General features: G+C 46.8%; 1 protein-coding gene and 1 long non-coding RNA gene across 4 annotated transcripts; one reads left to right on the top strand and one right to left on the bottom strand.

Moving 5' to 3' along the window:
- Positions 1–13,712: 13,712 nt before the first annotated feature.
- TRIB2 (tribbles pseudokinase 2) lies at positions 13,713–38,347 on the bottom strand. Of its 2 annotated transcripts, none has more exons than XM_074341681.1 (4): positions 37,348–38,347; positions 36,456–37,188; positions 31,283–31,575; positions 13,713–16,215 (listed from the first exon to the last, which is right to left on the bottom strand). In XM_074341681.1, the coding sequence occupies exons 2-4, from the start codon at positions 36,723–36,725 to the stop codon at positions 15,747–15,749; spliced, it is 1,032 nt and encodes a 343-aa protein (XP_074197782.1). In that variant the 5' UTR covers positions 36,726–37,188; positions 37,348–38,347; the 3' UTR covers positions 13,713–15,746. The 2 variants fall into 2 exon arrangements, with proteins under 2 accessions (XP_074197782.1, XP_074197783.1); XM_074341682.1 differs by having other exon boundaries at positions 38,012–38,347.
- Positions 37,761–48,428, top strand: LOC123614627 (uncharacterized). Of its 2 annotated transcripts, XR_006722058.2 has the most exons (4): positions 37,761–37,899; positions 42,463–42,548; positions 45,908–46,118; positions 46,359–48,428. It is a non-coding gene; the product is annotated as an uncharacterized LOC123614627 (long non-coding RNA). The 2 variants fall into 2 exon arrangements; XR_012499220.1 differs by lacking the exon at positions 45,908–46,118.
- The last annotated feature ends 23,142 nt before the right edge of the window (positions 48,429–71,570 follow it).

Here is a 71,570-nt window from a genome sequence, read left to right as displayed (position 1 = left end):
GGTGAGAGCTGAAACCAAGCCCTGTTCCCCTCCCTGCCCGCTAGCTGTCTGGTCACTTCAGTTAAACCATATGGCCCTCCATCACCTCATCTAGGAAACACGGTGAATGTTGCTCATCTGCAGGATCATTTGTGAAGCTCTTATGAAATAACATGCATGAAAGGGTACTGTAAATTGCAAAACGTATCGGTGTTAGCAATTCTTACATATTTAGTTTACTGGCAGAGCTGGGAGATTCTCACTCTTCTTAGACGGAATCTTGATTCTACATTTTCAATTTATGACCCTCATGTAGGTAAGAAGGACCAATTTTCCAATGTTAAGTCTCGCTCTTATAACAGGAATCTCTAGCCCTTTCTCTGGAGACAGGAAAAGCTAACCTTGACTTTGGGAATCCCTCTTACAAGGCACCGAACAGGTCTCTTCGGTGACTGGCAGGTCCTAGCGCATGTCATGCAGAGAAGCCACGGAGCAAAAGGGGCTCTAAGGAAACTGAGTCTTTCATTGTTTTCTGTATATTGAGGAAGAGAGTTGTTTATCAAGAGCAAAGTACTAAGAGCAAGAGAGATTCAAAATCTTTCTCTGCAACATGTAAGTTTTGTTCAGAAAAACAAGAGTGTTTTGGCAACCGGAGAGTTTACCGCCAATTAACAAGACCAGTTTTCCAAAAGCTACGTGTGGAAAACCATATTGTCACCTTATAATCAAACAGGCATCGTTTTCTGGAATCTAGAAATTACAATGCCATCTAGATATGGACATTTAGAGCCACAAGAAATCTTAGTAATCACATACACCCGTTCTTATATTTTGTAGATTTTGGAAGTGAAGCCCAAATAGGAAGGCGTTCTGACAGGGCCACATAGCAAAAAGGGACAGAGCCAGGAACGGGATCTAGATTGCGTGGCCCTCGTGATCATTAATTTACAGGTGCGCCAAGCTCTCTTTGCCTTTCCGTAGAATCTGCATGCATCCTTCTACCTGGAAAATAGAGAGACTGCTTCTTATTTGCACCTTTGGTCCATGTAACCCGAGTGCAGCAATAAAGCCCCCAGCATCGCCACTGTAGACGTCAAAACGGAAGTGACTCCTTTGCAATGACTTTCTCAAGAGAACTGACCTAATTTACAATACTTCTCATCATTCCCATCTTCTTATTGAGACAGAAAGGAAATAATTCCCTCTGAAGAGAAGGTGATTATAGCTGATCCTTCCTGTGGCTCCGAAACATCTCAGTTGATCACTTGAACCTCAGCACAGCTATCCTTCCTCAACACTCTCCGGCTGTCTTAGTAGCAGGCTGCTCTCATTTGAATAACATCTTTAAAAGATGCTGGCTGTATGCATTTTTCACAAAAGGCTTAAAAAAAGAACCATCTAGGATTGTAGAGATTGGGTAGAAGGATTATCTGCTGTCTTGAAAAAAATGAAAAATTAACTACATGAATGTCTTACAGACAAAAGTTTCTATGACAAACCAAACTCAGATCTCAGTATCAGAAAAAAGTGTGTAACCCCTTGGCAACCAGATTCTAACATTAGATGATGAGAGTTATGCACCCACTCTTACTTTTTTTTTTCCTTATTTGCCTTGAGTGCTAGAAACTCAAAGCTAGACTTTGTTCTTAATGCATATGTCCTCTCCCAGCTAGAGCATCTAGGAATAGGGCTGCAATCACTCCATTTTGCCTTTTTCCTTGAGCTTCAAGGGTTCGAGTTTCATCTTTCCTACACATGCTTTGAATTTCCTAGAATCATCTTTATAAGTAGTAATATTAAAAAGAAAACACCATAAGTAGAATAAAGCCATAGGTTATCAAAGAATAGATCTGTATCAACTTAAAGAGAAAGAAAAGATGTAACAGACCATGGCACCTTATTCTTGGTCTTCTCACCTGCACACCCTCATCCTTCTCTTCTAGAGAATTTTCTGCCGTTCCTTTGATGCTGGTAGGACTGTCAGTCATAGTTCCCAGCCCTCCTCTCGGGGGTTCTCTCCTTGGAGGTTGGCGCCTGAGCGCTGGTTGACCAGTAAGATTATCCTTCTGCTCCCGGCTCCACTGATTTGTTGGACCCAAACAGAACCAATAATATTCTTTGCTGGGATGGCTCTATGGTGGAAGAAAGAGAGGAAATGTTTCTTTCTGCTAGAAGGTGATAGACTGGGGCTTTCAACAGCTGTATTATCACTATTTGGAGGTAGCTTATGACTAATGAAGCCAGGCAGAGAGTGGAAAGAGAAGGAGAGAAAGGAAGGGAGAGCAGATTCTGACATTCTTATTGAAGTTCTTGGATCTGAATTTATCTGAAGCCAGATGAAGGGAGGTCACCCTGCCAATGTCTGAGCTCCCCAACCAGCTGAATCTACAACTTGATGTATCCAAAGAGTTCCAATAAATTCTATTGTTCCTGTTCTCGAGGTGATTTGAGTTGAGGTTTTGCATTTACAGCTGAAGATTTTCTGAACAAGTGAAGGACATAGTGTGAGTCAGCTGAGTGGATGCAAAGGAAGCCTATCCTGAATTGAAATCTTAGATGAAGTCCCAGTGTAGAAATAGACAAGATGGCCTCCCTAGCTGACACGGGGATGGGTGGGAGGAGGGACGTGGAGCCTAGCTTGACCTCTGTGCATCTTCGAGGAAACCTCGAGCCACCTCTGCGGGACCCCAGGGCTTCAAGTGACCAATTTTAAAACCACCTGTGTAGCAGAGAATCCAGAGAGTCCCTAGACCATAATCGCAGTGACAGCAGGAACAGTGTCCGTCTTATTCCCTTCACTATCTCAGTGTCTAGCAGTGCCTGGGGAGTAAGTGCACAGATTTTTTTATGTACACAAATAATTTTTCTTTTTTATGTAGAATGAATGATGCAATCATTTTCTGTATCTCCTCAGCTAAGTGCCGTAATCTCTTCTTAAATATGAATTTCTTCCAGGGCTGCTGAGAGGTTGGATTGAAACACCGTATGTATGGTTCTAGCATGATCCCCTTTCCCCTTATTCCCTCCAAAAATCTCTGAACGTCTGTTGCATTAAGTAGAACACACACCAGACTTGGAATCGGGAGCCCTGTGTTTTAAGCCCGGGTTCCTTATGGGGTGATTCTGTGCAAGCCCCCCCCTCCTCTTTGGGCCTCGATTTCCCCCTCAGTAAAGTGAGGGGGCTGAGCTAGCCGAGCCCTCAGCTCCCTTCCAAGTCTCCCATACCACGGCTGAGTATCGCGCAGGACACTGATGACTCACTTAGCACGATAAACAAGTTCTCTCAATGTGCCGTCTGCTAAAGTAATGAGCAATGTGCGGAACTCTTTCTAAACAGAAAAAAATTTTCACACCAGAGTCCAAAACCTCTGAGGGTTAAATGAGGGGAACTATAATACTAAGCAGATGAATCCTCTAAAATAATATTGCAACACATCCTGGCATCTCTACCCCTGTTTCCATAGGATCTCTCCTGAGTGATTTAGCGGCTACGCCTGGGGACACCTGAGGTCACCTCCAGCCCTGGCCCCGCCCCACCCAGCCCAGCACACCCTTTGCACTGGGCTGCAGAAAGGCCTTCAGTATATGGAACATGTGGACTCCCTTCCAAAGGCCTCCCAGGGAGACTGTGGCCGTGGATGGACTCATCCACCACCGGTTGGTAATCACACACCCTTTCTCTCTCCTCTAAGCAAATGTTTATCCCAAAGATTCCTAAGGTTCAGAGGAAGCAAATTAAGATAGAGAGACGGAAACTGGCCACCTAATCAGAAGAAGGAGCCATTATTGCATCTTTTGCATGTGCCACGCCAGGTGAGTATCACCACAGACGTACGAAATAGGTGACAGCATCCTCAAATTACAGATGAAGAAACCGAATCACAAAAAGTTAAGTAACTTGCTCAATGTCACATGGCTTCAAAGAGGTAGAACCCAAATTCAGACCCAAAGCCTCTTCATTTCTATGTTTTCAACCCCTGTTTGATCTATAGGCATGTGAAAGCTATGCTTTCCTTTAGTAAATGTGAGAAGATAAGCTTTGTAAAAACGAGATGAAACCATGTTCTCCAACCAGTACAGCACTGGCGGTGTCACCTGTGAGTGACGGTGAAAGCAGGTCATTTACTGTGTGAGACCTGAGACCCTGAAGGACAAAGGGCCAAGTGTGCGAAGTTCTGTTTAACAATCTGAGCAGACGGCCTGGGATGGCGTCTGCTGTATACACTCTTGCATCCATTCAGCCGGATGCGGGCTGTCCTCTGGGGTCCTTCTACAATGCAAGCATCCCAAAGCTAGAGGCAGAGGCCCACTCTCAGCAAACCTGGTAGTGAGAGTCAGTCTTAACCCCTTTTGGCAGAAATTTTAATCCAAGGAAGTCAATCAAGACTCACATCTAAAGGCATCTTTCCTGAGAGTCTTCCTAGATGAACTCCATCCCCTTGGAACTCTCTCCCTTCACTGAGCCTGTATGTTCTCTGGAGGTTGTGCCACCATTTGGACCAGCACATACTCCTTGGGACCTTCAGGGAGTAAAAATGCAATTAGGCAAAGTCTGTTATCTACGTCTGTGATAAAATTAATCCTGAAGACATTGCTTACATGGCTGTCTGCTCTTTATAACACCCAAGAAAAAAAAATTTCAGTGTCTGATGACAGAAAAAGTATGTTTTTGCTGATCAGTTCATGCATTTTATTTACACAGACATGGTGCATTTCACAACCGATAGCGTGTAGCTTTGGACAGTGGTAGTCAGAAATACACCATCGTCTCATTCCAGCGGGCTTCCTGATACTCGACCTAAAAATTCTTATCCACATTTTTGCCTCACAGATTTGTACCCATCCTTCAGGACTCAGTCTGGCCATATTCTTTCTCAGTGAGTCTTTTTCTTACCTCCCCCAGGACAGGCTCAATCAGTCCGCCAACCCCTCGCGCTTACCTCTGTCAGAGCAGTGCTCACAAAGCATTGTGGTTGTCCCGTCTCATCAGTTTCCCCATTGTGCCCTGAGCTCCTTATGGGCAGGAATTATCTGTCCTGTGAAGTCAGTGTTTCCTGCACAAAGCAGGATGCAGAAAAAGTTACCCGGAATGTTTGCTGATTTAACGTCTAACTGAAGAAATACACAAAAGAAGGGAGGGAGAGAGAGGATGGGAAAGAGGGATGGAAAAATGAAGACAAAAGGAGAGGATAAATTCACATTCAGTCTTAAAGGTGATCACCCCAGATTTTTAAACTATTTACTTTTCCCTCCTTTATTCTTTTGTTCTTTGGTTTCTATCCTTATAGTTGTGTATAATTATTCTAGTCAAGAAAGAAGCAGAGTGACATAAGGACATCTATAAAGATGTGTAAGATCTCTGTGGAGTGACTCAGCTGTGCTAATACCAAGATGACTGATAATTCTGCAAAGCCCGGCACTCCCCGCAGCACCAGACTCGGAGGGCAGTGAATTGTCAGGGCATCTGTGCAGCGGGAGGCAAATGGACCACAGGGAAACTGAGGCAACAGTCTCCATGGATCCGAACTGCCAAACTCTCTTACATCAGAGATGCAACTGAGAGCAGAGACGCCCTTCTTCCTGGGAAAGGCATTTGTAAGCCAGTGGGAATGTTGACGCCTTTGAGACAGTCCCTCGGGATAATCTGCAGCTAAGCAGCTCAAACTGAACTAAAGGCAAGGCTAGGCCATGTGTCGACCTGGCCCCCCCACCCCCCGCCCTCGGCCTCTGCAGCTTCCACCCCAACTCCTACCCAGCTAGCTCTTTCCACGGGGCGTTGGAGAAATCAGCAAGCAGCTGTCAATATTTCAGCTTTATAAATCACAGTTAGTCTCAGAGTCTAAGTGATTCAGCCAAATTCACATATTGAAAGAGTATCAGCCTTGGAAATTGGGCCATGATTTTCTCATTTCTCATTCGTCATATCACCGTTTGATTACCCAGGGTCACTGACACCCCCATGGGACTCAGTGATTCAGGTTACTGAGTCCAGGGTCTGCCCTGGTGATCTGGTGGGTGAAGGCTCACGGGAGCATTTCCCCTGGGGAATGGTGGCATCTTATTTGGGGTAGATGAAATATGCCTGGCTTAAAAAAGCGTATTTAATAACAAAGCAAGTTTATATTTAGAAAATCAGAGATACGCATTCTAAAAAATATATATTAACTACAGAAAATAAAGTTTAACAAAATTAGTCTCCTCATCATGAAATCAGCTGAATATAAGCTCTTGGGGAAAGTACCAGAAAATCCCGCTTGATGGGTGGGATGCAGAGATTTCCAAACTTATCCCCCAAAGCACACGCTATCCTTTAAAAGGTTTATCTTACCAGGATTGGCCTTGTATTTACACTGGGCTGAACAGCCAAAGGCTGTTTCTCTATGTGCCTCCGTAGATTTCATCCTGACACTGGTGACCATTGTTGAAATAATATAAAATAATCTAACTCACACTGAGACATCTAAATTACTCTCCCGAATAGCATGCCTGCCAAACGATATCAAGTTGTATTGCCTTCATGCAGATTCAACAGCCTGCTACACCTGTTACTCGTTCTTGCTGCAAATCTTTGGTGACGGCCAGATCCTATAGGAAGGTTCAAGAATACAGGTAATAAAGAAATATTTAATAATGTGTTATAATGTTAATAATATAGAATAGCATGGAATAATAATGTAATAACGAAGCAGTACCTGCTCAAGAAGTCCTATACACTAGATTTCAGTCCATTAAATGGTACAAAGAATTTAAACACTCCACCAGGTCATGGCTGTAGGACCTTGCACACTGCCCCAGCTGCCCCTGGATTCGGGATATTGAAAAGTACAAAGCCTTCTATGTAATAAAGAAAATCGTTGGTCATTGTTAGAAAGGCTGCTTCTTGAGCTCACCAGCTGTTTCTTGCTGTCCTCTTCCCCGACTCTCCTCCCAGCCTTGGCATAACCGTCTCGGCTGTGAGAGTCACATCAGACTCCTGTGCTCTGGATCACTGTGTTAGACGTGTCTCTGTGGTTTGACCCTGAGAGCAGCTCTGGTCTGTCTTCATTCAGTCAACACACATTTGATGACTCGTGACTGCCCTAGGGCCCATGTGGGCCACTGGGAACAGAGAAACAAAGCAGATGAAACCCTGCCCTCAAGGAGACCACAGTCCAGAGATGGAGCAGGGCCCCCGGGCAGTGTGGACATTCAAGCACAGGTTTCTGGAACAGATGATGTCATGAGAGCAGCTAGAACATAAAACTACATGAGGGTGACTTGACTGACTTAGGGGCACTCTCCTTGGGTGCAGGATTTACAGTCTGCTGTCAGCAGAGTAATGCCCCCCACCACAAGGTGTCCAAATCTTAATCCCTGGAATTTATGACTATGTCAGTTTACATGACAAAAGGGAATTAAGGTTGCAGATGGAATTAACATTGCTCATCAGCTGACCTTGAAATACGATGATGATCCTGGATGAGCCAAGTGGGCTCAATGTTGTTATTGACGTCTTTAAAAAGCAGAAGAGGGAGGCAAGAAAGGGTCAGAGAAAGAGAGGTGATGACGGAAGCAGAGAGATCATGTGATGCTGGAGGAAGGAAGCAACCAGCTAAGGAATGTGACTGGTCTCTAAAAGCTGGAAAAGGCAAAGAAATGGATTCACCCCAGAGTCTCCAGCAAAAGCAGCAGCGCTGCTGGCACCTTGATTTTAACCTCAGCGGGACCTGCGTTTGATGTCTAACCTCCAGAACTGTGAGATAACGAAGTTGTACAGTTGTAGAGCATTACGTTTATGATCACTTGTTACACAGCCAGAGACAACTGGGACACCACCTGAGCAAGGATCTGGGGCTGATGCACACGTGCTGTTAAGGGTACTTCCTCGAAACCTGGAGAAAGCCACGGCCAACACCGAGCCACGCCACCATGTCCGAATTAGCAGGGAAACAGCGGAGCTGCAGGGAAGACAACATGCTGGAACGGATATATTATGCGAGGCCAGGAGAGCCACCAGAGGATTGTGTCACGGTGGCTTAAAAGCCACCAAGGCCACCAAGGCCATGAGCAAAGTGCTGGTGATAGACATCACAAAGTTCAGCGGTGGCTCTTGTCAGAGGCCACAGCTAAGGAAGAGGGGCTGCCATGGAGATGACCTGCAGATAACAACGGGGGTGACGATGCCCCGAAGCAACAGAGATACGCTGTTGACAACTAATTGCCAGAAATCAAAAGGCCACAATTACCGCGATGTCTGTAATGCCCTGAAAAGGAAGCCGGAATGATAATCAAGAAACTAATGGCAATAAAAAGACTCTAAGAAAATATATATGCTTTGTCCAGTTCCAGACAGAGTAAGGAAACTGGAAATACGTTTTTGGACCCAGACCCACCGGCATTGAGGCAGCTGGTTTTGCAGGAGAAGGGGCCCTGCGGCGCCCCAGAGCCTCCCACACGGGCAGACCTCATTTTATTGTTCTTTGCTTGCTTGTGCTTCACAGATGTTGCTTTTTTTTTTTTTTTTTTAACAAGCTGAAGTTTTGTGGCAAACTTGCATCAAGAAAAGTCTATTTGTGTCATTTTTTCCCAATAACACATGGTCACTTTGTGTCCCTGTGCCGTATTTTGCTAATTTTTGCAGTATTTCAAACTGTTTTATGATTATTCTATTTGCTAGGTTGATCTGTGATCAGTGAACTTCAACGATAGTACTATGACTTGCTGAAGGCTCAGGTGATGGTTAGCATATTTTAGCAATAAAGTATTTTTTAACTAAGGTAGGTACATTGGTTTTTTTAGACATAAGGCTATTGCATACTGAACAGACTACAGTATAGTGTCAACATAACTTCTATACGCACTGGGAAACCAAAAGCTGTCTGTGACTCATTTTATTATGACATTTGCTTAATTGCAGTGGTTGGGAACGGAACCCGCGCTATCTCCAAGGAATGGCTGCAGTGGTTCCTCTGTCCTTCCCTAAAGGAAACCAGAGTTCATTACTTGGATGACCGTCGCTGAGGAAATAGGACTATCTAGACAGTTCAAAGGCCTTCGGACACAGGGTAGGACTGACACTGATACCCACAAACCTTAAGAGCTGTATTAGAGTGAAGACATAGGGGTCGCGTAGTGTACAGAGCCTTTCCCCACCTCCTACTGGACCTGCTGGGTCTGCAGGCACACCTGACCGTCATCTCTCCATCCCTTAAATGTATAACTGAGTTTGATATACTCAGCACACATAACAGCCCCCACATTGGGTCTTGACCCATGGGGTAAGAGCCAGCAGAGTGAGGAAAGCTCAGTGAGTCCCCTGAAACTGGTTCCCCACCTACCCTCCCCCCGTCAGGGAAGTAAATGAAAAACAACATCTCCTCCGCGGGCAGATGGTGGTAATTAGTGCCACCCAGAAGAGCCTTAAGGATGGAGAGGTGATGGTCCCTCTCACACGTGCATTTAGTATGGATGTTTGCTTCCTGCCCAACCAGAGGGATCCTGGAGAACGCCTGCAAACCACCACAAGCTCAGCCAACCATCAGCCTCAATCAAAGATGCTTCACTCGATGTGGTGTTACTGCTGGGGCAGATTAAAAGGGCCTCAGGTACAGGCCGTGCGGCCACCAATTTGATGAATGCCTTCTTTTTTATCCAAATCATGGAAGAAGATAAAAACCAGCTTGTACCACATGGAAGGGACAGCAATACGTATTCACAGCGGGCCCAGAGCTGTATTAATACTAGTGCTTTCTTTCACTAGATAGTCCGAAGAGAGCCGGGCCATCTGGACATCCCACAGGGCGTCAGGTTAATCCATGACCTGGGAGACAGTATGCTGGTCAGGAAGCCTGGCTAGCCTTATTCAGATGCCTGTAATTTTAAAGAGTGGGAGATAAACCTTATGAAGATTCAGGGACCTGCCATTTCACCAACATCTTTAAGGGTCCAATGGTCAGGGACACCGTCTTCAAAGTCAAGTATAAATGGCTGCATCTTTCGTCTCATACTTAGAAAAAGAAAGAACAATGTCTGCTAGGCTTCTAGGTAGAAGTAAGGTTCTGACAGCCCATCACAGGATGGTGAAGAAGGACTGCGATATCTTGGAGGATCCAGCAGGCATGGTCTGGGCTGAGGGTCTGTGAGGTTAAGGTCATAAACAGTGTGGCCGGCGGGGCTCAGCTGATGGTCCAGGCTCTTTTCTCTGGGGTCCTTCCTTCCATCTTTACCTACTTCTCGGCCTCACCTGAGGTCTCAGAGCCTGGGCTGTGGGGTCAGGAGCTATGAAGGGACCTTAGAAGATTAGCCTCACTGGCGTAGCGGCCGTATCTCGGGTCGGGGAACCCCAGGGGCCACCCCCCACTGCTGCAGACTCACCCAGTTGAGTCCTATTTTGCCTGCACTCTTGAATCCAACTTAGTTTTAATTTTAGTACCTAAAAGATGTAGTACTGCTCAGGCCATCTGTCCTTGTAAGAGCATTTGTAGACTACTTTACATAGTGTGGAAACTTACAAGAAGCCAGTTATCCTCACCGTGAGCCTTTGTTTCCAGTTCGTAGATGAGAAAACTTGGATTCAAGAAGTGATTCATCGTAGATCACACAGGAAACACAGGGCAGATCTTGCAGACCAAGACCTTCTCAGGCCAAACCAAGACCCTCTCTTTCCATGAAAATCCAGTGTCTTTTCGTTACATCTAGATGCCCATACTTTAAAAGCCTCAACAGTCAGGGTGAAGAGAAGTTTCTGTTTGGGGGAAACGAGAAATTCCTTCCCAAAGCTCCTGTCCACATCGGGCTGAGTTGTGATCAAGTTCCGGGAAAGGTGCAAACTCCGTGCAGCCTCCGTGATACTCTCAACTGCTTTCTAGTCCCTTGCCTCTGGGAGCTGCAGAAAACCTTCTCAGAATGGGTGGGAGACGGGAGAGGGGCACTGGTCACAGCTCCCAAGTATCCAGCTCTCCGTGCTGAGGCTTCAGGGACAGCAGGGAATGGCTTCGGGGATTGTGAAACCAAGATTCAGTAGAGAATTCAACACCAGCTGGATGGCATCCTTCTATTAATTTAATCTCTTGGAGGCTCACTTGACTCCTTTGTAAAACTTGCTGCCTACCTTGACCGGCTTATGGATAATTTGAACAGGACATGTTGGTTCCTACCTCCTCCTTCCCTTCATCTCTTATTTGTTTCAAAGTTTGGTTTCCTGCAGTTAGAACACGTATATACCCAGGGACTCAAGTGCACAAAAATGACACAGAACCAGCAGGGATCACTCATGGGCTCAGCAAGGGTTTCTGCCTCCCAAGTTGCGTTACCTGGACTTTGTCTGTTGTTGCAACGCTGAACAGTCATCTGACTTGTATCAGTGGAGCATCTGAAGGCGCAGGTGATGCGTAAGAGCACTTCGGATTCGACATTTGATATGTTGATACATAATTCGTAATTATTTCAGATGATCCTCTAACACCCATTAAAGTATCGGCCACTGGGCTAGTCACAGACCAGAATGGACTGGGTCAGGGAAGGAGGCCACAGTGGGAAGGACCGAGGATGACAGTGAGGGAAGTGGGGGGAGGAACAAATCCCCTGACGTCTGTCTGGGACGACGCACTCACAGAGCCCTGGCACAGCTTGGTTCTCCAGTTCACAGCCTAGCATCTCCTCTCTGGGTGGGCTCTGTAGTGCCCTTGACCTCTCTGGACCTTGGCTGCTTTATCAAGGTTGCTTCGTCACCTCTGAATCAAGAGGTAGACTTGATCAATAACTTTCAATCACATTTGGCAGCAGAAGCTTTCGCTTCAGCCCTGTAAGTCAGCTTTAAAACTACACTGCAAAACTGGGAAAGTGGAGCTGCTTTGATTGTGGCCAGGGAGGGCTCTCAGTGGGTCCCTGTCACCTCTCCTTGATGGCGCTTGATAAATTCTCAACTTCGGTGCCATCCCTTTGTCATAGGAGCTCCACCCTCTGATGCCTTTGGCGGATAATACTGACAGTCACTGGTCAGCCTGCTTCAGCACTCAGCCCCTGACATGCCCTGCCTCGTCTCAGTTAATCCTCACAACACCCTTGGTCCTTATAAAAGTGAAGAGATTTGCCCGGTCACAGCTAATAGGAGGGTGAGGATTTGGAGCCTGGGTCTGCTCCTGGCCCAGCCCCTGCCCAGCCCCTGCCCTCACTCCCAGTGGCCCTGGCCCCTGGCCCTGCCCCAGGCCTGGATGAAGTGGCAGGAGGGTGAAGTACGTATCCCCAGAGGGATCATAGAATAAAAGATTTCTGCTGGCTAAGCCTCGAGACATTAAGAAAAAGAGAGCTTGCTGATGTCAGGTCCCGCCAAGGTAGACGCTCACTGTAGAGACTAGAAGTAAGCGTGCCAGCAAGTTCCCCCACCACAGCAACCACGCATGTGATGGTTTGACAGAACACAACTCAAACAGGCGTTCATTCGGCAGCCGGCCCCTTTCTGCTTAATCACAGGCAGTGAACGAGCAAAGAGACTGGATCGGCCTGTCTGTGTCCTAGCAAAAGCCACCACTGTGGGCTTCAGTCCTCAGAAAGCCTGTTTCCTAGTGGTGCACCTCTCAGAACCCTGGGGTTGGAAGGAAACTTAGCAGCACATGGAGTCCCCGGCATAAAGTCTACATCAATGAACAGTTGTTTACCGAACACCCGCCACGCACCAGGGGCTGGGTCGGGTGCTGCTGGAGATGCAGAGGTGACGTTACTGGATGAGAAACACTTTGTGAATTCAGAAGACGAGGCCAGTCGACTGGAAAACCTCTGCTTCAGCCACGGCCTCCCAGCTGCCACAAACCCCATCTTTGCAAGGACTCTGATGAGCTCTGTCCACAGCCTGGCACCGAGGATGTCCACCTGTTGGGCAAGTCTCTAGATCCTTTTCACACACGGTGCCCTCATTACCCAAAGCCATTTCTTCCCAGACTGATTCAGCCACTACCTCTTCCAGGACAACACCCGACAGAGCCAGTCAGTGGAGTGCCCATTCCGCGGGATTCCAAGAACGTGTGTTTACCCCACCACTCGATTCTGCCCCGTCTTTGTCAGTTCCCGTGTCTATTTCCCCAAGCTGCATTGCAATGACAGAGGAGGCACGTACTAAACATTTCAGGACTGAATTGACCCTCTCTGGCTGTAGGTATGTCTATTAAATGAGGTGCACGATGGATGGGTTTGCCCATAGAGCCCACCTTGGCCTGATACTTCGTGGATCCCTGACTGGAAGAAGGGCTGCCAGCGGGCATTCATTTCTGGGAGTTGGGTGGACTCCACCTTGGTGGTTCCCAGTCAGGTTTGCAGCAGATAATGCTTTTCCTGGGGAATCGCATGGACTCCTTGATTACTTGAGTCCTAGGCAAGCCTTGCTCCCCTAGAGCTATTATTACATTAGCCCTGAGAACCTCTGGGCTCTCATGTGATAGAAAGAGTACAGACTTGGGGTCCACTCCTGACTCTATCACTTAAGGGTGGTTTCACATCGAACACGTTATGCAACTTTCTAGGCTGATTTCCTAATCTGTAATACGAATATAATTCACAGTTCGAAGGTGGTGGTGACGATCCATTCAGTGAGCTATTACATCTTAACTGGCCAGCATGTGCCCAAACACGGTGGAAGGCGGTTTTGCTTTGTATAGAGTCATAGTGAAGACCTCAGAGAACGTCTGAGTTCCCGGCCAGTGTGAGGTGACCTCCAACCTCAGACGGCAGAGAGAAAATCATCGATTGTCAGACCCCAGACGTTTAGTTAAATTTGCACAATTTTATTGATTGAAGAGATTAGGACAAAAACATTAAACCAAATACAGGACAAAGCACCAGAGGCCACAGATTCCCACCATGCATGTCACCAATCCTTCCTCCTACAGGGCACTTAAAAAATAAGGGAGAGGGAAGAAAAACAGGTCCTTCTTGACTCAGCACCATCTTCAGCATGTAAAAAAAAAAAAAAAAAAATCCTCTCTCCTTTTCATCTTCCATCATCAAAATAGAATCGAGAGCCAATCCATGGCCTCCTTGTCTCCTGACGGTGAACGAACGGTTAAGCCGCCCTCCTGGGAACGCGAGGCGGGGCTCCTGCTAAATAGGCATAAAGCATCCAAGGTCTGCACAGACATGCCACGTACTATAATGAAGCACAGATTCAAGTAACATTTACATACTAGAGTCCACGTGTCACCTACCCAGAAACATGACCGTTTCACAAAACGCATACAGGCAGTAAAAACCTAACAACTGAGGTACTGGAAACACAAACATTGATGGAGAAGAGTTCTGTATCATACAGCGATAGAAAAGCCATAATAATAATAATAATAAAGAAAAAAAACCAACCCAACATTTGCCACTCGAAATCAAATAAAGCTAGCTAGAAAAGCCAAATAAAAGGTTATTTCAGGGACAGGAATACTCAAACAAGGAAAAAAAATATATATATATATAAATGTTAACTACAGCATGTAACATATTATCCCAAGTCAACCCGTAATTGAAGTACTGGCTTAATACATCACAATGTGACATTTTCCTTAATAAATAGAAGAGTTCTTGAAAATACAAAGGTGCGTATTGGGATAGAGAGCTGTTTTTATTTATATCATCCTCGCTTTCAGCTTAATTTTCTTTTTCATTCGTCTCTGCTGAGGGTTTCTGTCCAAACCAGAGGGCCTTCCAAGCCAAAAAGAATCATACTCCGTACAGAAAACTAAATAGCTGCCCTGTATTTTATACACGCGGGACAACCTGCTTCGTTTCACTAGTTTCCAACAGAACCAAGACGAAATGTTTAGTTGCGATCAGTACCAGCTTCAGACTGCAAAGAGCTTCCGGTTTCTCACACCATCACTCTCCTCAGCCAAGAGGAGTGCCTGTAACGCAGCCCCCATCGTTCAAACAACCACTGAAAAAATGTAAGCTGAATTTCCCGTTTCCTTTCTTCTTCCTTTTTTTCCCTCTGTCTTTAAACTATGACAGCAGTAATGCATCTGGAAGTTTGACTTCTAATAGCTTCCTGCCAGAAACCAACTGACACAAAACAGAATAGTGGGTTAAAGGACAGATTTTTTTTTTCCACCTTCAGGGAACAAAGCATTAACATGTCATTTCCTGACCAGGATCTTAAATAGTTTCTTTAGAAGAAATGAGTTGAAGAGCGCAATTAAGAGACACAAACTGGACTTTTATTTTCTTTTAGTTTAGCACCCAGGTTTCATGTCAGTCTGTGTGCACCGAATTTTTTTTTTTTAAATGAACCCCATGAATTATCCGATAGATAGGTGGCTGGCTTGTTTCAAAAGGAAAACAAAAAAACAAAAACAAAAACAAAAACCCTTGGCCAATTGTACCTTCCCTGAATTCATGACAAGAAGTTAGATGCTAACAGTGCGATGCCAAGATGTATGTTTGAGGCAGAGAGTTTTGATTCTATCAGGATCTGCAACTATTTTGGAACAAAATGAAAAGTGGGGTAGGCGGAAGCAGCCCAACCGACAGGGGTGGTCTCCGGTCACTATGCCAGGCAAGAGGAGATCCGGGGGCACCTGCCCACCCAGCAGGACCCCAGAGCCCGCCCCCATCCCACGTCCCTCGCGCCCCCACCCCCTGCTACATGTTCAGTCAGCTCCTGGACCATTTTCCTTCTTTGAACCAAGAAGCTTGTGAGTGTCAGGGTCTTTCTGGCTGCCAAGCCGGGCGACCGATCTGTGTTCCCTGGAAGAACGCCTCTCCGCTCTCCTCTCTCGGTCCTGGTACCTGCTCAGTCTCTGCGCGGCGTGAGCTCAGTTAAAGAAAGGGTCCAAGTTCTCCTCCATGTTGACATCCGGCACCAGCTGATCAGACGCTTCCTTAGCACCATATCCTGAATTCGAGACGCTAAAATCTGTAGAAAACCAAGGATGGTCCAGAATCTCCTGCGAGGTCAGCCGCTCGGAGGGCTCTCGCCGCAGGATGCTTCGGATGAGGCACTTGGCCTTGGGCGACAGAGTCTCTGGAATGTTGAACTGGCCGCGCCGGATCTTGCTGAAGAGGGAACTGGGCTCAATGTCATGGAAAGGGTACCGCCCGACCAACATGGTGTACAGCATCACTCCCAGGCTCCACACGTCGGCCGCTTTGCCGGAGTAGCTGCCGCTGGTGTTCAGGATCTCCGGGCTGACGTACGCCGGGCAGCCGTGCTTGTCGGAGAGCGAGTCGTCATCTCCCCGCAGGATGTAGGCGTCCTCCAGGCTCTCCAGCTTGACCCGGGTCCTGCAAGAAAGGGAGGCAAACATGAGCTCCCGGGGGTGCACCGAGACCCAGGAATCCCATGGTTACATCACAGCTCCCGCTCTGCTGTTTCCAATGACTCTTCACTCTTTCACTGGACCAGCCGCACATTGCTTTCTAGGTGCCAGACCCTATTCCAGGGCTGGGACCCAGGACTGAACAAGACCTGCAAAGGCTCTGCATGAAACTTACCATCTACTGGGAGACCCAAAACTTCAGCAAGGAAGCAGACCACAGATAGCATTATTCTTAGCCCGTCTTAGTGAATAGAGATTAAATAATATGCTCAAAGTCACAGCTAGGTAATGACAGGGAGCCACAAGATTTTGAACTCAGATCCAACCAGCTGGGAAGCTCATGGAAGCCTGCTCACAACTTCTGGCAATCTTGTAGCTAACACAGCACAACACAGGAGGAAGGACCCTTTGCTCAGCTGTATTCTCGCTTCACCACCGTCCTTCTGTTAGACTGGGAGGATTTCACTATCCCATTTTACAGATGAGGACATGGAGGCTCAGAGAGTCTGAGTAACTTCTAGTTGGGAAAGAGGGAAAACCTGACCCCACATCTTCCTGAGTCAACCCTGTTGCTCCTTCCACTACACCAAACTGCCTCTCTGAGGACTCAGGCAGAGCCAGGGAATGTTGGATTGGCGTGTATCCCATCACCTAGTCCTTCCAAGTTCAGCATCCTCATCTTCTTTCCAATCCCATCCTCTTTCCGAGATTTCCTGTTGCATTTGCCTCCCATCCTGCCCATCAAACTCCCAGGATGTGGTCCTTGACCTGGTACTTCTGTGACTTTGGTTACCCGTATCTTCCACCTGTGTCAGCACATATGTGATGTCTCACGTGGGCGCACAGGTGTGTGGGTGAATCTTCCCCCCACCATTTAAGGACCACTGAGCTGGTCCACAGGGATGAAGGACTCTTCTGGGTATGATGGGGAAGAACAGAGGTGGAGAAATCCTGCATTAAACTCAGTCCCTGGAACCTAGCACTCATCTTTGCACAGAAGGGCTTGATAGAATCACTGACTGTAAGACAAGTAAGTGCTCAGCGCCCCAAGCTCCTAGCCTGGCGTTCCCTCCTTAGCCCGGGGGCCTCCTGAAAATTCTTGTGTCCCTGCCCTGCCTTTTTTGAGTAGGAAATTAGGCATTACTACATCTCAGTGCTTAAAACTGACATCCTCCTCCCCGTCTCCCGGCCAGAACACCGCCACTGAAAAGTTCCCTAGTTCTCAGGCTGTAACTAAGGTAATCCCATTCCAGCACACTGTGGCGTGAAGGTGACAGGGGACAGGGAGGAGGGGCTGAAGTTGGGGGGCCAGGACCGCACAGATAGTGCCTCCCAGGTCCTGCAAGGTCAGTGTCATTCCTATCAGTTGGTTCCTTCCTCTCAAAAGTGCACATCAAAGCATCTACCCTGTTGCTCTGAGGCGTGAGGAAGCTCAGGCGAGCAGAGAACAGAAAAGTGCTCGGAGACCACGATGAGGCTTTAGTCCTAAATCAGAGCTTGTGACTCAGCTCCGTCCACTGCTGTTTCTTTTTCTCCAACTGCAGGTTTTAGCCTTCAGGGAGGTCACCACGGCTACTCAGAGAGCCACAGAAGGGAGGTGAGGTTCAAGTTAATCAAAGGAGTGTTGCTGGGACCTCTCTAGAGCAACAGGTCTGATGAAACCTGGGCTGATTCTAAGATCCCGTATTTGGATTACAGGAGTTTCAAAGACCCAGGGTGACTACTTCCCTCTCCCAATTTCCATCAATGCGCAAGAAATCATTGTGATCACTGGAAAAGGTGCAGGGCTAAGAGCTAGGAGAGCAGATTCCATCTCTTACTTGCTGTGTGGCTCTGGGTGAGTCACTTAACCTCTCTGTTCTCAGCCTTCAAGTGGAACAAGTTGAACAAGGTTGTCTTTTTTTTTTCAATATTTCTCATTGTGGTACAGTATACATAAGATATAATGTACCTTTTTAACCATTTGTAAGTGTACAGTTTGGCAGCATTAAGTACACGCACACAGCTGTGCATCCATCTGGACAAGATCGCCTTAAAGTCTCTGCCAGTTTTAACATTCTGGGATTCTGCAGTATACAGCAACGTATCTTTTTTACTTGCTCCCCCACATTCTGTTATAATCTAGAGTGTACACGCCCTTCTCCTCCCCCAGAGTAATGATCTATAAAAATAGGAAGGTCTAGATGTGCTAATCTGGAATTGAGCGGATTAAACACAAATCTCTTCCTCCTCCTGCTTTTCCTAATCTCAGGTGGCAGGCGGAGCTGACCCAAGGTGGGGAGGGGAGGGGGCGCACACCACAGGCACACGTGGGTTCTCTCCACAGCTCCCCTCGCCCTGCCCTCACCAGCAGCACACTCCGGAGCAGCCAGACTCCTCGGCTCCAAAGTTCAAGTCTTGGCAGCAGAACAGCTATGGGAATAATTACAGCAATGGGGATAATAATAATAATAATAATTAAATAATAGTAATAATAATAAGCCATTGCATCTGTGGGACAAGGGGCAATGGTCCAGGGAAAGAAGCATGAGACTTGGAATCAGACGATTCAGGTTCAGGGCTGGGTTTCTCTGCCAATCCCCCTGCCCCCGGTAATGTCTCAGCTCATCCAATTGGGGGCGACTGTCTTGCCGAGCTGCAGGATGACCGCATCTTCAGCGGCGCCGCCCTCTCCTGCCCCGCCCCGGTCCAGCCTCCGCACTGCTCCTCACAGACGCTAACCAGTCAGGTCCTTCCTGGGGCCTCTGCTCAGGTCCCCCCGCTGGGAATGTCCTCCCAGACACGTGCAGCTCGCAGTCCCCGCAGCTAGCGTTCGCTCACTCTTTTCAGGTCTCTGCCCAGATGCCCTTGATTAAAGGGACGTAGTCCGACCCTCCTACATAAAGTAGCACCCTCGCCCACCCCAGAATCCCGCACCACCCTCCTCACCGCTGGACACTATGCGTTTGCATTTACACACTTGTGCGTTTAAATCTACTATATCTTATGCTGGTGGTCATTGCAGGGTCATCGCCTCATTCCCACCTCCAGGGGCTCGTGGGCAGGTGCCCGAGATCACTTTGGGTGTCAAGAACACCGCCTGCGTGTCCTGCCGCACCTCCGGCACCCAGACCAGGACCCGGCGTAGGGCGGACGCGCAATCCAAGAGCGAAAGGGCCAGGCACACTGCTGACCCCTCGGAGCGTCTGTGTGCTCGCCTTTAAAGAAATCCGGCCCCGCTCTGGGTACCTGGCCGCGATTAAGTGGAGGGCAGGTGAAGGCTCCTGGGAGGGCAGGCTTTGTAAACGGCCAAACCTCAGGTACCTGTCGGGGTGGGGGCGGGAGGGAGATGTGATTACAGGGACTTCGCTCCTGGCTCAGTCCTTTCTGGGAACAGACTTCACCGCCTCTAGCTCTTCGTGGTAAGTCAAGTCTAAAGTCCCTTTTTCATTCCTGTCCCCTTCCGGGTCATAATCCTGGATTCTGACTTTCTCCTTCACCCAGTTGCCATCACTCCCTCCCACCCACACGCAGCAGGGACCCCACTGTCATCCCATCCCTCTTCCGGAGCCCTTCTCCAGATCGTAGGCAAGGGCTTTAGAAAACGGACAAGGTCCTTATCTCGTCAATGAACCCCCTTCACCTGAGTTCACCTCTCTTCTCCTTCAAGTCAAGACAAGGACTCAGCGGCTCGGTAAATACCTAATGAATCTGCGAATGAGAATTAAAAATAAAGCCGTCCACGTGCTGCTGACCTGGGCTGCCCCTAAGCTGACCCACCTGCCGCTACATCCTCCTCCTGTCAGAAGCTGAGCTCCCGGGGCAGGGGCTGGGTCTGCTGGTCCCTCCGGGTCCAGTGTCTGCTGCGGCAGAGCCGTCACGCAGGGACCAGTCCAGCTCGGGGTCTTGACGTCAGAGGCTCGGGGTCTTGACGTCAGAGGCCTGGGTTCAAATTTCAGTTTGACAATCACCAAGCACCAAGCATCCAACACCACCTACGGACTAAAGCACCCACCAAGCGTCCACATACATTTCCTCTTTAAAATTTTAAATTCAACTTCCAAGGCAAGAGTGGTTATTCCTGGACGTAGACACTGAGCCTAACGCTCAGAGAGGGTAGGCAGCTCAGGTACACGGAAAGGCTAATGGAAGGCCGAGGCCGCACCTGTCTCCGGGCTGTGAGCTGAGCTGGAGCGCCAGGGAGCTGGCCCCTGGGGCAGCAGCCTGCCCTTGTGCTCAGGCGCCCACACCTCCCAAGCAGGCGATGGGGGCAGGGGGAGAGAAGCCTAGAAAAGGATGGGGAGGAAATGCCGCGCTCCAGGCATCTTCTGACCTCGCCTCCCTCTGGGAACATCCTGAACTTGTTTACATCACTCCCAGGCCAGGCTGGAGGCACGAGGTCTGGATTACGTCTTTAAACGAGGACCTTCCGGGGTGCACACACGTCGGGGGCCGGACGTGCTCCACAACCGCGGGGCCCTGGGAAGGTCTCTGGGGCTCCGCTTCTCCCCTGGGGGTGGGGCCTGGCCCTCCCTTCCCAGGACTGTGTGTGGGGAGTGCCTGGCGGAGCACCGGCTTGTGTCAGAAGGGGAGGAAATGAAGGAACCGGCTTTCAGCTTCTGATGTCCCCTGAACAGTGCCGGGATCAGGAATTTCCAGGCAGGGGAATCGGTTTTCATAAAAATCGACAGAAGCATCGGCAGCCATAGTAATTCAAATGTCCCGCTGATCACTCGGGCATTTAAACTACGCACAGACCCAAGTCACGCCCTTCCGCTTGCTTTCTGTGAAGATTACGTGAAACAACGCTAGCACAGAGAGCCTGGCATAGTAAACCTGCAAAAACGGAGGAAACTCCAATTGATCTGACTATTAAGATAAGGCTCTCACATTCAACCCCGAAGCCTGCACAGGGAGACAGATGGACAAGCCTCAGGCAGACTGAAATGGACGTGGATTCTGGGCCCGGTTCCTTCCTGGGTCATTTGCACTTGTTTTTGTTTTGTTCTGTTTCCGGCCCCTGCCTAGAATGTTCTTCCTCCAAATGAGCACCGGCTCACTCCTGCTCACTTTATTCGGTCTGGACTAAGGTAGTCAAGATGGGCTTCCTGGAGGTGGTAGGACTAGAGACAGCACATGAAGGAGAGAGATTCCTGAACGTGACAAGGGAGGATGGTAGAGGTTTGCGTCAGCAAAAAGCTGTGAATGACAGTGGTGATCTCCTGCCGCTTCTTGGAGGAGAGAGCTCAGAGCCACGAGGCCTGGGCAGGGTTGATTTGGCCGGCAAGCTGCACCCCGGCGTGTGTTCTGTAACCTGTCCCTGGCACAGGCAGGGAGCAGCCTGCTTTGCTTTCAGCCTCTGAATGAACAAGGCTGACACAGGGGCAGCCTGTGCCCAGGTGCAGGCTGAGCCCAGTGCCAGGCCTCCTGCCATCGGATCCGAGCCCAATGAGGAGGCCAGAACCAGCAGGATGCCCTTCCACTCCCCGCCCCGACAGAGCAGCCACACCGCCTTGAGAGCCGGGACCCCAGGTCCTGCTCACTCTCGGCAGAGGCTTGAGTGGCTCCCTATGGGCCGCTGAGTGAACCGAGTGGTGTGACCACAGGCTCTTTTAGCCTCAGTTTCCCTTCTGTAAAATGGGAACCAATGGCCTGAAAGGGCTCTTCTAGCTTCAAATTTCCCTGTCTTACGTTTTCTTTAACTCTTACGCTTTAGGGACTGCGACACTTCCCATGTAACGTCCTGACGTTAATGTGGTAATTATAGGAACAACGGCCATAAATGAAACATCTACGAAATGCTGGGATTTTTTTCATTCTACGTCACTGTTTCTCATAACAAAACGGAAAGGAAAATGTTCTGATATGTGCAACCTTCTTAAAAAATAAGGAAACTGAGGCACAGAGAATACACATTTTAGGTCATACACAGAGTAACTGAAAAAACCGAGCTCTGACCCACATCAGGAGGATTCTGATGTGTCATCCCCAAATGCATCCTGCATCACATCACTGATTCACTTGGTGTCAAAGACAGAGGAACTGTTAAAGGAAGATCTTGGGTTTATGGAGACAAATATGGTCCCAGGTTTATTCAGCGCCAGATCACATATAAAACCAACACAAACATGATCTAATTGCTATAGTTCATGAGGTAGATGCTGGTGGGTGGTCCTGCCCATTTACTAGGTGGAGAAACTGAGGTGCAGAAAGCAGATGTAATGAGTCCAAGGCCACCTGGCCAGTGAGTGGCAGAGCTGGGATGTAAACCCAGGCTTTCTACCTCCACATTCGGTGCTCTGTCCAAAATGGAAGACATTGCATACACAAGCAAATCATGTTTTGCTTTTAAATCTCAAACCCCACCCTGGTCTCTCAGCAGGAAGAGATCAGGACAGGGTGGGCCAGGGAGGGGCCAGGCTGGGAGTTCAGCCAGAAGAAGTGGGCTTGGTCTGGACGGGAAGTCGGGTGGCCTGAGGTCAGTGGAATTTGAAGTCTCTGAAGACTATCCCACGGGGTGGACCCAAGCAGGCAAGGGGTCTAGCGAGAAAGGGCAGCTGCAGCCAGGTCTGGCCTTGCTTTGTCCGCTACAGCAAAGCTACCTTGGCTGCCAGTCCGCTTGTCCAGCAAGTGTCCCAGCTGGGCTACTGCTGGGGAGGGCCCGAGGAAGGACCATCCCAGCATCAGGGGCTGCATCATGCTGACCGGGCAGCCACCACTGGGACTCCACCGGCTGCTAACTGCCCAATAAATCCTCACACCTTTAATTCTGTTTCCTGTCTGCATAGATTTTCCAACAGTCACCTCGGAGAGCCACGATGCGCCAGGTCCTGTAGATTCAGGGAACAGACCCAACACAGAGGTCACGCTGCTCACAAATTGACTAGAGAGCAGCAGGTAAAGCAGTGAGGGAACCACTTCAGGGCTGGTGGGGGGACACAGGGGAGGGCTGGTTAGTTCTACAGGGCGGTGTGTCCTCTCACTGCCTTACACCACCCACAATCTGGGAGGCGGGGGTTCCTGCACAGGTTTGATGCATGAGAAAACGCAGCTTGAAGCTGCTGGCTTGGAAGCAGCACAGCTGGGATGAGAGACGCAAGCCGACTCCAGCACCCTGGTGTTTCCCAGCACCGGTTGCCTGGCCGTGAGGGCAGGTGCACGTCCGTGCCCCCCTCACCAGGGCCACGGTCGGAACGGGGAAGTCGTTCCACCTACGAGGCCTTCTGCCCACTTGGGAGGACCTCCCACACATGCAGCCTGCCTCCCATCTCCATAAACAGACCCGGGAAACTAAGGGAGGCAATGAAGCTCCAGACTCCTTATCAATACTCCATCCACCTCTAGCTCCCCTGCATTTAGACCTGGATCCCCGATGATCCCCAGACCCCAAATCCATCCATTCAGCCTCTCAGAAAAGCTTCTGCAAACAATCACCTCCGCTCCACACTGGACGGCGCTGCCCCGAGGGCCCACTCAGCCCTGATCCTTCCAGGGAGAGCCAGGCGCACCCTGAGGGGCTGCCCGCACCTTGCTGCATAGACTGACTTGATGCCCAGAACATTTCTACCCATGCCCCATGGGCGGGGTAGGAGCCGGGCCATCCCTCCAACCTCGCCACCCCCAGGAGCTCTGTAAGCAGTTGTTCCACACACTGGGCCAGACAGGGGTGCCCCACTTGGCAGAGCTCTGAACAGGGGCTCGCCCAGGTGGCCTCGGCACATACTGAACCAGTTCAGGAGGTCAGAGCTGGGTTCTGATCTTGGCCGTGTCAATAATATGTTTTTGCACTTTGGGGAAGGAACTTCCCTTCTGGATTTCTGTATCTGTTAACATAAAAGAATTGGGTTTAAATCCCCCCTTACCCCTCCCCGCCTCAGTCCCACTGCCGGGGTCCTGGCTCAGCCCCAGCATTCAGAAGCCGATATCCATCCCCAGTCCATCCTTCACACACACTTCCAGAATCCCAGCCTGACCCTGTCCCTGCACCGTCTAGAACAAAGCCTTCACTGGATCGTCCTGAACTTCAGGTCAAGGTCAAGGTCTCAGGCAGGAAGCCAAGGCCCTAGACCTCTGCTCCCCTCCTCGGCCCCGTCTCTGTCCCCGCACAGTGCCCGCCCTCCCCACACACTGCTCGCACTTTCTGGACCCCCTCCCCTTCCCTCCCACGTCACTCGGAACAGCCCTGTGAAGAAGCCCATCTCCTGCCTGATGCAGGCATTCTCTACACCCCACTCCATCGTGGGGATACCCTCTTCCTGCTTCCAGACAGCTCTCTAACGCACACCCTTCCTCTGTGACACGGTGTTAGCAATAACCATTGCACTGCGTCTTCCATTAGGCGAGGGCTCTCTGGTATTGATTCTTGCACCCCCGGTACTTAACAAATGTTTGTGAGATGGTGTGATTCCCAGGGCTAAGACGCCCGCAGCTCCAACTTGCTGCCAAGCGCTCAGGGCATCTAGGTACAACTGTGCTTAAGAACCGCAATGTCTAGAACCCAAAGAAATTTCAAATAGGCTGGATTCTAGTTCATGGTTTAGAGAAATTCCAAAGACGGCTGGGTAAGAGACATTAAAGTGTGTTTCCAACCACTGACTTCTGCTATCAATATATTTAGGGGATTTTTCTTACAACATTTATGCCTTCAGGACATATGGGTCTATTCATCACTCACTGAGTCAACTGTCGTACATACACTGAGCGCTTACAATGCTGGGTCCTGTGGGAGGCATCAGGGACAGAAAGTTAAAAGGATCTCGGCTTATAGTTCTGCAGAGGAAACAAAGCTCACTCCATAAAATGGAACAACAGGATATAGCAGGATTGCCCTTCGGGTTGGGTACCTGGTAGCCCAGTCTACGTCCGCCATGACTGCTCAGAGAAATCTGACCACCGGGCTTCACCCAGACCCCAGTCGGCCAGGTCCTCGTGGTTGCCTAACTGCACCAGAAAGTTCTTTCTACAGGTTGAGCCCAAGGGTGGGCTTTTACTTGGTGGCAACTTCCTGGAGCTAACGTAGCATTTGAAGATCTAAGCTCGGGAGCCAGGTCTCCTGGGTACCACCCGCAGGTCTGCTGCTGATTCACTGTAAGACCCTGAGCCTCAGTTTCTTCATCTGTAAAATGGTGATAACAGTAGCAGTCCCTCACTTATTGGGTTTAAATTTCTCTATTTAAATGTAGTGACTGCTTAGGATTAAAGAAGTTAATTTAAATGTTGTAGTTAGAACAGGGTCTGGTATGGTGGACCCGAGATACAGTTTCACTAAAATGTAAGTCCCATGAGAGCAGGGTTTCTGTTTCATATGCCAGTGGAGTACCTCCAGCACCTAGAATAGTGCCAGGCACATACTGGGTCCTCCACAAACATTTGTTAAGCAAATACACGAATTTCTAGATTGTTGGGGTATGAGGCTCAAAGCCTCAGATGCCACCCGAGGGCAGTCATGACAGCTATTCTTTCTAAGTCCCTGCAGGGTGCCAGGCTGTGCACTGGATACTTTTAAGTTCATTATCTCCAACCCACGTCAGAGAAGGCAGGCCAAGGTCAAATGGTTAAGCAGAGGACTCAAAACTCTCACCTCATCTGCCCAGCGTCTGGGGGCAGTCTATCCCATCAGCTAACAGAGTAAGCCCAAACAGTAAACAGGCTAGCCAGAAATCCTGCTGAAGAAAACCCACTATTAATGATTCATAATGTTGTGTTAGGTTCTGGTGTACAGCATAGTGAATCAACTATAATTCAATTTAAAAAAAAAAAAAAGGAACACCTACTATTTCGTCTATTTCTAAGCACAGAATTTTGAGGAAGTTCGCCCCTAATGGTGACTTGAAGCCCTTCATAAATAAAATGGTGTCTTAAATAAATGTCACTTTTGCATAAATCACTAAATCAAATGGGAATGATGGGACATGTGTTCCTCGATGCGGAACTTTGAGAACAGTTCTCTTTAAAAAGGTGCCTCCGTGGGGGATTCCTAAGGGCTGGTCTTTCCGGGCTCCCATTCTGAGCCATGACACAGATGATCAATGTATCAGCACTTTCCCTGCCTCTCCCGCTCCATTAGACTCCAATCTGAGCTTCTCCAACTCAAGAGAAGAGATTTTCATCTATTCAGTGACCACCATGTTCTGGGAATAGCACACACGGCACAGCCTCTGCCCCCCAGGAGCTCCCGGTCCAGCAGATGAAGACAGACTCAAGATGCACACGGAACATAAGAACAGAGTGGGGGCAGAGTGCAAGTGTTGGGGTGGAGGGTGGGCAGGTCACCCACACATCCTGGGAAGAAGGCTGGGGGGAGGGGAGCTTTCTCTAAGGATGGGCAGTGTCTGAGGTGAATAAAAGTCATCAACATAAATAAGAGAATCCCAGGAGCCCTGTCTCCTTAGAAGCAAAAAGGTAAGGTGTTTTCCTAAAGTATGACGAGCCTACAGCTTAACCTGAATGGCTATTAATAAAAGAAAGCGGAGTCTGGGCTCCAGGGCTCCAGCGCCTGCCCTCCGCACTTCTTAGTGTGGGAGGGAAAGGCCTGCACCCGACAGGGAGCTGCAGGTCCCGAGCCCGGGCCACGGGGTTCCTCCCAAGGGTCCTGGCTTCCCTCCTGCAGAAGCGGGCACTGACTGGCTTCCACAAAGCAGAGGAAATGAAACCTGTGACATCAAGAGATACAGATCTTCTAACCGAAGAAGAAACACACATAGAAGCAGTCTTCTCCGTTCACATGGGTATTTCTGTGCCAAGAAATGTCAGCACTGAACTGTGCTTGGGGGCATGGAAGAGAGGGGGGTCAGGTGGCCAGGAGCCTGGTCCTAAAGGGAAGGAGGAATCCAGCTGGTAAACAAGGATGGTGGTGGGAACGATGCCCCCCGCTTTCTTTAGGTGGCCCCCCTGCAGCGCCAGCTCGCACCGGCGTCCAGAGCGCTTCACGTCTGACTCAACATGCTGGCCCTGTGTCACCAGGAGGGCCAGACACCAAGTGTAGAGGAGGCTGAAAACAGCAGGGGCAAGCACATGCTGGTGGCTGACTGTGCGCCAAGCATCAGGTTCACTGCAGTTAATTCATTTAATTTCATGAGGGAAGCCTTCTTGTTATGATGAGGCACCGGGGCAGAAGAGGTTAGGTAACTTGTCAAAATTAAGTTTGTGAAGAAGTGCAAGAGGCCAGATTGGAATCCAGACAGCAAGCGACTCCCCACGGGAGTAACCCGCCTTGTCCCTTAGAGGCTGGGACTGAAGCCTGGTGCCTCAAGGCACAGGCTGCCTGGCAGACGGCTACCCAGGGCAGCACGAGCGGCGCTGGAGGGCATGGGCACACCCTTTGGGGATTTGGGCACTGACTTTTCTCAGATCCAGGGCCCCCATCCACGGGAGCCCCTCCTACTCGCACAGAACATCTCAGATTTTACTACAGGAACTGTGGATGCAAAAGGTGTGTCCAAAGTGACTTCAACTCTGGGAGGGGTTTAACTTCCTCAAAACACAGATATGACGGAGGCTCTGCCCTGCAGAAACTTCCCGGCAGGGGCAGAAGCGCAGTGGACGGTCCAGGCCTGGTGGGGCGGATCCCACACTCCCTGCCTGTACTTCTGGTCACCTTCCCTTTTGTACATCTTGTTGACCTTCTTGTCCCTCTTCTGGCCCTTCTGCGCTGCAGTTCCACACGCCATGCACTTGACCTGCCAGTCTCCCTCTTAACACGGATCCAGTGATTATAATTAAACAAAAAAGCAAGGAGGATGTGACTTAAAGCTGAACCCTTACATCACCAGGGCTCGACTCTTCACGGAAATGGCTGCCACCTTCTCCGTGAACCTCCAGAGCCCTGGGAACTGCTCCCCAGGACGGTGCTACTTGATCAGCGACTCTAGGACTGGCTGTTGACTAGCGAATGCCTGCCCTGCTCCGTGAGTCACAGAATCATCCAACTCTCACATCCACCCTACAGAGATGCAATTATTATTCCTGCTTAGAGGAAACTGCAGCTCAGAAGCATTAACTGACTTAATCGAGTAGCTAATAAGTAGTACAGCCAGAATTGGAATCTGGCTCCAATAAAACAGAATAAATACATAAACATAAACAAATAAAACAGGGGCAGAAGAATCTGAGCTGCTGCAGACTCAACACAGAGGCAGCAGGCACAAGAGCACCAGGTCCTAACAGAACACTGGGTGCCGTCTGTGTACAATGTCTGAAAAGCTACTTGTGGGCAACTGACAGTTCCAGTAAGAACGTTTTCATGGATGGCCATGGACTCAAAAGTTATAGATGGCCCAGAATTGAAAATCTATGCATAAGAAGTCAACGCAAAGGCAGGCCTCTTTCTGGACCAGGTGGGGCACAGCCAATTTCACTACGCAATGCTTTCACCTTCGATCACTTTCAAGCTCCGCAAGGATGGAGAAGCACATCCTTGAGAGGGAGAAGACTGATGTGCAAAAGAGGTGTCTGGTGATGTGAAGCTAATAAAGCAGTGTTTCCAAAAATTTCTCCTATGCTCTACGCCACCCCCCCCAACCCCCCGCCCAGGACCAATGCCTCAAGGATCAGAAAACAGACACAAGACTCCATCGTTTAACTCTTAAAGTCTCTCAAATTCAACCCATTGTTTCTCACACTTAGATGCCATCAGGAAAGAAGGAAGCTTTAGTCCTGTTGGACTGCCTATTGATTAGGACCAAAACTGAGGGCTGTCAGCAGCACAGCCCCAAACAGGTCCAGGGCCCCTGACTCCTGTTCCCCTCGGGAGGTGCAGAAGAGATGCACCGGGAAGCCACTGTGCAGAGCAACCAAGAGAGACTCTAGCATGAAACTCAGTGGCTTTTGGGAGACACAGAGTGTGCTGAGTGACAAAACCAGTCTCGCAGTGAGAAGTCGAGAGCTTAAAAACCAAACAGCGAGAAGAAAGAAGGCTATTAAACATCAGTCATCTTTTACAAAATGTTGATAGCTGGGTGGGAAAAAAAAGGTCCTATCAGCTACTGATAAAATTTAGGATGTTCTCAAAAAAAAAAGCAACCTTCTCAGAGATGCCCAGACAGAGGCACTGGTCGTGTTTGGAAAAGCAAGTCCCCTGGGACCTTGGCGTGGTTTGGGGCAGAGAAAGAGCTCTGGAGGGAAATGATAGGATTTCTAGACTAGCTCCGTTGTCAGACCGGCTGTGTGACCTTGAGCAAGGTCACCGTCACCTCCCTGATCACATGGGGAGCTCTCTTTCCCCCGATGGTCCCTTGGGAGGCAGGGCTGCCTGGGCTCAGGTGTTCAGACACGCCAGGATGGCTGATGACCAGCTTCCTACCTACCTGTCACTTACATTTTCTTTTTCAGGAGGAAAATGCTCTTTGAAGTTAAAAAAGATTGCGCTTTGACATGCTTGCTCCAGTGGAGTGTCCTGGTTTCACAGTCACATGAGATACCTCTTTCTAGCTCTTTCTAGAAAGGGTCACACCCTTCTGCCTATGTCAAACTTAACTCCAGACTGAAATAAGAGAAAGGTAACCAGGGCCCCACACTCTAGATCTTAGAATAGCACCCCCCACCTTCTTTAGTTTGTTAATAAAAGTAAAAGCCATCCGCTATCAGAGCCTGAGATAGTAGCCACCGTGGATGCATATGATTCTCCTTTATGGGTAAAAATATGGAACAGTAACTAACACCCAGGAAATCCAGCGGTCCTCTGCACCTTGCAAACTCAGCTGGATTATAAATGTTATCCATTGGGGTTAAGTAACCGCACGCCCTCTCACCTGTGCTAATCCCAAAATGCTTCCCAGATACTTGGTGCCCGATTAGCTCAAACCACGAAGATGGAAAAACCAAAGAACACACCACTAGATTCCTCTCATTTGGATGCCATCAGACTTCTAGAAGCAGGAGCCTAAAAATATCACAGGCCACTGGCATGGATGGCAAACTAACTGGAAGACAGACAGATTTGACAGCAAGATCTGTGCCAGTCACATAAAAGGTACTCCAGGAATGTTTGCTGAGTGACTGAATGATGTGCGCCAGCCTTGTATTCAGCTGGTCCTTAATAGCTTTGTGACAATGGAACCTCCACTTCACTAAGTACTTTCCTCATGGGAGATGAGGATGCCCAAGACAGTCACGCACATTCCATGACATCATGTACCCAGAGCCCCTAGAACATTCTTGGAATAGTCAGCAATGAATATAAATCGGTTGCCTCCACTCCTTTAACAAAGCACATTGTTAAAAAGAAAAAAGTCACTTGAAAGAGTTTTTACAATCAAAGTCAGCTGGAGGAAAAAGCAGAGCCCCCGTGGGGTCTGCTAAATAGAATGTAATGAGTTAATGGAAGAGCCATGAATGGGGCCCAGATGCCCAGCATCCTGTCTGGCCGTGTCCTAAAATAACCGAGACCTTCCGACTGCCGAGCATGCACCCTGGTGGTTTCTTCACCTGGAATGCCAGTCCTTCTCACGGGGCCTGTAAGCTCCTCACCTTTCAAGCCTTGGCTCCAAAATCACCTCTCCTATAAAACCTTTCTTGATTCTCCAAGTCTTCGTTAGAACTGACATCCCAGCCCCCAGCCCCCCTCTGACCTGTACATACCTGCACGCAGGGCCTGTAACACGTCTTTCTAGGTCAGGTGACTAGCTAATCCTGGTTTTCATAGTACTGAGACTTGTGATTCACTCTTAGGAGTAGACTCAGGGAATATCTATGGAATGAGTGAATGCATGCATGAATGAATGAATGATAAATGACTGAGGCCAGGCGCTGAACATTCTGAAGGCAGGATTTTCAAAATCTTGCCTTATTCACTCTGAAAATGCCACACAGGCTTGCAGCCACCTTCAGAGCTCACAGCACCAAAATAAATATGATTACCGGGTCACAGAATATCCTGGCACTTGTGAGCATTTGATAACATCTTTAAAACACTGCAGTATTCATCTCTCTTAGCCCTTCTGCGCTGCTGTCTCACCTGGACCGCAGGCAGCAAAAAATGCCAGGCCCCAGAGGTCCAGCAAGATGCTCTGAGCAGCCTATAATGGTGCCTGGGTCTGGACAGGAAGGAGACTCACCTCTCTTCGTCCTTAAAGATAAATTTCCGCAGCTTGAGATCCCGCAGCACCAGCCCCCCGTCGTGGCAGTGGGCCACTGCCGAGGCGATCTGGTAGAACAGTCTGGCCGCCTCCTCCTCCCTCAGCTTCTTGCAGGTGCGGACGAAAGAATGCATGTCCCCATAGCTTCGCTCAAAGAACACATAGGCTTTGGTCTCCCCCAGGATAATTTCGGTGATCTGGTTGATGTTGCTGTGGGCAGACAGGCAAAAGCAGGGGGCCAGGGACTCCTGGTAGCAGCTGATATCAAACACCTGGAACAGGATTCACAACAAGACCAAGAGTCAGAGGTGCCCCTTATACCACCAAACCGCGGGACGCGGACCCCTCCCACAGACACAGGCCTTTGAGACGGCAGAAGGCATGCTGAACCTGGACCCAGGTCACACAGCACCTGCCTCCTGCCTGCTGTGTGGCAATGAATAAGTCACTTGACCTCTCTGAGCCTCCAAATGTTCATGTGTAAAATGAGTAAATGATACCTGACTCACAGTGTTGGGAGGATTACAGGAGAAAGTGAAGGTAAGAGTGCTTTGCAAGATGTAATACAATTCCCAGATGGTAAGGTGGATTATTTTTTCTCTCTATCCCAAATGCTTCTGTTTATAGAAGAATTAAGGCAAAAAGCGGAGAGAAAGTGATCCATCCCATCCTACAAAGACAATACTTTATTTATCTTCCCCCAAAAAAACAGTACACTCACACCATACAAGTATATACAACCTATTTTGTGCTACACAGTTGGATTATAAGCAATACACAACATGCTAGCAATTCATAGATTAAATATGTAGACTTTGCCTACAGGTTACCAAATTCAGTACCTTCATTTCACAGATGTGGACACTGAAGCTCAGACAACATGTCAAATCAGGCCCCCAGTGGCAGAGCTGGGAAAGGACTCAGCCCTTCCTACGAGGAAGGCAGACACACTCCTTTCTCTCTTCTCTCCAAGATATCTAGCTCAATGAATCAGTTATGCAATGATTTTTCTATGAATCAAAGTTAGCTGGTGAAATGCCACCTCATTGTGGGGTTCCTTAGAAAGAAAATCCACCCTCAGTACCTTCTGGAAACAGACCTAAGAGGAATTAATTCTGCAGAGATTTTTTTGAGGTTATAAGAAAATGCTGTCAATCATTTCAAGCCCTCCACTACACCAGGAATACAAATCTCTGGGTTTGGAATGTGGTTTTACTATCTGCCTGGGAATGTGGGTGCGATGAGTCTATTCGGTGACTGCAGGAGTCGGGGCGGGGGTGGGGGTGCTGTGCTGAGAGCATCCAAGGCCAGGACTGCTCTAACAACAAGGCACTGAATGTTATCCGTTCACCATCATTTAGTTTCTTAAATCTCTTTTTCATTAGTTAGAACATACTCTCCTTGACCAGCATTTTGCATTGTGGTGGGGGGAAATACTGGCCTAGAAGTCATCAAATTTGAGCATCTAATCCTGGCTTGGCTACCAACAATCTGGATGAGGTGGATAAAACACTCAGAATCCCTGGGCTTCCCTCCTCTTCCTAAAGTGAAGATGTTGATTTACAGCACTGTTGACAGGTTTGGGGTCCAGACCCCCCCTACCCCGAAAATCTGATTAAAGGTCTGTCCCTTCTTAGCTGACAATGCCCATCCTCAAATGCATGCACGAGGCTGGATTTGTTTTCAGGGGATTCACAGGCTTTCCAAAACCCATCCCAGGCCCCAGGCTGCCATTTGAAATCCGTGAGTTAAGTCACTCTTAGCTTCAAAAAAACAAAAACAAAAAAATCGGTGAGTCAAACAGGGCTAGTAAGAATGTCAGGAGGTCTGGTGCTAACCCTGGGCAAGGAAGCAAAGGAACGTTGTGAATGAATCGTCATGAAGCATCTCAGGAAGGCGGCAAGCTGCTGCCACTATAACCTAGAATTTAAGAATGAATTCTTCAATGTCTCCAGAAACCACAAATCACACCCCTGATACTGTCAAATGATGACCTGGAAGCAGTGACCTCAGAGGTCCGTTCAATTTGGAATCTGAAATGCCTGAGTCAACTTTAACACCCAGACTGCAGGCAGCAGAAACCCAGGAAAGCCTCAAAAATTTCAGAGTTATAAACGCTTTGCAGTGGCTACTGTAAATACTTTGCGTTACATAACGGGGATGTTGTGTTCTGAAGCACCAGACGGCAGGCTCTGTCGCCAATGCTCATGGAGTTAGGATTATTTATAACATACTTCCTGTTTCAAGCTGCATTTTTTAAATAAATAAAAGGTGATTTTTTTTTTTTTTTTGCTCAGCACCTTTAGTCTATTATCCTATCCCACTGCTGAAAAACTGGATGGATACTGAAATTTAAAGAAAAAAAAATCAAACATATTCATGGCAGCTTCAAAATGTAGCCTTACCCTTTGTAGATGAGATCAAATTCCAAGATGGTGGACAGAGCATGAAAAATAAAGCAAGTACTTACGTTTTCCCAAATGGGTAGGAACCAAACTTTTATTAGTAGCTATAACAGGCATTTATGGGCTTGGATTGGTATTTAAAGTATCAACTTCAAGTGCAAAATCAAGCCATAAGCCTGGTTGACTGCTTTTTTTAATGTTTAATTTAGAGCCATGTTATATAATGTGACAGTTCAGATAAGGCAGTGAGATTAGGCCATCATTAATAGCATTTGCAAAAAAAAAAAAAAAAATGCCCATTTTGCCAAGATAGTAATTACGTCAATCTGCACAGTAGCCACAAGCATTTCCATGAAAACGATAAATCAAGAGCCCTCTAAAGCCCCCTTCCTTCGTTTGCCTAGATTATAGTAGGCACATGGAGACAATAAACAGGCTTGATTATTTGGGTTAAATGACTGTCCAGTCTCTCTCCTCCAAAATAGTGTCCTCTAGAATTCTCTACAGTTCTCTGTACATGGCATCTTTGCATTGGATCTGTTTTTGCAGACTTTTTCCTTGGGTCAACACAGAGGCAGGAGATAGGAACTCTATATTCCAAGACTTCAAAAGAAACTGGATACTATGTGCAGATTGCACTGAGTCTTGCAGTAAACTAGGTCCACAGTGTCTATTTGAGAGTAGTTCATAGAAGAAGCCTTATAAAACCGCTGGGAGCTTCCAGGGATGTATACAACTATTGCTTGCATAAGAAGCCTCCCACATCACCTCTGGTAAAAAGGCAGGGAAACAGAAGCTGCTCTGTCTTAAAGGGATGACCTCTGTCAAGCACAACAATGATACTGCACTTAAATCCACTTGCAGCCACACAGTAATTGGTGAGGGGCTGATTCAATCTCTACAATAACTAAACCAGCAGATTTAAGTACAGTTTCAGGCCAGAGAGCAAGTCTACTAATGACACTGTAAGGTCAACCCAAAGTTAAATATGTCTTGAAAAATCTAAAGGGAGAAAGAAACGGCAGGGGCCAGAGTCACCTCTGCCTTTAAACAAAGAAATAACGGGCGAGATGCTCCTGCAGAATTTGGCGGCAGAGTTCCTTTACTTAAAAGCGTCTCCAGCCTTTGAAAAATATTAAAATGCGGCACTGAAGTTGAGCAAAAAGAGTGAAAACACTCACTGCTGGGTGACTGTGGCTATTTCATATGAGAGTGGCAGTTCTGTGGAATTCATTCATTTCAAAGGATGACTACCCTATTGTACAACATTGTAGGTCTTCTGAGAATTTAGTCTGGCTCTGAATAGCCTACTGAATTTTAGTTAACTGGGAAGAGCTGCTCTGAGTCTCAATAACTTGGAGAAGATGCAAAATATCAAATGCTCAGTACAAGCAGAGAGCAATATTTACAGAGTCTCTGATTCTCCCCTGAGGTCTGAACTGAACAATTGCAAAACCTTGGAGACCTTCACAAAATCCATTTTTCACAGTGCAATACTCCAGTCCTCTATGAAAGAAAGCAAGTTCACAAAGCAGTCTGGGGTTGATGGTGAAAGTGTGATGCATTATTTGGAGCATGGCTGTGCAGAGTGCCCATTCCAAAGACAGCAGGAGTCCACACTCCTTACCACCTCCTCTCCCAGCACCCCCCCCCCAAAAAAACCCAACTGCGTGCAAATCTAAAATTAAGTGACAATGAATTCTTGATCTATGTCCAATTCCTGGGTATGCTCTACCGTATGTATGTATGTATGTATGTATTTTTAATTAATTAATTTATTTTATTTATTTGCAACTATTCCCCGGCTCATCCCCTAATCCGGAGTCCTGTGGGCGCACGCACACAAAGACACACAGACACACTCAACACAGACACAAACCAGTCCCTGTTCAGGGTCAAAGACGAAAAGGAAACTGAAGTGCCCATTTCTGGATCAGCACTGTGGATCCCCCCCCAACACCCCCGAGGCTCCAAATTCTGGCCTCTAAACCGCATTAGCAAAGGTGTGCGTGTGCGGAGGGGGCGGTGAGGGGGTTTCAAGCACGAAGGTCTGGAGATAAGAAACCGAGACAAGAGCAAACGACCCAAAGGATTCACTATTTCCTACACCCAAAGGTGCGCCGGCGGCTTTGATTTCCACCCCCAGCCCTCCTTTCAAGGCTCCGGGCTGAAGAAAGCTCTTTGTAAACTCCTTCCCCGCGCTGGGCCCCTGGGCTCAGCCAGAGGGGACACCTTTGTGTGTCTCCTTTAAAGAACACTTACGGAACAAAGGTTCAACACCTGCACGCTGCTAGGAACAATGGCTGCAAAAGGAACCCAGTCATCAGTGCCTTAAAATTAGCGGGGGATTCCCTCCTCGATGTTGGCAGGGGAGGGGGCTAGACCGAGGGAGACCCCCGCTGGCAGCGCGACCCCGCGGCGCGCACAGGCGCTCCACGAGCCTCCGGGAGCACGCGTGGCCGTGGCCCCAGCGCAGTCCCGCCGCCCTCCCCGCCGCGGGCTCTCCCCAAAACGCCCCCGCCGCAGCCCGTCCCATTGTCTGCAACGCTCTAAAAACTTCGCAACTAGTCGAACATGAACAAATAAATAAATAACCCCATTTAACGAGACCAAGGCTAATTACCCCGCGAATCTCCCTCCCCCCCGACTGCAGGGCTGGGCGACCTTCCGCCCCCTCCGGCCCCCTCCGAAAGGCCGCGGAGCTTTTTAAAGGACAAAAAAGCAAAAGCCAAGCCCGGGCTCTTTACCTTGCACACCAGCTCCTCTCCACTGTGCAGATGCACGGCACGAAAAACGTGGTCTCCCTCCAGAGGTTCCAACAATAAGTATTTCCCGATGCAAGAAACGCAATGCGACAAGTTCGGAGTCTCAGGCGGGCTCGGGGAGCCGAGGTTCGGGCTGAAACTCTGGCTGGGTTCGGCGGATCTTATAGACGACAACTCTTCGAAATCCTGGGTTTTGTTCCGCGATCTCCCATATCTTGCTATTGTGATGGGGGTAGACCTGTGTATGTTCATGAGTGTGAGGATCGCACTCGCCAAACAAAAAAACCCGCTGGAGAGACGAGTCGCTGGCGAGTGCGGCTGCAGGCGCCTCCGGGTCACGGATTTTAAAAGGGAACGAGAGGGGAGGGAACGGGAAGGGGGCTACGTGGAGAAAGAGTTAGAAGCCCTCAAACGGGCGCCGCCGGGCACCTTGTCTGCTCCGAGCCCGGCTCCCGGGGGTCCTCGGTCGGCAGCAACTCGGGTCCTTTTGTTGCCCCAAAGCAGCCAGCGATTTGCTGAATCTTCGTACTTTTAGTTTCTCTCTCTCTTTCCCTTTTTCCAACGTGGATCTAGACGAGTAACCAGATTGCTAAGGTGGGGAGCTGCAGCGCCGGGTCTCCCGAAGCGATCCCCACGCAGGTTTCCCAATCGCAGACGGGGCGGAGGAGCCCTGCCGTAGTTTGTGTGCAGTCTCCGGGGAGCGCACGGCGGCTGCCTGGTCTCAGCGCGTTAGAAACCAAACAAAAAGAAAAAGGAAATAAGCACGGGTACCGGCTCGCGCCGCACCGCAGACAGAATCCGCGCTGCACCCCCTTTTTTGGTGGAAAGGGTGGGGGGCGTGGAAGGGGGGGTGCCGGAGAAAGTAGTTACCTACGTTTAAACTGTAGATGGCGTCTGAGGCTTTTCCAAGATCGCAAGAGCTCTCCAAAATTTAAACAAACAGACAAAAAAAAAAAAAAAAATAGCAAGGGAGCATTTAACTTAGAGCGGTCAGCGCTGCCAACAAAAGACTGCAAAAGCTGGGCACGGAGTTGCTGGCCGGGCGCAGGTACCGCGACAAAGCCCAGGGCTTGGCCCTCCGGGCGGAGGTCAGCAGGGGCTCATGCCGTCGCCGCTCGCTCGCGCTCCAGATTGTCCTCCGAATAAAGAGAGAAGTGCGTGCAGGGACGAGGGTAGATCAATGGTCTCCGATTTCCCCGGCGCAAGCTTCCGGGGGGTCCTGCCGGCGCTGGAAGGGATTGCACCCCCAGCCGAGTCAACCCGCGCCGTTCCTTTCTCGCTCGATAACTGGATCTTGCCTTGGAATAATTTGCAACCACTCCGACTCCCCCTACCCTAAACCCAAATTGCCAGGCGGGGGTTGTTTTGGAGAAGATTGACGGCGTTTCTTCTTCTTCTTTTATTTTTTTTCTTCCCCCACTCGGAGGTAAGAGGAATGTGTATTTAAAATTGAAGGGGACGGCCGACGGTGCCCGAGGCCAATCCCCGAGCTCAGCACGCCCGCATCTCTCGGCGAGGCGGTATTAATAGTTACTTACGTGGCCGGGGATCTCGGAGCGAGCCGGGCCGTGTGTGCGCGCGCGCGCCTCGCTCCCGCTCGGTCTCCCCATTCAATGTCACCGACATATTTCTACGGAGCCTCCGCCCCCCTTTCCCCGGCTCCGCGGCACCAGCGACTGGCTCAGCCCAGAGCCGGCCCCGCCCCGCCCCGGCCCGGGCCCCCCTCATTGAACCCGGGGCCCATCAATCAGCCTTGCCGCTGCCAGTCCCCGGGCGGCTCCCTGCGCCCGCGGGCCCCTGCCACTGCCGCTGCAGCTCCCGGCCCGGGGCGCGGGCGCTAGCCTCCCCGCTCGCTGGCTGGGCCGGGGCGATGTAAACAAAGTGCAGCATCCATCCATGGCCCGGGTCTGGGAGGGAGCGCACCCGCCGCGGGGAAGGAGAGTCCCGGCGCCGCCGCAGGTCGGACTGCGCGCCCTGCTGCAGGCGGCTGGGCAGGAGTCGCCGGGCCACAAGTACCCAAGCAGCTCCAGCGGTGCCTAATATACTCCTTGCTTCCCAGTTCATCTTCCTGACACTTTTCCCCAGAAAGCCAGACATCCTCTGAGCATCAAGGCACCGCTGCTCAGATGCTGCACTCAGCGAGTAGCTCTCTGTGGAGAATACGCTCGCATCTGTGGTGCCGCAATGAGTTTCAAAAATTAGTTTCATTATCTTTTCCCAACATTCTCCTCCCCTCATTTAAAAAGAAATCGATTGCTTGCTTTTTGTTGGTGTCACCCTCCGGGTCCCGCCCCTCACCAACGCTGTGAGTCGTTTCTGCAGAAGACCAACTGAAGACACTTTTTAACTCAGACCAAATTGACTCACTAATTCAACGCGCCCAGAGGGCCTTGGCCCATTGAAAGACACCCCAGCACCCACACCTCCTTCAAGGCTCCAGGCCCCCAGCCAGAGTGCTCCTCCCTCAGCGCCCGCTTCCCAACACACACGTGGACCATAAAGACTTTCAGTACTGAGAATGTGGGGGCCACCGTTCTGCTCTGGTTATTCTCAGCTTCCCCAGGAGGTGCTGGTCCCCTGGATTAGGCAGAAACATACCAGGAAAGGGGCTTGAACTCAGGAAGAGGCCTTAACTTAATGTATCCTGGTAAATCAAGCCAGCTGGTTGGGGGTTAAACTGAAAAAAAAAAAAAAAAAAAAAAAAAAAAAAAAGCCCAGAGACTGGGAGACTGGGAAAGAGGGGTTAGAAGACTCTTGAGGGCCTCTGAGCTTTTACATGCATGTATGCATATTTTCCAGTGGGGGAGAGAAAGGGACCATATAATTTATTGCCCAAAGTAGGGCACTTCTGAGTAAAAAAGAGAGCTCTGTATAATTATGTCCACTCGAGCATATTTACAGTTTATAATGATGCACAAACAAGTTACTCTAGTGATCATGAGTTCCTGGGAGGTTGGCCAGAGAGGACCTGGACCGTTCAGCCGGCTACCACAGTGCCGCAGAATTGGAAAAGAAGGTGGAGAAGTGGTCTCATGCCTCCTGGCACATCTCACCATCCAATTTCTTGCAAAGCTGCCTAGGACTCAGTCCCTGACCTTCAGGGAACTCATCTGTCCCCTCAGGCCATCGCCGTGACTGCTGAGCAGGATCCCTTAATCCGTCTTGTCCCATGAAGGCTCCTGTGCTGGTGCCCGTCTCAGGAACAGACCTGAGGCAGCCTCTGCTGCTGGATCAGAAAGAAAGTGCCAGGCTCCTCTGTTCAGTGGCCACCAACCTTATAACTAGGGGCAGGGAGGCCTTGTTCCAGCCCCATCTGGGCCTCTGATTTCAAATGAAAGTTGAGTCAAGACGTTTTGTTTTTCCTCCCTACGTCCCCTTTCTTCAACTGTAAGATGAGAAGACTAACACCCGCCCTGCTCAGCTCACGTGATTGCTTTAGAATTATATTTTTTCAATTCCAGGAAATCTACGAAGGTTTACTATAAGCCGGGCCCTGTGCTGGGTGTTAAGGATTCAAGTATGAGTCAGATTTGGTCTCTGCCACCCAGGAGCTGAGAGTCCAGCTTCAGAGAAACACGTGGAAATACATCATTTCATTGTGTAACAGTGTGGCAATTAGATATCAAGGCATCAGGGGAGCCTAGAGGAAGAAACAGCTTTTCCTGGGCTTCAGGGAGCTTTCCCAGAAAGTGTGATTTTTTTTTTTTGTTCACCTTGAATTAATCAGCAGCAAATAATATTAAAACCTACTAGGCACCAGACACTGAGTATAGAGAGACAATGATTTTAAGAAATGTATTTCCTGTCTTTGTGGATCTTGAAAAAGTTCTGTGAGTCAGAAAATAATAGGGAAGGTGGCACAGCTGAGTGGGGTTTTAGAAGGATCACACTGGAGGTCACACGGAGTAAATATCAGTGGGCTTCCGGGAAGAGAGAGCCATCGCCTAGAGAGATGAGGAAAATTGCAAGCATACAGTGATGTGTAACTGATGCTCATACACAATTGACAATACATTCATTACTTCCGATGAATCACACATTGGCCACAGTTCTACCCACTTTTGACCTTTGAAAACTACTGTAGGGCAGGATAAATTACATAATTTATACCAAGTGTCTTAAACATTTTTATGTGTATTGACAATAATTCATCTCAGATTGAAAAACACATGTAGTTGGAAGACATGTGTGGGAATCTTTATTCATTCACTTTTTAGCTATAAGACTAGATGAATTTAGAATATCTTAATTATAAAGTGGAATTCTAATCTGAATTTTAACTAACACATGAAAATTTTGTAGATACCTTTATAAAGCAACTTGCACAATGTCTTGCATATAACATAAAGTTATTATTATTATTGGAATATGTTCACAGAAAGCAATCCAACATGTAGTAGTAATAATAATAATAATAATAGATAAGATGCTTACAGTACCAACAAAATGTATGGGAGTTGTTAAATATACAGCTGTAGGCATGGTTAAATATAATTATGTAGCTATGATAAAAGATTATATGGCAATTGAAATAAGGATTATAGGAGGGGAGGCTAGAGCTCAGTGGTAGAGTGTGTGCTTAGCATGCACAAGGTCCTGGTTTCAATCCCCAGTACCTCCATTAAAAGAATAAATAAATAAATGAAACTAATTACCTCCCCCCAAAAAAATTTAAAAGTAAAAATAAATAAGGATAATATAATTACATGGAAATATTAACCAGTCCACTCTGTAGGACAGTCAGATCCAGGTGCCATACATCACTAGCCTGCTGTATATGCTTTCCAGAACATTCTCTATCTTGTAATGTATTTAACTGCTGTTTAAACCACTTCATCACTCATTAGTTCATTCATTTAGCAAACATACAAACATACCTCTAAGTGTGAAGCCCTAAGCTAAGCACTGTATTGGTTAATCAAATAAACGGTTTTGGAGAACAGTTCCTAAGCCTCCACTGCGTCATTTGAAGACTGATAAATACCACAGGTGATGACATTCATCTTTCTTAAACAACTTTTACAGCAAGTCATACCTAGGCTCAAAACTCTGTGACAACCTTCTAGGACAAATTGTAGACAATGTCACCGCATGTTGATGTGCAGGCTGCGGACCACACATGTCCAGAACATTCCATTCCCCAGTGAGGTCGTTGTGAATGGCACCCTTAGAGTTGTGCAAAACCCAATCTCCTAGACCATACATGGAACGTTGGGGGCTAGAATTCAAGAACTTCCCAAGGACTTCACCTCCCAGTCTTCTTGGTTACATGCCCACGAGCTGTTCACCATTCTGTGGACTCCAGACTTCCACCTCTATGCCTAAGACTTGGGTTAGACCCTCCTTGATATTTGATGCCTCTCTTTTTCCCTGAAATTACTCTTTTCCAAGGTGTCCCCTCCACGTCGCTCAACAATTTTCAGCTTAAGTCATGTTTCCCAGTTCTCTTATTTGGCTTTATGGCTGCCTCAGGTTTTAAATGGTATAGTTAGCATCCAGGAGGTATGGGTGTGCTTGGTCAGTGATGAGGTGGTCTGTGGTGTTAACGCATGAGTTGCAATCCAGCTGCTCTGATAAGAGAATCTACAGATTTCTTAACATCAGAGTCAGTAAAAGTCACCAAGAAGATAAGTACTTCTAATGACTCCTCTGTGTTGACTCCAGAAAGACTTTCTGTCCTTCCTGTGTGTAAGGAGGAAGAGGGAGATCCAGGGGAGAGGGTGCTGCAGCCACCAGAGATGCATTTGGCTAAGTTCACTGTGATCCTAAGATTCACACACCCTCATGATGGAGAGATGCATTTCCGGTGGGGACATGGCCTGTGGCCCGCTTCCAAGCTTCATGTCATAAATTGCTCCATCATTCTCTGTTACTAACTTTAAAAATTGTAAAACATTAATCGTGTCTTTTGAGTGCTACACCAGCACTTTCTTTCTCTCTGGTTCTTATACAACTTATCAAAATAGTTATTATTACCCCCACTTTGCAGATGAAAGAACTAGGACCCGGAGAAACGAATCCACTTTTTCCACAGTCGCTCACTGCTCAGTGGCCGTGCTGCTCACGTGTGTGTTGGTGAGTATATGCCTGTGTGTGTTGAGGAGAAAGGGGGCAGGGGGATGAATTTCCTCTGAAACTATATAATATTCACTGCGTCATGTTGCCAGTCATACTGTTTTACATGTCTAAACCTCTGGCTTGAATGGCCCACTTAAAATCCTTCTGTAACAGTGATTTCTTTTCTCAATCTTTTTTTTTTCCCAAACAGCTGGGGCTTGAAAAGTAGTTGTTTCTGTATAATGTGATTTCTAGCAGTGGCTATTAAAAAGGTGACTTTGGGTTTGTGTGTTTGTTTGACCTTGGCTATGTAGGGGCTATGTTTTTCTCTTTGGCTAAATGGTCCACCAGTCAAAGTTTAGCGTATAAATGCAGCAGCAATAGCCACGTTGGAACCAGTTTTTTTCCCCCCCAGGCCCTGGTGTTGTAGCTCATCCTCCCATACAGGAAAAGAGTTGTTGAGTGCTTACAAGTGAAATGAATACAGGAGAATTTTCATTGTTCTTGCTCTTAGAGGAGAGTGGGAAACCTAACATATGGGAATTTTCTGGGTACGGCCAAGTGTCTGCCATGCTGTCGGGTATTCCTGAGCAGCTAACGAACAGAAATGAAAATGGGTAAAATGATCCAGCTAGTCTAGGACGTGCTACAAACTTACAGGTTACTTAGAGTGCTAGGTTCCTGTAAAAATGAGTTCAGTCTGAAGGGTGTTCTGGAAAATCTTGTATGTGTTTCCATACGTGGCACATAGACCTCGTGGAAGGGGTCCCACCGCTCTGTCTCGTGAGCTTTAGGCCCCCCATTGGCCCCATTTAGGGCCCCCCATGGCACTTCGATCCCTTGCCTTTCATGGAGTGGAGGTACCAGTACCTTCCTTACAAAGGGAATTGGCTGGATCGAATGATCATTTACGTCCCTCTTCAGCTTTTAAAAGCTAACCTTCAGTTTGAGAAAAACAAGCTTGTCAGCAGTAAACTAGTGTCTGAACAACGATGCATTGAGTTTTCGTCCCATTTGGGCCCTGACTTGGCCAATTAGCAACATGGCCTCGGATGGCCCTGACTGCTCAGATTAAGGTCTATTAAGAGTTCGTAGGTGCAGTAGGTTTGCCAATTTGCAAAGCATTCTTATGTATTGTGTCCCATTTAATCCCCACAACAGGGCCATAAAGGAGGTTCCATGACTAGCCTCAGTGGAAGAAGCTGAGGCTCAAGGAAGGGAAATCACTACTCAGCGCAAACCCAGTACTTCTGATAGCAAAGCCCGTGTTCGCTGTGTGACATTGTGTCCTTCCCACACGGCCCCACTGCTGCTGCATCCTTGCTCCTTTGGTCCCCTTTCCTCCTCATTCTCTGTCTTCTCTCTGTTTCCTTCCGCAGATCGTTTTAAATTTAAAACAGTTTGAGGGTCCTACGTTGGGGCTTCCTGCATAGCATTTCATTTGATGGTTTCATCTGACAGTTGCAAATCAGGAAAGCATCTCTAAACAAAAAGGCAACATCTATAGAATAGTAGCTTCTGCCTCATGAGCCCTGGATCCCCCGGTGGGCTTAGAGCAGAGCACATGCATCATGGCGACTCACTGGCTTGCTTTCCGCCAGATGGCTAGCTCCTAGCAATTAACCCAGTGCTTTAGAAAATGTGTCCTGCTGTCCATGTGGACCTGAGCGGTGGTGTAAGATCTTGGATGTGTAAACTGAAGGAAGGTTGAAGAAATGAAGTCCTTGGTTCTAAATATGAGGTATGCATCAAGGCCCGGGCTTCCTTCTCTTCATCTGCATAATAAGAGAGCTTGCTAACAAATACGACTTTTAGAGTATTTTGCTCCAGGGAAGTAAGCCGCTTTCCAAACCACACAGTTGCTCAGTGACCACAGAGCTTGACCCCTGACAGCCTCAGGAACCGCATCTAGAGAACAGTTAAACACAAAAGTCAACTAGCCATCATCCGAGAGGTTGAGAAAATGTCTATTGAGCACTTACCCCGGGGTTCCGTGGCTCTGTGACCTTAGGGCAATTACAGAATATCCTGAAACCTTTGTTTCTGGTTCTTTAAAATGGCACCGGCATAGCACAGACCTTATAGAGTTGTCGTGAGGACTGTGGACGTGTAGGCACAGTGAGGGTTAGCCCTGACCGCAGTGCGGTCAGCACTCCATATCCGAGGGTTCCACATCCATGGAGTCAACCAACCACAGATCAAAAGTATTTGAGAGAAAAAATTCCTGAAAGTTCCAAGAAGCAAAACTTGAATTTGCCTTCATCAGCAACTATTTCCACAGCATTTACATTGTGTTAGGTATTATAAGTAATCTGCAGATGATTCAAAGTATATGGGAGGATGTACATAGGTTATATGCAAATGAAAAATGTTTACGTAAGGGGCTTGAGCATCTGTGGACTTTGGAATCTGACAGGGAGCAGGGGGGTTCCTGGAGCCTCCCCACTGTGGATACGGAGGGCGCCTGAACCGCCAGCACCACCACCGCTTCTCTTAGTATGAGACAGACACTGCTGGGATGCCCCGCCGGGAATTTGGGATCCATCAGGAGCCACAGAGTTTCACCAGGGCAGACCAAGGGTCTCTCCCACTTCCCTCTTTTCAGAGTTCACTAAACTTTCTGGAGGAAACACAGGCAAAGCTGGCCCAAGAGCATATTTTGAAAACTCTTTCCTTAGCTCATCATCTCCCCTCCGACCAGGGCCCTTCCTAGGTCATCTCAGGGGAAAAAAAATAATTTAGCCTAATGCTTATAAGAAGCCCTAAGTCCCCAGATGGTGAGAGAGAATCAGCCCTCATTGTAGACCACAGTGTTCTAGACACAGCGTGCAGGTACGGGGCCATTTCAGAGACAAGCATATTCAAGAAGATACTTCAGGCTTTCTGCTTAAGCCAGAGGAGGTTTTTTTCCCTTCTCCCTTTACTTTTGCTTTTTTAAATTGAAGTATAGTCGATCTACAATGTCGTGTTAATTTCTGGTGTACAGCATAGTGATTCAGTTATACATAGATATATATATTCCTTTTCATATTCCTTTTCATTACAGGCTATTATGAGATATTGAATATAGTTCCCTGCGCTATACAGGAGGACCTTGTTGCTTATCTATTTTATATACAGTAGTGTGTATCTGCAGATCCCAAGGGAGGCTTTCTTGATGCGTTACATAGCCAGGGCCCAAACTAGGGAAGGGAAATAAAGTGCTTACCTTAGGCACAAAGTTTAAAGGGGAACCAAACCCTCAGAAGTCAAGGGAAATAATATTTTAATGCAATAAGTAAAAAACAAAACAAAACAAAAAACCCATGATGAAAACTATATACAGATTTTAAATAAAGAGTAACTCAGTATTTCTGATTATGTTCCTTTTGCCTCAGGCTCCAGATGGCTGGTCAAGCCCCGTTACTGATCCTGTCTTTTCCCAGAGGAGGGGAGAAAAGAAAGAAGGAAATTAGCAGTATTTCTTTTCCGCATTTAGATTATGACAAGCACTTAGCAAACCCTACTTCCCATTTTCTTCGTGGTGGCAGTGAATGATACACAGGATTAATCCCATTTACAGGGGAGAAAAACCAAGGTGCAGCAAAGGTAAGTCACTGTTGTTGGCTTGTACAGGCTGGAGAGAATTCAAACCCAGAGGAAGTGGTGGTGGCTGAGTTCTTTTAAAAGACAGTGTATTAGTCAGCTCAGGCAGCCATAACAAAATACCCCTGACTGGCGAGCTTAAACAACAGGAATTTATGTTCTCACAGTTTTAGAGGCTGGAAATCCAAGATCAAGGTGTTTGTAGGGTTGGTTTCTTCTGAGACCTCTCTCCTTGCCTTGCAGGTGACAACCTTCTCACTGTGTCCTCATATGGCCTCTTCTCAGTGAATACACTCCTGGAGATTTTTTCACCACCTCCAGGCATCTCTGTTCCTCCTCTGCTCTGGAGTCCACACTGCCTCCCTAGTGCCATAGCATCAAATTCAGACTCCTTCCCCTGGTGTCTTCTCTGCAGAAAATGAGCTCATCTGTCTTCTTATAGGGGTAACTAACCCTATTGGATTAGGGCCTCATTCTTAAGCCCTCATTTAACCGTAATTACCTCCTAACTGGCTTTATCTCCAAATGCAGTCACATGGAAGGCTAGGCCTTCAACAAATGAATCTGGGGGTGAGGAGAGACACAATTCAGTCTATAATAGACAGTTACTGTGCTGTGGGACTTTGTTATTACAAATGTCACCGTGATTACTAAGACCATATGTCTGTCCTTAGAATTTATGATTCAGTTGAGTCATGAAAGATTTACATAAAGTAATACTACCATCAAGTCAGCTATAGAAACTCCAATTATAAAATATAAACCAACTAAAAGCAAGCAGGGAATTTTGTTTGCCACTTCATCCTTTAGAGTCATCCTTGGCAAAAAGCAGGGGAGATAGAGATATGCCTAAAATACATTTGGAAGCTCCAGAGAAGAAAAAGAATCTTTCTAACCAGGACATGAAACAAGGAAAGCATTTAGCCTTGATGTCTTCACAGAATATTAGCAGGTCAAGACGGAAGAGTGTGTCCAAGAGAAGATACCATGAAAGTCCTGGGATAAGGTGTGCCTGAGGCAGAAGCAGAGGCTGCAGAGAGGGGGGCCAAGGTCACTGTCAGGCCATAGGGGGATGTTACTGCTGAGCTAAGATGCCAGGATTTCATGCCATGGACGAGCTGTTCCCCTGGCCTCCAGATGGAAGAACCTTATTGGCCAGAAGTCACATGGTGTAGTGGAAAGTGCACTAGACCCTGTGCTAGCTGAATTTTCTTCTTCTTTTATATTCTTGCATTAGTTATCTGTTGCTGCATAACAGATTTCCCCACACACACAGCTTCCGTTTCCAAGGCCACTCATATAGGTATTGGCAGGGCTCAAGTCGTTAAATGTTGGTAGACTGAGAAAGCTCAGTTCTGAGTCACATGAGCCTGTCCCAAGGGCAGTTTACAGCATGACAACTTGCTTGTTTAGAGCAAACACCCAAGAAGAGCCAGTGACAAACGACAAGCCAGACGGAAGTCACAGGATTTTACAGCTAATCTTGGACATGACATCCCACATCATCTTGCCATAGTCTGCTTGTTAGAAGCAAGCCACCAAGGCCATCCCAAACACAAGAGAGGATTCCACAAGGGTGTGACCACCAGTGATAATCAGAGCCTTGTCAGAAGGTGCCTGCCCCGGCATTCTCTGGGGTGGCCTATTAGAATCTTGGGGTGACAATCACTATGTTTAACAGGAAGGAGTGGAAGCTGGAAGCTGCTGGACTACACCAAGAGAAGTGATACACTTCTGATTTTCTTCAAGAATTCTTCCCTCGGGCATGGTGGCTCCATGGCTGAGCAATGGACTATCTCTGTGTCTCCTCCTCCCATCTTGATGTACCTTGAGATGCCCAAGCCTTTCCCTGGAATCTAAGACCAGGCAGAGAATGCCCCCATTTGGAGACTTGGAGGCCCTGAAGACCTAGCACCACTTTTGAATTTCCCTCTGTACCCACAGTGGCAGGACAGTGATGGATGAATGTTGGTGGTTATCTTGTTTTCTGGATAAATCAATCTGTGAGTGGCCTTCTTCTAGAAGCCTGGTGTTGTGGAAAGAGTCTGGACTTTGGAGTGGGGCAGAGAGACCTGGGATGGATGCAAATCTGCCCATGCCTCTGCACTTCTGTGACACCCCGGGACCCTCCGTCTGGGCTTGAGTGAAAGGGGCTGCATCTTGTCATCCAGTCTTCAAATGCTTCTTGGATGTTTCTAAATGATTACTTTTTATGTCCACATTTCACAACTAAAATGATTTCATTGTGTTCTGAAAATCTACTTAATTGAATGTTCTCTTTGTCAACCCAATAAACTGCTAGTTTTGCAATAAGATTCCCCTGGCTCCTTTCCTGGGAGGTTTTAGTGTGAGACATTCACTCATGTAACTAGAAATATAGCAACAAATGCCTGTCAAAGCTTGGTTCTGTTGATAGTCCACTTTCTAAGCAGCAAGCACCGTGCCAGGTTCTAGGCAGGGCACAGTGGATCGTGCAAGAACTCACAATTTAATGACAGGCACCTCTCACACACTGCCCTGTTTCCTCATTGGAGAGTTTTTTCTTTTTCTCTTTTCCTATTACATTTTCACTTGGGCCATAAATCACCAAGACTTTCTTACACACATGGAGTGACCACAGGAGAGGCATAAATGTACCAGATACAAGACGGCCACAGATTTTTGACACTCCTCCCATTAAGAGGTGGGGTTCAGCCCCCTCCTCTTGAATATAAACTCACGTGGGACTGTTTAGACCAATAAAGAATGGTGGAAGTGATGCATGGCCAGTTCTTGCCATGATCTTGCCTTTGAGAAGACTGGAAGGTTCTTCCTCAGTCTTTTGGAGCCCTGAGCTTCGATGCAATACAGCCATTCACCTACCCTCCAAGAGAAACCACACAGAAAGGCCCAAAAGATGATCTGGAAATGGAGAGGGGCCCAGTGGAGCCAAATCTTCTGGCCAGACCTTGACAAACATCAGGCATGAGAATGAAAGCCATCTCGATCCCTCCAGACCAGACCAGCAGCCAACAGGACACCATTGAGTGAATGGCATTATTCTACCTGCCCAAACTCCTCCCCCACAAAGTCATGGTATAACAACGTGGTAGTTGTTTCCCACCATTCAGTATCAGGTCAGTTTTTGACTCAGTGATAGAAAACTGGAACAGTGCAGATAGTCATCTTACTGGGTCTGCCAGGCAGTTCCCCTAGGAGGTCTCACCCAGAGGAGTAAAAAAATTTCCTAGAGTAAGAAGATACTTGATAAACACGGGTTGAGTGACTCCCAAGCCCTCCTTCTTCTGATGCTCTGGCTAACGGCATGTCCCCACTCCTGATGTGTATAGAATCCTTTGACAATGATTGTATAATGACTTCTGATTAATCTGCCATGATTGTATGCGGTGAACTTGACTTCCTCAATGCATTAGGAGCTCCTTGAAGGAAAGGGTTGCATCTTCTTACTCCTCTCTTCCATGCTCGTCACAGAGCTGGGGACACATGCATGCTGAGAAAATGCAGTTCCATTAAGAATACAGTGATTGCTTTTGACCTAGAAGTTTTAGAATTCATCCAGTCCTTGGAAGAGCCTTGACCATCACTCAGGGCACCTCAGGTCATCTCCTGGTCTGCCACTGAGGTACCAGGTGCCTGTGATCCGGTCAGTTTCCCTCGCTAGAACTCAGCTGCCTCATCTGTAACATAAAGACATTAGATGAAATGATGCTTAATCCCCTTCCATCTCTGAGAGTCAGTTTTCCAAGAAAGGGTCTGTGTACTCATTTATTTTTCAAGCATTGCTAGTCCAGCTGCCATAGACAACATCACTAGATCATGGACAGCAACGCATATTTCTCCAAGAAGGAAGAGAGTGCGCTCCTTTCTTTAGGGAATTACATGTCAAGGATCATCCACGTGGAGTCAAGAGGGTTCCTTTGTCTAATTCTAGGGAGATCAGCACTTTACAGCCAAAACTTTCCCATAAAGATGGGCTCAGTACTTTTCATGGCTGTGGGGAGAGGTACAGCCAGGCCAGGAGGACCCTCCCAGAAACCTTTCTTAATTTTCAAAATAATACCGATGCTTGTAGTAATCATAACAAGTATTTCTTAACCGCTATACACGTGGCCTTATTTCCTACCACTCTGTGCAATGCATTATATGTAATTGATGGTCACACTCCCGACTCTCTGGAATACCTTTCTCAGCTCCATAAATCTGGGCAAGATGCATTGTGAGCACCAGCTTTTGCAAGAATTCTCAGGTTGAGCGGAGAGCCCCTCCACTGTGCAGAGCTCCATCCTAGCCAAGCCATCTATTATTGAAATGATCACTGCATGTTCCTATTTTCAACTTGTTAGTTCACTGAAAGTATGGATCGCATCCTGCTTGTGGCTGCATGTACAAGGCATAAACCGCGCCTGCACATGGTAAATGGCTGAAGAAGCCCTTGTCTGCTGGATTCCAGTTTATAAAAGGTCTTCATTATCATCCCTGCTGACCTATGAAGAGAGGCAAGTGACCTTCTTCAGATTACCTAACCACTGCCCTCCTTCCCCAAAGATGCTTGCTAAAACTCTTCCCCACATCCTGAGAATATAGAGCTTCTCTCTGGTGGGAGGCAGAGATCTCACACCCTCCCCTCCCCATGGATACATATCTTTTGTGTTCTGTGTCTGGGAAATGCCCCAGGATTCCCTGCTGTGTTACCCTGGGAGACTATTGCTCAACCCCAGCAGCTGTTCTGGAGGAAAAGAAAAAGCAGACATTCTGAATGTATCCTACATACAATGCAATATTGAACCAAAGCTCGCTAATGAGTGAGAGCACTTTTATTGTGCCGTCTACTTTCAGTGAGGTCTCGCTCTTAATTTCCAGTGGGCGTAGCAGGAAGTACAAGTATAAAAAAAGTAAAACATATAGATTACTAATACTGTTGCTATATAAAACAATATTTGGCCAAGATGGTTCAGATATGATTCAGTCCTTGTTCATCAAGTTGCTAAATATTATTCAGTGAGCGGAGTCACCATATGGTTATAACTGAGTTTCCTGGGGAGGCTGGGTGAGATATTGTGTTGGATATAGAATCTGGAAGGGTGTGTGTCTCTGGTGGTTGGAGTCTGGAGCGAGCTGCAGACTGCTAATGCCATTAAGCGCTCATGCAAAGACGCAAATGCACACGGCCAACGCGAAAGGCACGATCCAGCGCAGATCGTGCTGGGAGGCTGGTTTCTTTCAGAAATTGTTGAGGAGTGGGAAAAGCCACACATCTAGACCCAGATGTAATCTTTAGAGAAAAATATGTGTAGGCAAGTACAGTACCAGCTGGGAAAGTCTAAATGACTGAAACCTATGACTCAGAAATCTTGAATTGCCTTGAACTTAACGAAGCTCTGTGGGGATGACTCAGTTCATTCATGTCCTTAGCTTGCAGGTTTAAACGCTTGCAGAAGGGGCTGTTGTCCAGAGCTTGGAAGATCAGATCCCACAGAGGAAACATGACTCGTGCCAGGAGGTGGTCTGGGGTGCGTGACGCGGGAGCAGGGGCTGGGGAGGCAGGGGAGCGGGTGAGCATTCTTCCGGCAGGCTGAGCATCCTCAGGCAAGCGCAGTGCTCTCCAGACCCGACTCCTGTCCTCGGAAAATGGGAAGGAGCGAGCAGATGGTTTTTAATATTTTGTCAGCTTTGATACACTGGTTATCTAGGGTCTCCACAAGAAACAGAATTTGCCCTGGATGGTTCAAATAAAGAGATTCTAATACAGGGACTCTTTGAAGATGTCTGTGCCAAGTTAGGAGAACAAATGAGAAAGAGTGAGGCACCTGGAGACCAGTAAAGGCAGGAAGCCATTGTCACTCCATGGCCAAATGGACCAAAGGAAAACAGTGTTACTGGAAGCCAGTAAGAGTTGGAACTCTGGAGAAGCCCACCCAGGGCCCTGGAGCCATAGTCCCCAGGGGACACAGCTCCCCAGTGACAATGATGATGCAAGGAGAGGACGGAAAAGGAAAAACATGGACTGTATCTTCTCCCCCACCACCCTTCAGTTTCTTGCGGGTGCCCTTATCGCCATACCCAACTGGGTGCCATCAGCCAGGTCAGGCTAGGCCACAGGGATTGGAGCAGCGCAGAGAAGGGTAGAGCATGCAACTGAAGTGGGCGAAGACAGAGATGCTGGCACATATTTGATGACATTATTCATGTTATTATGCCTCTACATTAGGGAAAAGGGCAGAACACTTTTTCTTTTTTTTTTCTGGAGTGATTGAAGAATTGGAGAATAAATCTCAAGTAGCAGAGTTCCTGAGGGCAGGGACCAGGTTTTGCTCTTTCTTTAACCCATCAGAATCTATCACAATGTCTGGCACATAGTAGATAATCCGGAAATATTTGGTGAATTAAATATTGATCACAAATCAACATTTATAAACATCTACAAATGTCCAGGGTACAACATATGGTGGATGCTCTACTAATATTTGTCAAATGAATAATGAATGTGTAAGTTCAAAGCAAATTATGTAATCTCTTGGACAAAAGGTTCTGCAAACCTCAGGCTAACCCTTAGTATTTTTGCCTTCATAGTTGTTTTGAATATGATCGATGGTTATCATTGCACAATCTGTGTAAATTTCCTGGACTCTGAAAGTGGACCCTGGTCCAATATTATAATAGATGAATAAGCAAGAGGGGCCTTTAAAGAGACATCTTCTGCTTTCTTGAGGGCTGAGTTTTCCCAGCAGGAGTGCTTGCAAAATTGGAATGTTTGGCACATTGAAATACACATGAAATCACCTCCTGACAGGTAGATGTTCTAATAGAGGGATGTTCCTTAGAGTCAACAAGCGATGGATGGACATCCAGCTCCACCATCACTCAGCTCTCTGGCTTGAGACAAATACTTGACCCAGTGAGCCTCAGGTGTGGTTTAATGCTGCCTTGTAGGGTCAGTGTAAGAAATGAATGAGATGATTGTGCCAAGTTCCTGGTCATGAGCCCAACAAGAAATAGATGATGACTTCTCAGCTCCAGCTTTCTAGCGGAGTCCTTGATGTCCTTAGAGTTGATGTATAGCATGAGATCAATGATGAGAAGACATTTCTTGCATTGCTATCTATGTCACACTTAAAAGAAAGTCACTTTTTATTATGGGAACAATCCTGTGCATAAGAAAAACGTAAGAAATAGTCAAAATTACAGAACACATCTTGCAGTTTGTATCTAGGAACTGATGTGCACATGTGTCACCTCGGGACGCAGAGGATCGTCACAGGTGTGTGTTAGCAATTCTCCTTTTTGGTACTTACTTAGCTCCTGTGATGACGCTGTGGTGTGAAGAGCCACCAGCCACTCTCCCACACTTCTTCGAGATGGTCAAGTCCAGTTCCCTCTATAGAGACTGAAATGCCAGATGCCTTTTTTCCCAGCCTTCCTTGCAGCTAAGCCAGGCCATGTGATACAAAGTGACCAATGGATCTGGAGACATTTTTTTTTTTTGTTAGAATATTTCTTTTTGTCCTCAGTTCCTGAAATAGCTCCAGAACAATAAATGTGAAACGGGTGTCTTTTGTCATTCATAACCATCCCCTTTCAATTATACCCGAGTTTGTGATAATGAGGTGACTTTTGGCCTTCTGCTGGCCTTCAGAGCCCTGCTCCAGCATCGTGACCTTAAGAAAAATCTTCCTGAGATTCCTACATTCAGCTACATGCCCTTCCTCTGTGCATCCTTAATGGTCAGTCATTATATCCTTTTTTGGCATCCATCATTTTTAAAATGAAATAAATTGTATATCTGTCCAAATACATTAAATTTTTCCTAAAAGCAGAGGCTAAACAATAGTCTTCCTTCTTCCCTTTTTTCTTTCTTCTTCCCTTTTATCTTCCTCCTCTTTCATCTCCTCTATCTCCTTTCCCTCTTTTTGCTTCTTCTATATGTTCAAGGTACGGTATAGTGAAGTTCTTGACCTTCAGTGAGTATCAAAACTCTTTATAGACCAGGATTAAACTGGGTACTATGGGAAACACAGAAGAATAGCAAAAGGTGGTGATTAAGGGCAGAGACCACTCTGTTCAACTTCGCAATCCTAGTGCATGGTCCAGAGGAAGTGCTCAGGAAATGTTTGCTGAATGAAAAAAAAAAAATTAGACTCGAGCAGAATCAATTTTATTGAAATGACAAACTTGACGTAAGAATCATTTTGGATGTGAATTAACACTGCCTTGCACTGAATTAGGTAATAGTGGTATTTTATAAATATGGATTGAATAAATGATGTATACTGTTAATGCAACCAGAATTTCAAATTTAAAATTCTGTACCTTGTGAAATAGGACTCTATCTTGATAGTTAATGTCTTTGCTTCGTAGTTGATTCTTCTCTGATGATTTGAATTATCAGCTTCAAAATATACTAAGTACTCATATGTAAAATGGATCATTTTCTGTAATCTTTATTTTATTACCTTGCGTCTTACCAGAGGGCCAACACTGTTTTAATCAGCATGTGTGAATGGGTGATATGAGTGTCCCACTTTTGTCTTTCTTTTATTCCCAGTGTTTTTCAATCATTCTTAGACATTTAAGGATCCAGATAAATATTGGGCTCAAATGTTAAGCTCCATAAACATCTCAAAATGATTGCTTAAGGCTGAGATGGTATTAAATTTAGAGATTATGTGATACAATACCGCACAGTGAATAAAAATGCAGTTTTAGAATTAAATGCCCAGAAACAAAAGAACGACTTTACAATTTTCTGACCTGCCGTCTTTGTCAAGTCAAGTGAATCCATTTCTTCCTTTTATAAAATAATAGTAATAATAATAATATCTACACATAGGTTTCTCAACTAGATAAAATAAGAAAATTCATAGTGAATATTCAGCCCAGTGTCTGGTACTGAAAAGTATTAATAGAGGTTAATTAGCTATTTAATTTCCCAACATTGCTGTCACACCTCCTACATGCCCCTCCACAGCTGATGATAAACTCTCTATCCCAAGAAAACCAGCTCATAGGAAGGGCTGAGCCATCCAGGTTTTCTGTGTTTTTGTGAGACCCTGAGACTATTTCCACAATGATGGCGGACCTGTAACTCTGCAGCCGTGCACAGGGAGTTCGGGGCAGCCTGCCCTGGTGGGTCCTGGAGGAAGTCAATTGAGCCAAACAGGAGATGAAGAAAAGCAGAAATAAGAAATTCAAGGTGACCCTTACAGTAAATTTTCCTTTTAATTGACTAGGTTTTCACAATTTCTAGTATGTATGTATGTATGTATTTGTTTTTGCACGATTTCTTCTTCCTTCCAACTTCAACAGCCTTGGACAGAGAAGGAATCTAATTTTTATGCTGCTTTTCCCTATTAGATTTTTCAGGATCAAATGAAGCAATGTAAAACTTGAAAAGGGGAAAACGTGGCTCTTTTTTTCCCTGCATTTAAGTATAGAAAGAATTGTAACATTGGTCTATCCTCCTCTGAGATAACATTGTAAATTCGGTGAAATGGTGTCTGCAGAAGTGCCACCTAAAATGAGAAGAAGGATGACAGCCACGCAAGAATAATGATTGTAGGGGGCGTGTTGCTGGAACTGCGTCTAGAAGGTCACGTCCTAAGAATTGCATGCATGATCACTATTGGATATTTGACCCTAACATTGCCTTCATTTTGGCTGCAGCGTTCTTGGGAGTATCCAGGACCTTTGGAACGTGTGTGTTTTATACTGAAAAATAGATCCTAGCATCCAAAGACCCACACATGACAACTCATCCATTGTCACGTTAAATTGATCTCAGCATTTTTGTCTGAGTTATTTTTGAAAGGTGTTAACCCTGAAGCATTAATAAATATACAACGAAGATGGAAATGACTCATAGACATATAGAGCAGAAAAGCACACTCTTGTACCACACATGATTCACGGTTTATAGAAAACACTTTGTAACATGTTTGTTTGCTGTGACGCATCTATTCGGTTTGAACAATGAGAAAACCCTGGTATTTGTGCCAGCAGCTCATCATAACGTTCTCTAAAACTCGTGACCATTTCTCTCTGACTTTCCATGGCTGCATGCTGCGGTAAACACCCAGAAACCCATCACTTTCCCCCTAGACCAGTGTAATATAATTAAGAACAGGCATGACACAGACTTGTCATTCAAGATATTACTTTAAAGCTTTCCACTTAGCTGGTAGCTAGCGCATAGGTAATGATACAGCCTTAAAGTAAATTAAAAAAAAAAAAACCTTTTTTGGTTTGCAACAACAAAAGAGCATCTTGTTTCTACCACAGATCATTAACAATTCTCACTGCCTTGCAGAAGTTCTTCTGAGTAAATGGGAATCGTGATTTTTAACGACATTTAAAAGAAGCCAAGTAGTATCTTGTGAACATTCAAAACCCTGCACTACGGCAAATTGCCATTGAAAATCTTTACGCAGAATTGGCTTGACCGATATCCTGGACTTTTTTAAAGAGTTTCAGAAAAAGGGCAAATTTTGAGATAGCGGGGTGTGGGGTGAAACAGAAAGTCCAAAAATACATAAATAGAAGAGAAATTAGAAGCTGCCAGGAGTAGACCTCAGCTTCCTTCTCTAGAAGCATTATTTGGGGTTCCTGGGGCCAGGATGGCTGGACACCCAAACTCTGTTCTGTAATCCTTAGTTCTGCACTATCTAAATAGGAATTTTGAAGCACTCATTGATTGCTGCTGCTTAGAATGAAAAACAAACAATATTGCACTGGAAGGGATCTTAAAATAGAGGTGAGCTTCCAGTTGATTGTTCAAGCCGGGCTATATTTTGAGGCTGAAAGAATTGAAATTTGATATTCTTCGAAACATTTATTTATTGGCTGACAAATTAATTTCATAATATTGACTGCTTATAATATAGTTTTATCCAAAACCATTTTCAAAAATAAAATTCTTTTTAAGATAAAAATAACACACCTGGGAAAAATAATCTATATCCACGTGATATACATCCATATATCCACTAAAGCAAATGTCTTTATATCAAATATCTGAAGCCAAAAACAGCCTAAGCTGAAAAGATAGCTTTTGAGTACATGCATACATTTTAAACAGTTTTTAAAGCTATTTATGTCTCTAGAATTATGTCAACATTTTTCTGAATTTGTGAAATTAGTCTTATTATTTTAATTTTTTCTTATTGAGTTATAGTCAGTTTCCAATGTTGTGTCAATTTCTGGTGTACAGCACAGTTTTCAGTCATACATGAATATACATATATTCATTTTCATATGCTTTCTCACCATGAGCTATTACAAGATCTTGAATATATTTCCCTGTGCTGTACAATATAAACTTGTTTATCTATTCTATATATATACACCTGTAGTTGTGGTATATTTGTAAAATGGAATACTATTCAGCCATAAAAAATCACAACTTATTATTTTAATTTTAATAAAATTGTCTTCAATCCTCTTCAAAGTTTCATTTTAAAATGTAAAACAAATTGAAATTTGATGCTTTAAACTGACTTGTTTATCTAGAGCATGTTTTTAATTGTGAAAGCCCTTGTGGACACTACAGTACTTGGTAGGACCGGAGCAAATTCTGCTCATAAAGAATATCCTTAAACATGTCCTTCATACTGAAGGGTATAAGTATTTCATCTAGATATTTTCCCAGGTTCTAACTTTGCCTCATTCAGAGTACTTTTTCTTTCTCCAATGTATTATTAGACAAGACTCCTCAAATAAGTTATTTCTCATTTCAATTATTTAGAATATTCTGTCAAACACACTGAGGAATTTCAGAGTTCAAACTTGCACATCATTTATACTTTCATCATTTTTTGGCTCGACTCTTCCCTTTGGAGGGATAAACTTTAATGTCTTCTGGTTTGAAAGCTTTGTTTTATTACCTGGAACTTACTCAGGACTTCAACAGCTGCAAGTGTTATTTGGATGTTTATTTGGACGTGTGTGTATTCCATTTGTTGAATACCTTGGTTAAAGATTTCCATCTCCTTTTGAACAAAATATAACCAAAATTTAGAGGCCTGTTTGCAAAAAGTACCCTATCTCACTGTAGGGTAGTTAAGCTCATTGACAGAGTAGTTTTGCAAAAATCAAATCTTTGTAAAATCTGATTAAAGAAAGAGAACAAAAAATGGAGACACACATACACTGACTTTTTTTTAACATTCAACAGGTTTGTCAACAGTTTTGTAGTTCAGTTACTTGGGATATTAATTTGTGTGTATATTTATTTTTATATTTTGACACTACAGCTTTTATTTTGATTGGTAGATTACTGTAGCTTCTCTAGATGGCTTTTTTTTTAATTATTGAGGTATAATTGACATACAATATTATACCAGTTTCAGGGGTACATGAATGGCATTGCTAATTATGTTTGCCTCACAGTTCCAAACCCAGTTCTGTTCCATAGGCTTTGTGTGTGTGTGTGTGTGTGTGTGTATGTATTTTATTGAAGTATAGTCAGTTTCCAATGTTGTGTCAATTTCTGGTGCACAGCACAGTGCTTCAGTCGTACGTGAACATACGTACATTTGTTTCCATGTTCTTTTTCACCGTGAGTTACTACAAGATATTGAGTGTAGTTCCCTGTGCTAAACAGTATAAAAATTTTGTTTTTACATTACATTGTAAAACCAAATAATTTGATCTTTAATGTTGAACTTTTAAACTGAATTTGCAGGAACATTTAAATAGCCCTACTTTGATTTCATGATTTAAAAAAAAAATTCGTTACCAAAATGATCTGCCTTTCCATTTGAATTATCTTTTGATGTAAAACCAGACTCATTTAACTCATTGTGAACTTCCGCTAATAGAGACAATGCATTAACAAGCATAGTTTCACATTTGGTGTGTGTGCAGAAGAAAACTCAGAATCTAGCATGAGCCAACTTCATTGGAATTGTGATTTGATCCAAATTCAAAGTCACACTCCACAAAATACTTACAAATACACCTCCTGCCACTTCGTGTGTTAAATCATAATGAGACACTGAAAAACAGATGTAAACCAAGCCAGTTCTGGGTAAACTGAGATATGCTCAGTAGCCTAAAGCAGCAGCCGTTTGTTCTCATGGTTCTGTGGGTCAGGCGAGGATCTGATTTCTGCTGGGCATCCACTCACTTCTAAGAGTCACCTGGGATCAGCTCACTGCAGCTGGACTGACCACGTTTCTCCTGTCCTCACCCTGGGACAGGAGGGCTAGCCCGAGTGAGTTTTGCTCAAGGCAATAACGAGTCAGAGTTGGGCAAAACCAATTGCTCCTCAAGCCTTAAGTCACATCAATTAGCATCTCACTGGCCAAAGTAAGCCACACGGCCAACTCCAGAGTCAAGGGATGGAGAGATAGTTGGCCATTGAAAGAAGGGAGAAAAAAGTTACTTTGTTTGAGTAGTAACCTAATCTCCAACCTAAGGACTCTCCAGGGAGCCCCAATTAAGAGTTGTCACTTTTCATTTTGTGGCTATGTCTTATGCACCATCTTGTTGTGGTACACTTCACCATATGTGTGATGATATATTTCTCACTCAATCATCACAGTTATATGAGGTGGATCTATTGTGATTTCTAATTTAAAAAAAAAGGAAAACTGAGACTTCAGGGACTTAACCGTTGGCTAGTGGACGACAGAGATAAAGTTCCTCTCTTCACTTTTTTTTTGCTAAAATGCTCTACCTAAATATTTGGCACAGAGAAATTATTTTCCTGATGGTTGTTAGAGGTCCTACTAGCAGCTTGGAACACATAATCATTCTCATCTGAGCAGATTATAATTATTGATATAATTTGGAGCTGCTGTCATTCCATTCTGCTAAAAAAAAAAAATCACAGCATGAATCTGAAATATTAGGAAGACTTTGGGGGCTCAAGAAAATAAAATGTCTGGAAAAAAGGTCCCATATGTGCAGGATTCAAGTGGCATCTGTGTGTGCTCATTATAAGCCCATCACCCTGTATCTGCTCGGTGTGTTCACCAGGTAACTCAAACACCTAATGGGGCTGGAGCTGTATCGTGCTGCAGGCACTCTGCTTGCTTCCAGTTTATGCCTAACAAAGTGGTTTATTATTTTATTTTGTATTATTCAAGGAGACAGTCTGTCTCTTCTCACCCAACTGAATAAATACCTTCCCAAGATGTATTTCCTTTCCCTCAAGAGTGGTGTGTTTATTATAATCCACATCAAGTCTCCCCACACTGTGCCTCTGAGATCCATGGTGTTAGCTAAGTTGGGCACTTAGAGGAATGAGCGGGCTCAGGGAGGGGAACTTGGACAGGAACGATGGTGCAGTAGATGGCTGATGGACAGAAGGGGCCCTGAAGGAAAGGGAGCAATTCAGGACAACCTAGAATCGACATATTATAAACTACAGATTTTTGCACCTGCTGGAATCTTAGAGTTGCTCCAAACTCTTCCTTTTTATGGTTGAGGAAAGGAAAAGCGATGCGAATTAGCAATGAGTCCAAGTAAGTTAACAGCAAAGGCACAAGGTAACCACGACTCTTCGCGCTATGTAATGGTTAATTTCATGTGACAACTTGATTAGGTTTTGATGCCGGTTGTTTGATCAAACAATAGACTAGACGTTGCTGTGAAGGTGTCTAGAAGACGTGATTAACATCTACAATCAGTTGACTTTAAGTAAAGAAGATGACCCTTTATAATGTGGATGGACTTCATCTAATCAGTCCCAGATCTTAGGAGCAAACACTGAGGTTTCCTGGAGAAGAAAAAATTCTGCCTCAAGACTGCAGCATAGAAATCCTGCCTGAGTTTCCAGCCTGCTGGCCTGTGCTACAGACTTCATATTTGCCAGCCCCATAATTGCATGGATCAATTCCTTCAAATAAATATCTATCTATGTATCTGTTTATCTATCTGCATACACAGACACACACACACACACACACACAACCTATCGCTTCTTTTTCTCTTGAGAATCCTGACTGATACAGAGTTTGGTATCAAGAGTGGGGTGCTCTGTAACAAATACCTCAAAATGTGGAAGCAGCTTTGGAGTTGGATAATGGGTAGAGGCTGGAAGACTATTGTGATGCATGCTACAAAAAGCCTAGACTGCCTTACAGAGACTAGTAGAAGTTAGGATACTAAAGGCGATTCTGACTCAGACAGAGGTAGGCACAGAGAGAACACTGTGTGTGACAGGCAGAGATGGAGGCGACGCTGATATAAACCAGGGAATTCCTGGGGCTATTGGGAACTGGAAAAAGCAAGGAAAGATCGTCCCTGAGAGGATTTGAAAAGAGCCTGGCCCTCCTTACTTGAACTTGTAGCCTCTCAAACCGTGAAAGAACAAACCTCTGTTGTTTAAAGCCACCCATCTTGTAGGACTTTAAGGAAGCTCCAGGAAACTAATGCATCTGGGATTCTGCTGTGATTCTGGACCAGCGCTGGACTCTAGGGCTACAGAGAGTAAGATATGGTCCTGCCTCTCAAAAGACGTGTACTGATTCTAGTGTTTTCAAGTCGTGTAGCGGTGGGCTGGTCTAGCATGACAGTGAAGTGGGTGACTTTCAATATCAGCCTGCTGCCATCTTGGATACCAGATATGAGCACCTTTCCCTAATCTTAGAAATGGGCACATTGCCCACAACACATGCCAGGAATTAGAAAGGCCATGTCTGTGTGGACTGAACGGGTAGGGAAGTTTCTTGGAGGGATCAGGGCCTTAATCTGGTCTTGAAAAATAGAGAGCGGACAAGAACACATTCCAGGAGAGCAAACTATACAGGTAAAGACGTAGAGGCTGGGATGAACAAGCCACTATTAAGCTCCTACTGTGTACTGGCAGCCGTAGGTTTTTGCCTCCCTTGCCCCTCCAGCCTCCCAGCAAGGTGGCTATTATTTTCCCCATTTCAAATATGAGGACGTTGAGATTCAAAGACTTGCCCAAACTGGCATGGCTGGGAAGAGGTGGCGCTTCTCTGGCCCAGGGTTCATGAAATAACCCGCGGCAACGTGAGGAGGCCAGTCTGCCAGAACCAAAGGTTCACACTGACAGTGATTGAAAAAACGATCTCTTTTCTTTTCATTTGCACCATTTACGTCTCTGGTAGGTTAAGTCAGCATGGTAGATTATCTGAAGATAGAGAGACAAAAATAGAATAAAATTCTAGGCTACCTGCAGAACATTCGAGTCGTTTGGTGACTTTGCATGAAATGCAAGCAGCTATTCGTGGGGCCAGTGGGAGCATCTTAACCACCTGTGTTGAGCCGCTGCCCTGGCAGCAGTCTGCTGCGGGGCTTCTCCCTGTGATGGAATCATTGTTTCTCCAGCACTGAGCCCAGCTGTATGTCCCAGCTTGATGCTGCTCTTCTGACATAAATTCGTCCTGTTAATCACCATTAGATAATACGGAAAGGGCTTTTTAATCAGCAAGTCACTCAAGACCTCCCTGTGTGAGGGATCCGAAGCCGAGGCTGTGAGGGCGACAGCATCTGGGTGTTGTGATCCCAGTATCTCCACGGCCCTTGGTGTGTGGCGACTGCTTCATCATGTGGGGAAGGAGCGGCACGCCGGGAGCCCGGGAACCGTGACGGTGGAGCTGGTACCTCCTTAGCTTAGTGGGACGCCATGTCCTGCGCTGAAGGCTTCACTTTGGCATCAGGACACCCCTCTGAAGTAAGTCCTGCGCTCTACATTTCAGGGAGAGGAGTCTATTTCTTAGGTCACAGAGCCTGGGGAGTGATTCAGTACGACCTGGTGGAACAGGCATTTACATTCAGGGCTGTCTAAATCCAAAGGCCATTCTCTCGACCACATTGCTGCCTTGCCCCTTCGGGTATCTGGAAGTGATCGATAAACAAAAGGATGTCACCTTTGACACACATTCACCCATGACTTTCGGGTGAGTTTTTTCCCCCATCTTTAGTTTTTATATTCCATCTTTAAAATGCAAATATTAGATTAGGAAACCTCTAAAGCCCCATCCACTGGTGTCTCTCTGTGATTCCAGGATACACTGAAGTGTCTGGTTACCCGATTCATTTCAAACTCCCCACTTAACTCTCGCGGGGGAGACCTTCTGTAGAGTGCGGAGCACAATCACGTTATGGCTAATCTCTGTTTTGATGAATCTAATCCTTTTTTTTAATAGATTTGCTCCTGTTTAACCCTCCTTCCTAAGGATTTGAGGACTTAGAAATTAGAAACAAAAGAGAACAGAGTAAGGCAGAACAAGTCAAGCGAGGTCAGGGGAATGTCAGTAACCCAGACACGCAAAGACATCGCTCTTTGGAACATTCCTGATTCCAGCCCAGGGCAGGGCCATAGGACCTAATCAGAAGTGAACCTGGTCCTTTGTGGGGCAGCTCAGTGCCAGGTGTGCCCCAGACCCCTCTTGTCACCTTCCAGGAGAATGTCCCACAGTGTTCCCAGATCTTAAAGGAAGGACTCAGTCTGCGGGAGTCTCTGGGTGGGTCACCTCCCTGGCTGTGGGCTGCTTAGTGATCAGCTTCTCTAAGAGACAGAAGAGGGACTCGGAGGGAGCCACCCAGTTTCATAGACAAGGTTGCATCTCAGATATGAGTGGAGCTAGGCCATGAGTTTGCTCTGGATGCCACCTCTTGGGCCAACAATAACCTCAGAGATGGGCCCATCTCCCTGCGCCTGCAGAATGCCTGGCGGGGTTGGGAGAAACTGGACTAGACCAGGGGTTCAGTGGAGCTTGGGCAGCCCTTTCCCGGGGTTTCAGCACGAGAAGCCCCGGGGCAGAGACTGGCAGACGTGGCCTGCCGTCCGCTGGAGGCGCAGGTGGGAGGCAGGGCTGGTGGCCACTGACCTTGAGGTGGTTAATCTGAAATCAGGTTGCTGGGCCACGCGAGGTGATGAAGAATTGGAGCCAAAAGGCAAAAGGTGAGCGTGAAACCTGGGAAGGAAGCAGAACAGAAGCAGGATGAGGCAGACAGACCAGAGGCGGTCTGGAACAGACGCAGAGGTGGAATGTGATGTCTTTTCACTGTCACCTGTGGGCTGGGTGGGTGGGGCCATGCTGGGTGTATTTGAGGAGTTGGAGCAGATGGATGGAGGGTGGACAGGCCCAGGGCAGTGCCTGCTCCCGAACAGCCTGATTGTCTCTCTGGGGCTGCTTTGAAACCAGTTCTCCTTCTGTGTGATCCTAATTCCCTGTCCCTCACCTCTTCCAAACAGCCTAACTAGGAGTCTTGGCCATGGCCTTAACGTTCAGAATGGACACTGAGACTCCCTGACGGCTCCGGGGTTGAATAAACTGGAAGGAAACAGCCCTTTGTTTTCAGGATGTGACCTGTCTGTTCACAGATGGAAACGTCATTACCCCTCCCTCTGCGTGGCCATCGGCACATCTGTGAATCGTGCTGACCTTGCCTTGTAAATGGCAGAATTCAGGGGTTTTGCCTGGAGTTGGGAGTGGCCGGGGGTCACAGCCTCAATCACACTGCCATGGGCTGAAGCCACCCCCCGACCATCTGCCCCAGCACGTGTGAACTTACCCTCCCTTGCCCAAGTCCGAAACCAGCACCCTCGCCTAGCAGCCGTGTTTCCGTTGCAGGCCTAGGAGGATAGTAACTCATCTAAAATTGAGCCAGGGTTGGTAGGAGCCCGGTGGAAAGGCCACTAGATCAGCATGAACTTTCTTACCCTTTTATTCATTCTATTTGCCATTGGAACCACTTTGTAAACTTTAATGCACTAGTAAATATCAATGAATGTGGTTTGCTCATTCATTTCACAAATATTTGCTGGGCATTGTCGGTCTACCAGATGCTGGGCTCAGTGCTGGCAGTACAGACACGAATAAGACGGTCAGTGTGCTCCAGAGGACAGAGCGTTGTGGGGGTGAGAGAATGTACATCCGTCATCACAAACAAGGGCCACCCAAGCAAAGCAGGGCTCTAACGGGAGCCCTGTGGCCCGATGCTGCCTGGGGGTCAGGTGAGGACGGAGAGTTTTCATGCGGGAGGGTGCAGGAAAGGAGACTCCTGAACCAAGTGTTGAAGGAGTGGTCCACATTGGTCCATGGGCCAGGACACATTCTAGGCAGAAGGAACAGACCTGAGCAAAAGCCCTGAGGCTGGATAAAAGCTGCTGTGGGAAGAGAAGCTTCCCCACCTGTCAGCACACTGCAGAGCAGAGAGAAGGCGAAGGGTTAGCTTGTCTGCTAGTGAGGAGGGCACAGGCCGTGATGGGTCACAAAAGGAATCTGGACTTTTTAAAATAGGAGATGGAGAGATACTAATTGTTTTCAGCAGGGAGGGGTCTTGTTTGTTTGTTTGACTCTTCTCGATTGTTTTGTTACTATTGTTGTCATAGCAGAAAGAACACTCTGGCCACACCAGAAAGTCCTCATTCTGCACCTGACTGGGTACCACCCGAGATGTGGTGAGTCAGACCCTAGCGTGTGAAGTTAAGTGATTTCTAATCCGGGCAGGCAAGGAGGGCCCTGGAGCAGCATGGAGCCGGGGTGAGAGTGAGAGGGGACAGGCGGTGAGCAGTGAGGCTGCTTCCCTAAGGCTTCAAGTCCACATGACCGATTAATGGGTGCAATGTAGTCTGGAGCATTGTGGTTGTGCATTTTCATCTGTTACTTGAAACTCAATTCACTTGTCCCCCACCCACTGGAGCACCCACTGGATGGCATGCTGTGGGTACCAGGGAAGGCAGCTGTGGATCTGCTCTAAGGGGCCTGTGGTCTAATGCGGCATCCTCACCCCACCGCGCATGGAACTCATCTGGAGAGCTCTTCAGAAATGCAGTGACTGAGCCTCAGCCTGGACCAATTCAATCAGAATCTCTCCCAGGAAGGATGTATTTTTAACTGAAGTGCAAGGTAGGAGATGAGAATGTGCCAAAGGTTACTGGGAAAAGGAGATGACATGTCCTGAGTATGTGGAGGAAGGGGCCCGGGAAGGGGAGCTGGAGGAGGTGGCATGTGACGGTGTGGAGAGACTCGGCAATCAACATGTTACCTGCAGATGGAAGCAGGCCCTTTTGTTCCAGAAAGACACCGCAGTGAACGGCAAGGTCGTCTTGCTCTGCCTTCTCTGCTGCAATTGCACCCGGGCATGGGTCTGACTTCTCTGTTCTAGCTGTTAGCACAGGTAAACTACCACAGATGGGGGGCTTTAATCACAGAAATTCATCATCTCAAAGTTCTGAGGCTGGAAGTCCAAGATCAAGGTGTCAGCAAGATTGGTTCTCTCCCAAGCTGTGAGGGAGAATCTGTACCATGCTCCCTCCCAGCTTCTAGTGGTTCGCTGGCATCTTTGGCATCATTGGCTTATAGAAGCATCATCCCAACCTCTGCCTTCATCTCCCCCTGGGGTTCTCCATGGGCGCATGTCTGCATCCAAATTCCCACTCGTTATAAGGACAGGATGCTGCTTATACTGGATTAGGGCCCACTTTGGTGACCTCGTTTAATTTGATTACCTCTGTACAAAGACCTTCCAAATAAGATCACATTCTGTGGTTAGGCCTTCAACATGTGAATTTGAGGTAGATTCAATTTGGCCTGTAACAACTAGGAATAAAAATGTTACTATTATTTTTTTAACCCAGTTTTGAATATTAGGGGGCTAGACTCTGTACAACATTATCTTATTAATCTTCCTCTAACAGCATGCAACAAATGGTATTGACCTTATTTTAGAAATGAAGAGGCCAAACTGCAAGGAGTTTTAATAGCTGGCCTGGAAGCAAATGGCCTGAGGTCACCAGAAGGAAGCAAATGCAAACGGCCTGGGGTCACTGGCAGAAAGCAAATGGCCTGGGGTCACCAGCAGGAAGCAAATGGCGGAAAGAACACTCTGGAACTTTCCTAACACAGATCCGGCCACATGTTATCCATGACACTCCCATTAAGGATCGGGCAACGCTGACTGAGCTCACCAAGCCCTTTCAGGTTTCCAAGACCTGTCTTTTTCTGTGGGGAAGAGGAAAGGCCTGTTTGGCTTTGCCATTCTCAAGAGAAAGTGCAAGTCTGCAGGACTCCCAGGAAAGGTATGCGTGTATTGAATTAGTAACAGGATCCTGAAGTCCCAGCTGTCTTTATTCAGAGCAGTGGAGCTGGAGGTACAGTGCAGGGCAGGAGAAGGAGGTAAACGGGGGACAGGAGGTTGTGTAATTCTTTCAGGAAGAAAGCCAAAAAGAAAAGGCACACAGCAAGCCACGTCGGCACACAGGCGATTTTACAGAAATGAGATGAATGTTCAGCTGTGTCCTGAAATGGTCATGGAGCATGGGGCTGGAGGAATTGCTGACTTTTGCAGTTTTGCCGGAGGCATGATCTCAGCTTCATAAATGATCAGCCACTCTGCTCGGCTCAGTTCAGCTGTGTTCAAGGAACGTGGACTGAGGAGCTGTCGAGGCTGTGCACTCACATACAGAGGCAGCCTCTTCTCTGCAGGAGCCTGGAGTCCGCCGGTCACTGCAGACCCACAAAGAGATCACCTTGGAATGACGTGCAGAAGAGGGCAGAGGAACTGCAGGAAAGCTGAGGGCAAGGTTCCAGAGTCAGCCTGGGGCAAGGGGAGGAGTCAAGGAAGGCTTCTCGGAGGAGGCAATGGCTGAATCTTCAGAAATGAGTGACAAGCAGCAGGGTAAATTGAAGAAGGCATCAGCGCAAGCAAAGGCACGCAGGCACAGGACCGCTCACGTGGGGACCAGCGGGAGGGAGTATTTTGATTCAGGCTAAATGCGCCTCTTCTGGGGAGGTGAATACTGCCAAGCCTCTCATCAAGGGTTAAGAGAGCAGAACTTGGCCTCTTCCGTTAGAATTACATGGGATCTGGAATCTAACACGACCCCTCAACATGACACTCTTATTTTGGCACAATAGGCTTAGAGTTGCCAAATATATACTCAGCTGAATATGAATCTGAAAAATCAAAGCACTTTAAGGAAAAGATTAATTATTAAAAGCATGACTATTCAAGCTTAGCACTTAGGAACCAGACACAAATCGGTTCTGAATAGAGCGGTGCGGGGATTCTGGACATAATGACTAGGTTCTTGTACCATGACGTCTTGCAAAGTGTTAGCTGACCCAGGTAATAAAAAGAGATGGTCACATGCCCCCTGCTAACTATTAAAATTCTTCCATTACCTTCTCTTGAGATCATCCAAAGATTAGCCAAATATTAGGGAACATATCCTGCTGCTACAAAGTTTTATGTACTGTGTCTTCCTGCTGATAAAGTGATGCTTAGTTTGTAAAAGTAGCAAGGGGCAGAAATTCAGAAAAAGAATCTGTTGTGAGTATAAATACACTCCCCTCCACTGTTTTATGCTAACAGGGATATCAGTTCAAAACCCCACAACTCAGAGATACATTTTCCCTCTGAACAAAAACCTGTTTCCTTTGTAATGTTAATCCTAATGTGGTTTTTAGAAGGAAATGAAATATTGATGACTCTTTTAGAAAAGTTGCGGATGATAATGTGTCTTAATTCATTATAAAAACTTTTAAAGGAATGAATGACTATTCTTTCAAAAGTGCCTTTCTGACTGTAAACACTTTGACTTCTATTCAAATGAAGTTTTCACGTTACATTATCAGTGGAACTTATCTTTATGGCAAGTACTTCAAAACTTGAATCCTGTCTCGTACTGTTTTTAAGGTGGCACATTCGGGAGTGGGTGGCTTTTATCGTTTGAAAGGACACCCGTGTGTCATTCAAGAGATGCGAGAGCCAGCTTCAGAATTTAAAACAGGAGGAATATCATACAGGGATTTGGCTACACTGGTGATGAAAGATTGGAGAAGCCAAATAGAATAAATGACAAATAGAACAAAGCAACCCAGAGACTAGCACAAGAAGGAAAGCCAGGACCAGCCCAAACTGGATGGCCGGGGTGTGACGCTGGGCTGATGGAGGGCAGGGCGTGTCAGGAGGGCACCTCAGTCTGGAAGGGATGCATGTCTTTCTCATCTGTGACCCTTTGGCCAGGTGTAGTATCGATCATGACCAATATGACGATGAAGATGGAAGCATGGAGTCTGTGTGTTGGGTGTGGTTTCGCCAATGAGATCAGATCTAGCTTCAAGATCTAGAAAGATTCCCCAAGTCAGTAAAATCTGAGCTAAGACCTGAAGGATGAGGGCACTGGAGGAAGAGAGGGCTTTCAGGAGAAGGGTGTTCAAGGCGCCCAGGTGGAGCTGGAGGGAGGTCAGTGCGGTTATCTGTATACGCAGTGAGTTTAACCCAAAATAGGGATTAATACACGCTTGCTCAATGAATGACCAAAGGAATGAGCCCATCATTTAACTGACAGAAGGAAAAGACTGAGGGTGGTCAAAACAAGAAGACGAATAGAAACTGGAGCCTGAAAGGTGCCTCTTTAGAAAGAAACATATCTGCATCTGTTAAGAAAGGAGGAATACGGGGTGTTTCCCAATTAAGAAATCTCGCTCAACCTCAGGCCTGTTGCAGTCAGAGCGAGGAATGTGTGGGCTTTCTCAGTCTGTCTTTTGTAACGTGAAGCTTTCTGAGGGGATTTTTCTGAGTATTTAGGAGAGTCCTCTTAGCCTGGCTCTCTCTGCAGGCACAGGGAAACCATACAATTTCCATCAGGCAGAACAGAGGAGATTCTGCTTTTCACATAGTCTACAGAACTTAAAAAAAAAAAAATTGATTCGTAGATCTTTATGGCAAATGCGGACAGAGTATTTGGGAGAAGATGCGGAAATCTATTTCTAGTCTCCCGCACTGACACGATAGAATAGCCCTGTGCGCTAGTCGCTGGTTGATGAACAGATAATTTATATTTTATAATCTGAACTGTCAGAGTTTCCTTTATGTAATGACAATAGATTATACACGGCTACCTTTGCGGAACCGAAAAACATCACGGCTCAGGGCCAGATGTAATGCGTGCTGAATAATTTAGCGACAAAGCTCTCTTCATTCTATTTAGAGTGAGTTGGACTTCATCTCCACGGCCGATGTGAAACGCCACCGAGTGGATGGCAAAACCCAAATATATCTCCGGTGTAACCAGATTCGCACTGAAAGGGCTCCAGCAATTCCAAAGATACTTCAGAGCCTGGAATGTCTTGGGCCCTCAAAATCAACACTTGTCCTCTTTTTCCTCCTGGCTGCTTTTGCTCCAAAGAACTCCATGCCTGATGTGTAGGGCTATTTGTTTGTATGTTGGAATGCATTTCTCACCTCCTGAAATGCTCTGGATGGAAACTGGGGCACCTCCGTCTCTGGTCGCATGTTAACGTTTTGGGTCTGAAGAGCTTTCTCTGCGAGAAAGCGATGGCCGGGGAGATTCTATCACATGCGTGGAAGCCAAGGCTCAGCTTCGGGCTTCCCCGAGTGACCTCATCCAAGTAAGGTGTTGTAGTTCCAGTGGACACCGGGTCCCAGTGTTGAAAAAGACAGAAGTTGTCTCTGACCTTATCAAACTTTTATTCCAGGGGAGAAGACTGACATTTGTTAACTATTTAGTTAAGTGATGACTGCGTCACAGCTTGCCGTGGAGATGCACGTGGTGACGGCGAGCAGGGTGCCACTCTGTCCTGGAGGTCCTAGGATGCTTCTCGGCGGAAGCAGCAGGTGCAGTTAGAATCACCTGGATCCTGGAGAGAAGGGGAGAATGTTCCAAACACAGGGACGAGCCAGGGGAAAGGGCCCGAGGCAGAACTTGTCTGAGCACAAGAAGAAGACCTTCACCTGGTGGCAGATGTCCTTAAATTTGCTCCAACTGCCAGGTTCTCTTGCTGTTAGAATGAAGAGATCTTGCAGCATTCGGTCTGGGTGTGGTCTGAGAAGACCGACTCCACCTCCCAGAAAAAGACTTTAACCTCAGCCTAGTCTGTAAGCTGCCATGGGACACGAGGGGCAGGTGGAAACCACTGGTAGCCATGTTCTATGAATGAATGGCCAACGATAGCAGTGATTATTTCCTGGCATGGGATGGAGGCAATAATGTAATCATTGTGACAGTGTCGTAAGATTGAACGGGATAGAAACATTAATGTAATAGTATTACCCAGTGAGTAACAGTAGCTCGCATTTTGACGGCACCTTCGTCTATGGTTGTCAGCCTCTCAGTGACCATGTGAATGGCTACCATCCTCATTTGACCATTAAGATTACTGAAGTTTAGAAAATTAAGTTACTTGCTCACATGACCTGACTATTAAGAGGCAGAACTTGAGTCCAAACTCTTTGCCTTAACCATTGCATCTCCTCTGCTTGACCAAGAGTCCATACCTTGGTCAGTGACGTCATCACCTGGCCAAGTCACTCATCTCAGAATCCTGGACCCCCACACTGCAGCTCTGTGACCACGAGTGAATTCCTTAACCTCTCTGCAAGTTCTGTTTGTAAAACGGAGACAGTAATGAAACTGACTCACAGGGTCAGTGTGATGATTAGATGAGTTCATAGATGGCATATGCCTGGGACTGAGCCTCGCACATCCTAAAAGCTGCACAAGTGCTAGCTCCA

This window comes from Camelus bactrianus, chromosome 15 (genome assembly GCF_048773025.1).
Source record: "Camelus bactrianus isolate YW-2024 breed Bactrian camel chromosome 15, ASM4877302v1, whole genome shotgun sequence".
In the NCBI taxonomy this organism is placed as follows: Eukaryota; Metazoa; Chordata; class Mammalia; order Artiodactyla; family Camelidae; genus Camelus; species Camelus bactrianus.
Note: the sequence above shows the minus strand (reverse complement) of the source record. Positions and strands in the feature narration are given on the sequence as shown.

Bases quoted from the DNA above. Each gene is read 5' to 3' on its own strand.
- TRIB2 (XM_074341681.1), bottom strand. From the start codon at position 36,725: ATGAACATACACAGGTCTACCCCCATCACAATAGCAAGATATGGGAGA. The intron at 31,576-36,455 runs GTAAAGAGCCCG...ATCCTGTTCCAG, and splicing joins GAGAGGAGCTGGTGTGCAAG to GTGTTTGATATCAGCTGCTA. The intron at 16,216-31,282 runs GTGAGTCTCCTT...CCTTTCTTGCAG, and splicing joins ATCTTTAAGGACGAAGAGAG to GACCCGGGTCAAGCTGGAGA.